The sequence below is a fragment of the Haemaphysalis longicornis genome, unplaced genomic scaffold (genome assembly GCF_048455015.1).
Source record: "Haemaphysalis longicornis isolate Haplotype H1 unplaced genomic scaffold, Haemaphysalis longicornis Haplotype H1 scaffold_8, whole genome shotgun sequence".
Lineage (NCBI taxonomy): Eukaryota > Metazoa > Arthropoda > Arachnida > Ixodida > Ixodidae > Haemaphysalis > Haemaphysalis longicornis.
In genome coordinates this window covers 193399540-193471628 of record NW_027526445.1, presented here as the reverse complement: position 1 = coordinate 193471628, position 72089 = coordinate 193399540, and the positions used below count along the sequence as shown (strand labels likewise).

The following is a 72089-nucleotide window of genomic DNA, read 5'->3' as shown; positions in this document are numbered from 1 at the left end:
ACCTGCGCCTCGACGCGACGCGCATGCGCAGTGAGCGTGTGGACGGCGCCGACGCCGAAGCGCGACATCGTGCGACTAAGAAATGCTCTGCATTTAAAATACCGATTGTGAAGCAAGTGGGTGGTCTGCGTCAAGAGATTCGATAACAATGAAACGAGAGTAGTTGTCTGGCTTGGGGAAGCTCATGCTTGGAAGTGAAGGAAACAAGACTTCGGTGCGGTCCCTTTTCAGGGACCGATCACGTTTAGGAGGGGGGTTTGATTTTTCGATACGGCATAGAAGAAAGCAGGGAGAAGGGGGTACTTTCTCCTTTGACTACCAGGGTCCAGAGTCAAAGAGGTCCCGGATCTCCCAGCCTGGTAGACAGGCAGGGAGCCCATCGGCCGGAGCTTGACCAAGGTTCCGACGGCCACCGTTTACGGCTTCTACCCTTCACCTTTAAACACCTCGCCACGGTTGGACACGGCTTATGTATGGGAGCTCGGGGTCCGCGGTGTCGCTGCTCACCGTCACCATGAATACTCAAGGTGCCCCGTGCGGGGATCTCCTAGTTCCTCAGGTGGCTGGCTGGTTCACTTAAGGCATTTACTTTATTCTCCTCGCGAGCTCTGCCAAACGCCTCGTTGGATTCAGCGATGGCTTTCTGCACGGCAGCATGCTCCATGCGCGCCAGGCTTGGAGTCAGGGTCTTTCCTCTTCGTAGCTTCCCTAGAAATATAGCGTGGGCAGTTCGGGAACTTCGATGGTGCAGCGTCCTGGGGAAGGCGCACATGAGTTAGGGGCACTGTGATGGTGCGGCTAGAGGCTTGATCTGTATGCGTGGCTACACGGATAATATCCTCTTTCGCGAAGTGAAGTTCATATAATTTCCTCCAATAAGCAAACCCATCGGTGCTTGACATACAAAAGTGCGGCTTGTGAGCCACTTACACGTGCACGTGTATCCTCTTGGAATGAAAGAGCAATTCCATACAAAAATGGAAAACAAGAAGCTTACCCTGGAATTCTCGGTGACAGTGAGGTTTTCTCGCGGCCCCGCGTGTATCCATGCATTCTTCCGTCTTTCTTCCTTCGGGAACTTGAACGCGTGTACCTTCGTGTCCCCGGTGTAGTTGCCGAGGCATCGCGGTACCACGGCGGCTGGATGGTGGCGGTACAGCACTTGCACGGCATCTCAGCGTACTTACTTCGACACTGCCGAAACTTGCAGACACGAAAACACTCGCAGGAAAACGCAAAAAACGAGCGACTGGACAGCAAAGCGATTCACGCGGAAAAAGACACGCCGGGGAATGCTCAATATGCGGGGCAGAAGGGGCAAGCCGAACGTGTGATGTGGCGACGTCGGGCAGGGCTCGTCAGCCGTTCTATCCATCCGCCCCATCAGCTGACGTAGCGCGAGTGGGAAGGGAGAAGAACTGAGGCCTTCTCCCTTTCCAGTCGGTGTCTAACAAGTCTGGATACTAGCAATAAAAAGTAAAACCAAAGTCGCCCCACTTTGTGCCGTGTGGAACGGAGGGAACGAGCAGCTTAAACGGATTGCGAAAGCTGCCTGGATGACGACGGGCCGACTTGTAAGTTCTTTTTTCCTCCATGCCTTGCGGCAGAGCCAATTTAATACGCTGCGCTTGCCGTTCAGGCGTCCCGGTGTGTTTGTTTGTTTGTTTGTTTGTTTGTTTGTTTGTTTGCTTGCTTGCTTGCTTGCTTGCTTGCAAAAAGGCGGCAGCTGCCGAAGGAGGCATCGTCCGCCGGGGCAGGAACTTTAGCTTTGCCTGCCGAGTTCGCGAAAGATAACAAGAAAGGCGCCGTTCGTCATTTTCAATTTCCAGCCGCAGTAGTCGACAGTGCAAATTCGGCGAATGACGAGTACCACGCATTCAATTATACTGAAAAATGGCATCTGCGCTGGAATGGTGCGCAGCGCGAAACGCCATTGCCGACCCTGCATTTCTTTGCTATAGCCGGCAGTACAGCAAGCGTTAGCGTGGAAGGTGCTGGCACGTCCTTCTTCCTCAGCGGCAGCAGACGACGCTAATCATCATCATTCATTACTCTCGCCACGAGCACGACCGTCGTGGTCACGAGCCGCCGCATGCTCTCGTGGCTGCGCTGGCTGCGCCGGCTCGCGCCCGCGTTTTCTAGCTGATTCCATCAAACCCTCATCAGTTGAAGACGTGGCGCTCCACTGTCTTAGCATCGCGCCGCAGCTGGAGGACCCAGAGAGGTCCAACAGAAGGCGATGCACTCACTGGCTGAGAGGGGGCTTGCTCCTGTTCTGGAGCCGGACACGTGTGTTCTTTCTGTCGCCGTTTCCGGTGGCCAAATCGTATGGTGTGCCGGAAAACTTTCAACTGATTCTATTTCCCGTGCGGTGTCACGCGATTGGCTGCGCTCGTTAAAACGTCAGAGAAAACTGCGTGCGCAGCCAATAGACCACGTGGGGCATCGGATGAGAAACAGATCCCGCCGGTGGTTTTCGGGCACCCCCTAGGATATTCCCCTGGTCGCTCGATCAGCTTGTTCCGGCTCACCAGCCTACCGATAGGAGCGCCCGTTGGAATGCACGGACAGGGGGCTTGAAACCCTGATGGAGGGGCTTTGTTGGGGTTATCAGGGATGCGGCTGCACTCATTGTTTGGTTTGCACGCCATGTTTTGTTGCTTCATGGCACTGACGGGTATGGCGCGGCGCATGACGGCGACGGCGTGCACTCTTGCACAAGTGGTAGAGTCTGAAAGCGTGGAACTTTCCCAACATCCCGAGACAGTGGGAAGAAAGCTTCGCTGCTTCGTGGGCTTTGATGGCGAAGCCTCGGCAGCTGAAATTTTGACACGCAACGATTAACGGCCAGACATGTGCAGGGTCTTTTAACAGCGGAGCTACTTGACCTCGGGTTCCATCGGTGCCTGGCGTCACTCGAAACTGGACGCAGCAAAGTGGAAAGGAAGGAAATGCGACGCCAAGAAGTGCGAGAGAGATTAGATGAGCAGGCAAGGAACCGAAGAGCCGGTGTGGGGAGTGCGCGTCGCGACGCCGATGCTCGGGTGGGGATGCGCGCGTCGAGGATTGGCTGCGCCTAGTGATGACGTACGCTCTGACGAGCAGGTGTTCTCCCAGTTGAAAGAGACGGCCTGCTCTCGGCAGAATCAGTGTCCGATCCATCGATGATGGTGATGATGATGATGATAATAATAATAATATAATACTTTATTGATGGCATAAGTGCAATACCATCCAAATCCGCAGTGGTCTTGAATGGAAGGCCACGGAGACAACGACAGAACCATCAGTAAACAAGCTTGAAGCAAACAAGCTTGAAAACAAAATTGATATCAAAGTTCGGAAACATTACAGGATTGCGATCACGCATTATCTGTCTAAGAGCCTACGTTGAGCTTTAACTTCTTGTATAGCCAGACCTAAGAAAAGCCGAGTTAAAGCTATAGTGAAGACCACCAGCTCCACCGTTCTCTCAGTCCTCGCACCTCAGTTGCGGAGGTGTCCGAGTTTGTCAAGGCGAAAGAAAGATCCGGCGGTCCTGTGTACGCAGAGAACTCCTATGCCGATGCACCCGATAAGCACTCCCGAACATCCATTTCAAACTGTCCAGCTTAAAGGGACACTGAAGTGATTTGTAAACAATGCGGGATTACGAGCACAAACTGTAGTCCGGAGTCCCTGGGCCCTGTTTCGACCACTCTGTGCGCGTTTATGCGAATTTATTTAGTAGAAAAATCAATTCGAAAATGCTGTCCTCCTCTCTTTACGCTCGCCCATTTTCTGTGGCGTTTTCGTGTGACGTCAGCAGGAAAGGAGCTGACAATTGGCTGCGCTACTGCACGGCTCGCTGACCATCCGCGACCGAGTCAGTCGGCCCACCGTTTAGTCCGCCGGCCGCCAACGGGTCGTCGCAATTCACTCGATCAGTTGAAACTAAGCCACAGCACGTTTGGGAATGGAAGAATGCGCCTTTATTTACTTCGTTAGTTTGTACACTGTATCTAGCTCCAAGTCAAGGTCGCTTCACACAAGCGCTGCACAAGCGCACATGCGACGCTTCGCTGACTGGTACGCCAGTAGGAAAATATGAGGCCTCTTGAAGGCGGGAGAAGAGTGAGCGAAGTCAATATAGGTACTAAGGAAATAAAATCAACTGATATTTTTACCGTACAGCGTAAAACTAGGGTGCGGGAAGCACTTTTTTGCGCTGGGCGAACAAGCAGAGCGGTCAGCAGCACGACTACGCATCTGCGAACGCTTTCCCGTCTACGAAATGCAATTGCTAGACGTGAGCTATTGTGGAAACTCGGGGGACGCTTACTGCACGAGCGCAATACAACAAATAGTCACCTAAGCTGCTTGAAATACTAAAACTAAATAAAAGTGTAAACTGGTTATACATTATATACCTTATCTTTTCCAACGCCGCCAGCGGCTTTCTGTGGCCTTGAAAAAGCCTTCGACAGAGTGTGTCATGAAGTGTTATTCTGTATTATGAAACAAGCAAATGTGGGGGAAGTGCTATACAATGGAGTGCATATGGCTTACCAGGGGTGTACCACGCAGTTAGTTATAAACAAAAAGGTCAGCAAATGCGTACCTGTGTTATCGTCAGTTAGGCAAGGTTGTCCGATGTCGCCACTCCTTTTTAGCATGTTTTTAGAGCCTTTTTGTTTAAAAATAATCCAAAGTAATGAAGTTAGGGGATTTAGTTTGAACTCAAGTGAAGTGCGGTTGTTGACTTATGCGGACGATGTGGCAGTGTTTGTTACAGATAAAGAGAGCGTGCAAAAAGTGACAAAGATTACAAAAGACTTTTGCGCACAAACCTGTAGTGCTGTAAACTGGGAAAAATGTTCGGGTCTGTGGCACGGAGTATGGCCCACCAAAGCAGAGTTTTTTGAAAACATCCAGTGGTTTCAGGTACCGAAAAGATATCTTGGCGCTCCGCTGGAGTGCTACCAAGATAGTAGCAAGCATTGGCAGGAAGAAGCAGTAAGATTGCGTGAAAAAGCAACGAGGTGGGGAGGCCGCAACCTATCGATGTTCGCTCGTGCCACCGTCTGCAACATGTTCTTCCTGGCAAAGCTATGGCATGTGATGCAAGTAATACACTGTTCGCGAGTAAATGTGCAGAAAATGCACCGTATTTTTGCTGTATTCATCTGGGGTTCCCAATGGGAAAGAACCAGCCGTACGAATCTCTTTCGTAAAGTTCGAACGGGAGGGGTGGGCTTATCACACCTGTTTTTGCGACAACTTGTTAGCTGATTTATGTTTCTTCGCGATGCGAGCGATGTCTTTCTGTGCACATTTCTACAAAGTGTCTTGGTGGGTTCCCTTCCGCAGTTTGTTGTTTCCAGTGTTGATGAACGTTACACATTGAAAGGTTACCTGAAGGAAACCGTTGAATCTTTAAGATTCCTCTGTGTAAGGTTTTCCCTCGAATACCTTTCAAGTGTTTCAAGAAAACGTCTGTCAGAGGATCTTAGAGATGTTCTTTTTCCAGTACCGCTGTACAGAACTATGTACCGCATTGGGCCAGGGCAAGATGTACTGTGTCGCGTCAAAAAGATCGCAGTCCCAGCATGTATGAAAACATTCTTTTTTAAGCTTCATTCGGGAACTCTTCTAGTCAAAACATGGATGGCTGAAAAAGGGTTGTTTGTGCCATGAACAACAGTTTGTCTTTTGTGTAAAAAACCCGAAACAATAGACCACGTTTTCCTAGACTGCTGGGATGCCGTCTTTTTTTGGGACGTTCTTCAGCGTACCCTGAAAAAAGACTTGCCTGTGACACCACATGGAATCTGCTTCATCCCCGTAGACAAACATGACAGTGTGCCGTATGACCTGATAATGCTTTTGGGCCTACACGCCATCTGGCTGAGTCGTATGGCGGTGCGCCACTCTGATGCTGACGCGAAGACTGTCAGCAAGTACTTTGCTCAGAATGTCAGTATGCTGAAGGAAGTAATTAATATGCAGTGCCCGGAGCTTACGTGGCTACCCATTTTGGAGGAATTGTCTTCCTTCGATGTTTATAATAGTTTTCGCAAACCGAAGTTCGGTGAGCGGGTTTTAAACCGACACTGATGCGTTTTAGAACAGCATTGTACACATTGTAGGTAGGGACTGTTTGTTCAATGTGCAATAAAGAAAAAAAAAAGCTTTCTGTGGCCTAGTCGTCTAGGGTGCTATAGGTATGTCATCGCAAGTGTTTTGCCAGTCACAAGTTCGAATCGCCGCGGGTACATGCTTTTTTTTTATGAGTTAACTTTTTTGTTTTTCGCCGATGTTTTCTATACTGAGTTCACCTTTTTTTGGGCCGCAACATTCATTGCTCCACGAACTAGTCCAGAGAACTCGCGCAGGCTGGCACTGCCGCGCTAGCGAGTTCTCGTTGGCGTGCTGTTGCCATAAGCACCGACTGCTTGCGGGCAGTGGGCACAGGCCAGAATCAACAGACCCCTGGCCTGGTGCGAACACGTTTTTTACAATACAGGCATGAGCGAGGCAAGCTCCAAATATGGGGGAAAAGCGCATGAATTTGAGCGTCTGCGTCTATAATAAATGCATCTTTCTTTCTTTGTAGTTGTGTGTGTGTGTGTGATCTCTCTTTCGCGAACATTACCGAACCGCGCAAATTCAACTCGTGCATTCGCACTTTCACATTCTTCCCCTCGGGGAAATGCGGAGAATTTTTCAAACTCAGGCGCGTACTCAGTCGACCACGATCTGCAGCTCGACTTGCCTCTTTGCTTGGCACGCTCAGACGCCGCCCTACTTTGCCGCCTGTGGATAGGAGTCGCTTTCCCCAATGCTTACTCCTACACTGTCGGCACGGCTGACAGCGCTGCTTATGACGTGCGTGCCACGGATGAAACACTAAACACCTCTTGTGCCACTGTGCCCGGCATGCAACGCAGAGGCAGCCCCTATAAACCGCACTCCGGAAGCTCGACAACCTGTAGTCATTGGATTTAGAACATTTCGGTGCAGGACGTTTTGGTGCACGGACATACCGGTGTACGGACAATTCGGTGCGTGGACATTTCGGTGGACGGACATTTCGCTGCGCAAACTTTTCGGCGAACGAATTATCGAATGCTTGCTTGTTTGAAACAGCCGCTACATTTTTATTTCGTTAAACGCGTGCCCTCAAATGGCTCGCTGCGAACGCCCCGGGGGGCTCTGACCACAAATTGGAATCCCATTTGCCACATTTATAGCTCCGGGTTCGTTCTCGTCATCGAATAGGTACTTAGGCCTAACACAGCAAGGTGCCTGGAGCATTAAGTGCGTCAGGCGGCGGGCGTTAGCTCGCTCGACTCCTTACAGTAACTAGGAGGTGGCGCTGCGGTCGCCGCAGGGAGCGGACGCACTTCGTATCAGCTCCGACGTTTTCGATTAATTGTGCCGGTCCAATCGATTATATCGACGAGATTCTGTTGTAGGGCAGTGCATGCAGCTTGGCCTGAGGAATCAACCGATACCATTTTCGGCAAGTTGCAGCGATTTCTCGCCGATTTATCGACGAGAAGAGATCGGCCAACGTGGCCGGCTTGCTAAGCCTAACCACGGCTTAGCGCGACTTCGGAGCCGGGCGTGCCGGGGGCGGCCGCCACGGCGAAGACGGCAACTATCCACGAAGAGATGACGACAACCATGGATCTGGTGTAACGTAGTATTTTGGTTACATACTGCCGCTACTGTAGCATGAAGATTGCAGTGAAGAAGTCGAAACGTTGAAGAGAGGTTTAAGGTTAACTTGTTTAATTTACTGATGACATTGGTGACATTTAGCACATACAAACTTGAAAACAATTACACTTATTACATAGATGAGAAAGACAGTCAAAGATTAAGGGTACTTAGCGGGACATAGTTGGCGGGCGAATGGCTCCCGGCGGGAGGGCACGACGACCGGCAGCAAGCGGCTCTCCTGGTGTTGCTCTCCCTCAATCGCCAGAGGGGCCGCGTTATGTTTGCTTTGGGGGGACGCATTGGGGGAAAAAGCGCATCCTAGCGTGTGCGGACTATCGGGAGCAAGTCTTAGGCACACCCGCAGCCAATCAGGAAGACGCTTCTTAGCTCCAATCAGACATGTCCCCGCCAAACTGAAAAGGACCAAAAACACAGACACAAGGTTTCGACTCGAAAACGCGCGCTTGGAGAATTACGGGCGTAGAGCAAGTAGTTAGACAAAACGCACAAAAGTAAACAGGGGAAAAGGGAAGGTCGTCGGAAGAACACAGCGGCCCGCGTAGGCGCGCAACGGGGGTCGGAGACGCCAGTGCGCGCGGTAATACAAGCCGAGGCGAGGGTTCGCTTCCCCCAACAGCCGTCGTCTCCCGGTCGGCCGACGGGCAGACACACGCGCCGGAGCCGTTTCTCAGAAAAAAAGGGCCAGGGCCCAGCCGCGTCCGAAGCGCTTTTACACACAACACTTTGGAGGAAGAGCCCTGGCTGCGGGCACAGAACGCAAAAACCGAACGAACAACATCAAAAGACCTCGGCTTCGCGACACCTCCCCCGACGGAAAAAGAGTGCCCTCACTCTTGCACAAAGTCTAAACCATAAAAACACATTTTCACAAACTGAAGGTGATACTCAAATGACATGGCATCCGAACTCAAGTAGAAGAAACACAGACTCACACACAGGAGTCGACAAACTGTCTCCGCTGAATCAGTCAATGCACACGCGATCACTTAGTGGAGTTCCGCTCTTCACTTCACACGCGCACAGTCTCTTATCCAGTACAGGCGAAAACATTTCATTTGCGTGCAACACTAAGAAAATAACAACACATCCACCGTGAATAACATAATAAATAGCATGCACACTATAAAACTCATACACTAAAAAGATTGAAAAACCAGCTTCGTTAGCCGGTCCGCACACGCAGTTCTGGGGAGCTCGACGCGAAACAAAACGTGTCCTTGGACAACAGGTCGCATAAACATAACGCAAAGTACCCGCTATCCAACTTCAAGTAACCAGCAAATAAAAAATAAAAACAAGCGCATTCTCGGCCATCGTCACTCGAGCAAAGACGGCCCTTGCATATAGATTACCACAAACGGCTTAAACGAAGACTCTAGAGGGCATAAAGACAAATGTATACAACGACGCACTTTACCGAAGTGGGATCTCACGCACAGATGAATATCTACATACATCAGTCATCGTTGGGCACTTAACCCTTCTCTTTCTAAAATAGCCCTATGCCTCCTATATGACAAAATACACACACTATAGATCCACACGTTCGTTCGAACACTCTAAACTAACACAAAAAAACAGCTAAAAAACATGTTACAACTAAACTGCAACCTACGAGGCACAAAAACTTGACGGTCGCGCGTATGAAGTATGATACAAAATAAACATTAGCGCCTGACGAAACCTTTAAGAGCAGTTCAGACGCTTTTCGTCAGTCAATACTCAGAAATAAACAATAAAACCGAACAAATCTCTATACATACTTATCATGAGCGCGAGCGTTAGAAATGATAAAGGTAAGACATGATAAAATAACAACAAAAAGACGTTAAAGCTACATAACAGTTACCGTTCATGCTTACGGAAGAAGAAAAGATTGTCACATCTCAGCAGCGGTGAGAAACTTCCGCCAACCCGACTCATTCGCAGAACTGTACGCCCGCTGGCTCTGCCCGTCCGCGGCATCCCGGGCACCCCTGCTGGTGTCTTTGTTTGTACTTCGAGTAGCGTCGTGCAGCGGAAACATCTCTCAACTCCTCGTTTCCCTCAGACCCCCAACCCCGAAGTGGCTTCCGTATTTGCTTCAAGACATAACCTAACTCCGGTGGAAAGGAGCCGAGGAAACGGATATCAGCAGTCTCTAATATAGCGAGATCTGCGCAAAAATCAGCCTTTGCAAAGGCGCGTGGGGGTCTTCTTCGGGGCTCCTTCGCCGGGAGAGCCGAACGCTTGTGCCGTTAAGATTCTGACTACAAAGCTGTCCAACTCCCGCGCGAAGAGCCCACATACCCCACGAAAAAACGGCTGCACGCTCATAAATTTTTGCCTCAGCATCAACAGCGGCTAGTTACATAAGCAGGCTGGTGCTGGCAAAGGAAATGAACCAAAGACAACCAATCAGTGGGCGCCCCGGACACGCGGTGAAGAAAAGCCTACAGGCCTACAGCAATGCGGTGCGCCGAGAGGCAAAAATCTCTCACCTTACAGCGTACGCGGGAGGCTCGCCGCCGCGATGGAGATGGGCCGTCGCGGGGATGGTCGGTCGGCGTCTGGCCCGGGGGCTCTTCTTCGAAGGAGCGGGTGCCGAGCACGACGGGCCCGGCTTGCCTCGGGCTGGTGGCGCGGTGGCGGCCGTGAAGCGACAAAGTCTTTTACGCTGTCGAACATGTCGCTTGCACTTGCAGGCCACGGTGTCAGGACGAATGACGCGAATTTAGATGATTCTTGCTCGGTAGACTGGATGGAGAGGTTGACGCTGAGCAGCAGGAAGATGAACGAGGAGAAGGGGGAGCCCATGATGGTAGAGGGGGTGTTCGCTACCCCGCACCTATCACCACTTTTGTAACGTAGTCCTTTGGTTACATACTGCCGCTACTGTAGCATGAAGATTGCAGTGAAGAAGTCGAAACGTTGAAGAGAGGTTTAAGGTTAACTTGTTTAATTTACTGATGACATTGGTGACATTTAGCACATACAAACTTGAAAACAATTACACTTATTACATAGATGAGAAAGACAGTCAAAGATTAGGGGTACTTAGCGGGACATAGTTGGCGGGCGAATGGCTCCCGGCGGGAGGGCACGACGACCGGCAGCAAGCGGCTCTCCTGGTGTTGCTCTCCCTCAATCGCCAGAGGGGCCGCGTTATATTTGCTTTGGGGGGACGCATTGGGGGAAAAAGCGCATCCTAGCGTGTGCGGACTATCGGGAGCAAGTCTTAGGCACACCCGCAGCCAATCAGGAAGACGCTTCTTAGCTCCAATCAGACATGTCCCCGCCAAACTGAAAAGGACCAAAAACACAGACACAAGGTTTCGACTCGAAAACGCGCGCTTGGAGAATTACGGGCGTAGAGCAAGTAGTTAGACAAAACGCACAAGAGTAAACAGGGGAAAAGGGAAGGTCGTCGGAAGAACACAGCGGCCCGCGTAGGCGCGCAACGGGGGTCGGAGACGCCAGTGCGCGCGGTAATACAAGCCGAGGCGAGGGTTCGCTTCCCCCAACAGCCGTCGTCTCCCGGTCGGCCGACGGGCAGACACACGCGCCGGAGCCGTTTCTCAGAAAAAAGGGCCAGGGCCCAGCCGCGTCCGAAGCGCTTTTACACACAACACTTTGGAGGAAGAGCCCTGGCTGCGGGCACAGAACGCAAAAACCGAACGAACAACATCAAGAGACCTCGGCTTCGCGACACTGAGTACCAATTTTCTTCCCGAGGAAGACGACGGAGCATCGGCGATGCAAGTCAGCTACATTCACGGGCGGATGTCGGTGGCGGTCGCCGGCAACGCGGAATCAACACCAGCGAGAGGAGCGCAAGAAGGCAGGTGGCAGATGGCGAGGCGGAAGATGCGGCGGCAGGAGATCGGCGCGGCTGGCGGTGAGTCGGTCCCCGTTGTTTCTGCTCCCCCTGCCCCCCCTGCCCCCCCCCCCCCGCAGCCCCTAGAGACCCAGCAAAATTTGCGAGGCAGGTCGCAGCTAAGCTAAGTAAAGCAGCGCGCATGCCACGCGCGCTGCCGCGTGAGGACATTAAGGTTATTCTCAGGCCACGTGGCGGGTTGGACGTAGCCCGCACCGCGGCACCCACGCTAATGGAGGCCATTTTCGCAGTGGCAGGAACTACCATGCAGGAATCCAGAGAGGATACAATATGCACTAACAACGCGCAGAACATTATCGTGGTCAGCACGCCACACGAGCACAGGGCTCGCATGTACTCGGAGATCCGCTCGCTAAAGATCGCGGGTAGGGAACACGGGGTGTACGCGTACGTGCCGGTGCCCGAGGGCACGGTCAAGGGTGTTATCAGAGATATCCCGCTCACGTACTCCGAGCAGGAACTGCAGGATAATATAGTTAACGAAACGAATCCGCTCGCGCTAGAGGCGCATAGGATAGGCAAGACAACTACAGTCATCGTAGCCTTCCAGGGCTCTAAGGTACCCAACACGGTCAGGTTCCGAGCCTTGGTTACCAAGTGCAGCCTGTACAAACAGCATTATGAAGTTTGCCGATGCTGCGGCAGATTAGGACACAGGGCAGACATGTGCCCCCACCCGGACGCGCAAGTATGCATTGCGTGCGGAGCGTCCAACCCGGGACCCACGCACGACCAGGTCTGTAAACCCCGATGCAAGCTTTGCGGAGGGGCTCGTCCAACCGGGGCGGCGGGCTGCAAGAACCGCTACAAGACCCCGCACGTGGTCAAACAAAGAAGATGGGAGCGCAAGCAGGCGGAGGAGGAGCAGAAGAGCGCGCCGAAGCTAGGCTTAGTCGACTTCCCGCAGCTGCACGCGCCCGAAAAAGGCGCGAAACAGCCAATGTCACCGAAGAGCGTCAGAAGAGCGGCAGCTGGAACAATAACAACGCCGGCAGCTGGCGGAATGCGAGCGGCGAACGCAGCTGGCGAGGCTGGCGGGAAGGGCGGAGTAAACAAAGCCCCCCACCACCGCTCCGGCTGTGCGCCGCGCGCCGAGCCTAGCTCGAAGACAGGAATCACGTGGGCCGCAGCGGTAACGGGCCCGAGGCGGGAAATTCAACCGCAGGCATCCAGAGAGAACGATGGGGATCTGCGACAGCAGCAGCAAGGGCGAACATCGATGCAACCCGCACCGGAGACGATCTTGCTCCAAAACGAGGTTGCGCGGCTCCGAGCGCAACTCGCGCAGAGGGACAGACAAATACAAGAGCTCAGCAGTAAGCTGGACCAGATTCTAAGCAACCAAATGTAGCTGCAAAAGACCCCGTGCGAGCCAAGGAGGGCAGCGCGCAGGCGGATGCGGCAACACAGACAAGCCAGCGAGCAAGAATTATCAACACAAGAACAGGCGATGGACCCACAAGACGAAGAGATAGTCGAAGAAGAGGAGAGCACCGTAACGGTGGACAGTGACGATTACACTGCGGAAGAAGAAGTAGGAGAAGAGGAGGCGGAGGCCGAAGTAGAGACTGAACACACGTACGCCAGCCCCAAAGCAAAGAGGCGAGCTACAACTACGAGCGTCATGGAGCGCAGGCAGCAACAACTAGAAGACAGTCACCAGCAGCTCGAGAGAGAGCAGGAGTCAATCAGCAAGAGGCAAGCGACGCTAGAAGCGACACTGGCCGATGGCAACGTCCGGGTTACCAACATGGAGCGCATGCTACAGCAACTCCTCACGCAAATGAACGAAATGAAAGAAATCATCCACCAACAGCAACAGCAGCAGGCGCAGATGCTGTCAACGCAGCAGCAACAGCAGCAGGCGCCACCTCAATCACAACAGCAACAACCAACGACCAAGACTCGCCCAGTATGGCCGGAGCAATGTTAGGTCGAGAGTTGGTCATATGGCAATGGAATGCGAACGGCCTACGCACAAAGAGGGCATCGTTACAACAGTACATACGACACGCCGGCCGAAGACCGGACGTTATTCTAATACAAGAGACACACCGAAGACACTCTGAAACTGCCGGGGTACCGCTCCTACGCCAGCCCGCCCATCGCGAAAATCGCAGGGAAAGGAGCCGGGCAGGGGGTGTGTACCCTGGTGAGGAAAGGAATCACCTACGTAGAGCACGGCCTACTCCGGAATACCGCCATCGAGCACCTCGCCATCGAGGTGGTAACGGGCCGTAAGAAGAAGAAAAGCACCTACATCGTAATATCTACAGCAATCCAAAGCAAGTTCAACAAAATTTCAGAACCCTCATACACAAGACCATGCAGCTGGCGGGTAACAACACCGCGCTGGTGTGTGGCGACTTCAACGCGCCGTACACGGCGTGGGGCTACCCGAGGACAACGACCAAGGGCCAGAGCCTCCACGAAGAGACCCTGGAGGCAGAATATCACCTACTCAACGACCCGGCAGTCCATACGATACACGACACGTCAACGCAGAGGGATACCAATCCCGACCTGGCCTTCTGCAACGCTACCACCGGAGTCAGCTGGCGGAACACGGGCGAAACTCTGGGCAGCAATCACTGCATCCTCGAGATCGTGGTGCCGCTGCGCGGACGGATCCCGTCTCCCCGCAAGCACGCGACAACGGATTGGAACAAGTACAGGCAGGAGCTGGGTGCCCTGACAGGGCAAATCGAGGACATCGGCGAGTGGTCGCGCAGCGTCAACGCGGCGACCAAGGCAGCCACGACCGAAGTCGAAACGGACGAAGGGACGCAGCAAGTAGACAGCCGCCTAGCGCACTTGCTGGAGGCGAGAAACTCGCTGAGAGCCCGGTGGAAGCGACAAAGACATAACCGAAGGCTCCGCAAGCGCATCGCCTTACTCAACATCGAAATCGCAAAGCACAGCGAGGTGCTCTGCCGACAGCAGTGGCAGGCGGTCTGTCAAGAAGCGGACGGCCAAATCCACAAGAGTAGAACCTGGAACTTGCTCCGTCACCTGCTCGACGAAGGCAAGACAAAGGGAACGCAACATCACATCCTGGCGCGAACGTTACACAGGGCCAAGCAGGAACTCGGGGAAGACGAGGTCCGCCGGTGCATAAACGACAAATATCTGCCGGCCACGCCGCAGACCCCCCTCCCGAGCTACACCGGCGCAGCCAACGCCGAGCTCGATGCGGACATCATGGAGTGGGAGGTCAGTGCGGTGATCCAAACCATCAATTGCAAGTCGGCTCCGGGGCCCGACGGAGTGTCAAACAAGGCGCTGCGCAACCTGAGTGACGCGGCCATAACCGCGCTCACCGGTCATTTCAACAGATGCTGGCGGGAGGGCAAGCTCCCCGCCGGCTGGAAGGAGGCCAGAACGGTCCTAATTCCAAAGCCGGGCAAAGCACCGGGCATAGAGAACCTGCCCCCGATCTCCCTGACGTCCTGCGTGGGGAAGGTGCTGGAGCACGTCCTCCTGAATCGGTGGCAAGCTTACCTAGAAGAGGGGGGACTCTAACCCGACACCATGCTGGGGTTCCGAACCAAACTCAGCACCCAGGATGCAATGTTGCTGATCAAGCACGAAGTCCTCGACAGGCCGACCAAGTCCCTGGACAACCGAGCGATACTCGGACTCGACCTGAAGGGGGCGTTCGACAACGTTCGTCACTCAGCCATCCTCCGGCAAGTATCGCGCCTGAACATGGGTGAGCGCACGTTCGCCTACGTGCGAGACTTCTTGTCGGACCGTACCGCTACGATCGTGGCCGGTGACCTAGAACTCCCCAAGAAGAAGCTGGGGAGCACGGGTACGCCGCAGGGCGCTGTGATCTCGCCGACGCTGTTTAACATCGTCATGATCGGGGTTGCCGAGCGCTTGCAGAGCATCCCGAGAGTCGGACACACCATATATGCAGACGACATCACGCTCTGGGTGTCCGGCGGCAGTGACGGCGAGATCGAGGCGTCCCTGCAGGAAGCCATCGATGCGGTCGAAGAGCACATGCTGGACACGGGGCTCACGTGCTCCCCGAGCAAGTCCGAGCTGCTGGTGATACCACCCAAGAAGAAGAGGAAGACGACGGATAACGGGCCCAACATTAATCTACACACCAAGGACGGAACGATCATCCCGCGGGGCCCGCCTATGCCTATGCCCGCACGGGCCGGTGGTGCCATCTCTCGGGGGCGCCGACGAACCAGCGGAGCGCCGGACCAGTTTCAGCGCACAAGCCTCTCTCCCGAAGCGCACGCCGGCTCGGGATCGCGGGCCGTGGTTCTCCGCGATTCCCACACTCCTCCCCCCTAAAGACTGGACGTCCCTTGAGATCAAGTGACGCCACATTGCACAACACTCGTCACAACGCCCTAAGTTAGCAAAACTGCCACCGAACGCGACACCTACGGCAGTCCACACCAAAGTTCGCCACGCGATGCCGCCGTCGCCACGCTCGCCTCACAAATCCGCAAACACATTGCACAGGTTCCGAGTCCCTCGCGGCTGGGCAGCACAGCAGGTTCGCAGGCCCGGGGGTAGCCCGCAGCCGCAGCCGACGAACGCCGGGGGTTGCGCCATGATGCGACCCCCCACTCCCAGCTCGAGGCGGCAACAGGAACGGCCGCGCCGCTCGCGTAGGCGCAAGATCCCGCCGCCTCCTGGGTTCCGTGGCCACTTCGGCCGCAGGTCCTCCCGAACGGTTGGCTGCCACCCGCAGGCCGGAGCAGCAACTGGCGGTAGCTCCGCGGGCCGCACTCGGCCCCGCCGGTGGTTCAGCAGGCCATCCTCGCTGTCCGTGGCCGTGGTGACTGGCGTGGCTCCCGGTGGTATCCGTATGCTGCAGGTCTCGCTCTCACCGACTGGTGCAGGCGATTCCCATACTTGAAGGCGGGAGCAGCGGGACTCCGCAATCTCCTGTGGCTAGCCGTAAAGCTGCATGCCCGAGGATACTCCCCTAGCACGTTCGCTTGCTCGCAGAATTACGAGTCCGGCAACTGTGCTCCACCAGCCGCCCCCGCCTCGAGGCAGCTCGCCTGACTATTACGGGTTGTCGGCATCGAAACACCCGTCCGAGCTATTTCGGCCTGGTGCGTTGGTCGGCTAAGCAGCGTGAGCATCAAGCAGGCGGGGCTCCTGCAACTCACTCGCAGCAATACAAGCTGCCGTAGAGCCAGCGCCAACCGCAATACCAGCGGCTTACGGGCGTACATCACCGGTATAGGTCGCCTGAGAGTCCGTCTCTTCCTGAGACTGGCGATCTCTCGCGACCAGCGAGCCCGCTGCCGAGCCGCGCGAAGCTCTTACTGCCTAAGCGCAATCTCGAGCGGAGACTTCTCGGGATCGAGATGCACGCACTCCGGAAGCGCGGAGACAACGGTCCCATTGCTCCCGCTTCCCCCCGCAGCAAGAGGAGACTGATCCTTCAGCGATCCCCCTCGCTCTTCGTCAGGCGTCAAATCGGCTAACACTCCGCCTCGGATTCGAAACGCAGTAGCGGCGGGCTCATCGTGCGGCTTGCGAACTCCCAAACACCGCACTCTCGCTCGGTAGTGTCCCCCGCGCCTGCGGGAAAGTTCAACCGGCGCCGCCGGCACGACTGCGCGGGGACGGCGCTACGAGGAAGGCGACCCGCCTCCATGTTGGAACAAGGCCTACGCATCTCCCATCTCGCAAGCGGGGCGCGACTGCGGTGCTCGGAGGTATCCTTCTGACGCACCGCCTGATTCGTGTAGGAAGGTTTACACATTTGCCTTCACGGCTGTATTGGGCATCATAACCGTCTGCCTGCAACCGACTGGCGCGAGGCGTTTCGTCCGAAGTCTTCCGGACCAAGGGTAGCGGGCTACGACTGCAGCAACGCATTTCTCGGGGAGCTAGAAACCTCGAATTCGTCTGAAGGCGAGACCCCACGTTGGGCGCCATGTGGGATATATGAGGGGTTCCTCGGGGGCCTTGGCAGCACTCTGGGGTAGGCCCTCACGCTAGCTCCCGGCGTTTCAACAACGCGGGCTCCCATGCCTACGGCAGCCCAGCGAGGTTCGCCGATATGAGAACACAGTAGACAGTAGTGCCGAAGCACAGCCGTTTATTTGGGGAATCCCAAAGCATGCGAGCACAAGGCTCGACGGCATTCACGAATCACGCCGTCCGGGTCGTGACGGCGAACGGGGCAGGCACTCACGGCGCGCGACAAACAACAGTTCCCACCTGACAGACATGGTATCCGCAATCGCCGCGATGTTCCGCCGAACCAGCCCCGCCCGGGCCTCCACCGAGACACTCTCGTCTTCTGCGCGCACACATTCGCGCCGCCCGCGCCCGCCCGCCTATGCTTATGCCGCACGGACCGGTGGAGCCATCTCTCGGGGGTGCCGACGAACCAGCGGAGCACCGGACCGGTTACAGGTAACCCAGCCCACAAGCCTCTCCCCCGAAGCGCACGCCGGCTCGGGATCGCGGGCCGTGGTTCTCCGCGATTCCCACAAGCCATAGGAAAACATTGGTAGCCTGGCGACTCAAATGGCATTCCGAGGGCTTGGCGGCAGCTCGCTCCGGGCCCACCACGTTTTCGTTTAGCAGGTTGTAAAACCATTCACTCCGCTGCGCCTCCGGAGACGGGGAGGCTTGGAGCTGTCAACTGGAGTGGGACGGCGGTCGATTCAGGGGAAAGTGCCCTCTTTGTTGGCCCGTGCGCGCGCGAAGTGAAGGCTAGCGAGGGTGTGCGCGTAGCGGACCGGGATGGGCGCGGCAGAGGCGACGCTAAGGTCCCTGAGACGACGCCTGAGCCGGCCGCCGTGTCCTGTTGTCCCTACGCGCTCTTTCTGGCCCACGGCCCAATTAACGGGGCATCGCCTGTCAACGGCGGAGAATCTTGGGGACGCGCAGGGCGTTAAGACGGATGTTTATGGGTTTCAGCTGGCTTGAGTGGCTGTCCAGTATCGGACGAGAAGCGTGGGAACGGGCGGCGCAGGCCGCGTTCGTAGAAGCTTGTTCCCGGCCGCTTGCACGAGTCTCCGCAGGTTTTTGAGTGTTTGTTGTGTTTGTTTGGTTTGGTTTTGATATTTTTTTCTTTTTTCTGTTGTGAGAGAGGGTGACCTATGTCTCTGGGTGACGAGGGGCGTTGCCCACCGCGGTTTAAACCCGGATGTGATAACCCGCCAAATCAGATGGCCAGGGGATGCTGATTGGCCTGTGTATCGGGGGTGGAGACTAGGTGACCCATTAAAACCACGAGGCACGAGGTCTCGGGGTGAAATCCTCAGGGTATTAATGTGCTATGCACGGCCGTCGTATTGCCGGGCTATAGCCAGGTTAGGCTAGGGAGGATCTCACCGCTTGGGTAGTCTTAGATGAGGGTACGTCGCTGACGGGGGTGCCGCGGGCACAAAGTCTTTGCTTTCCTAGAAACCCACTTTATTTATACTCTGTCTACTTCATTTTGTAAATATCCTGTATACGTTTATCGCTTAAATATAGTTTTCAAAACCTTCAACAACTCTCATCGCCGTGTCATCAGTGCCGCAACCATCAGGCACTAACGCAGACCATCGGAAGACTTCTACACGCCATAACATCGGCGCATCGAAGCAAGAAACAACGAACCAAACCTTTACTGTTTCTTGCAACGTAGACGCCATAATCAAGTAAGTGCAGCGTCTAGCCGTTAACGCTCGTCTTCGCGTTGTGTGGTTCCCTGATCCACTTCACGTGTGACGCCGGCGTGCGGATCCCTCGCCGGCGAAGCGGCGACAGCAGAACGACACCAATCGATCCCCTGAAGAATCCAGTACGGAACTTGCCACCACTAGTTCTGCGCTCCCTATCATGCAAGCCATGTTGCCAATCAGCAATAGCATGCATCAAGGCACCGGAGTTCACCATATGCACGAAGAAATGCCGTGCTGCGAGGTAGCGAATTCAGCGATGTGGAAATGATTACGTGCATCGGGGCGTCAAGCCGGACGTACCACATTCGGCTGGTGATTTCACTGTTAATTTCACTGTCTTTTGGCATTATCTACTGATCCCGTGGTGATATCGCACTTCAGGTCAGCATGCTCGGCGGCTGGGGGTAATGCTTGCACGGGCAGGGATTGTTGCAGGCCGCCATAGCAGGTGCCAATCAGTTACGATAGCTTTGGCGTCTAGTGCTAACCATAAGGGTCAAGCGCGAGACACGTGCGCGACGAGAGCACGCGATTGGCATCCCGACCGATGACGCTGGAGCCACGAAGACACAGGTTCGTGGTGCACCTAGGATGACGGTGCCGATGCGAAGTCGGCCCGCTCCCGCCCAGGCTCGGTTGGCGTGGTCAATGGCCTGGCCGCGTCCCCCTGGCTCATTCTTTGAAGCTCACGTGCTCCTGCCGCCTCCTGGTTTCTTGCCTCCCGGTTTCTGGCCTCTCCGTTCTCCTTGTGCGCCCGGCTTTTATTCCCTCTGGGCTCTGCCGTGGCGCACTCTCCTAGGCTCTTTGCCTCGTATATTTCCTTATATGGTCGCCACGCCACTGGTATCCTGCGCGGCGTTCTCTAATTGGCCGACCAGTGCGCTGCCACCTTTGCCCATGATTCCTCGGGTTTTAGGCGCTGGCGTTCTCTGGTTGGTGCGCTCCTCGCGCGCACTTCAAATGGCCATTCCTTTGTTCTTTTCTTTTCTTTTTTCGGGGGTTTTGATGCGTCCCCCTCTCAGGGGGTGCCCTGACACATGACAGTGAGCCAGACACATGACAGTGAGCCAGATGCAATCGGGCGATCGTTACGACCGTCGTGCGGTCGCAGCTAATGAGAGCCCAAAAGTGTCGTCATCGTGACGTCACTGTAAATGCTTCTTTCAAATTTGCCTAGAAGAGGCGCTAGTGGCAGTTCCGAGTATTTTGAGGGGAGCAGCTCTCCGCCGCCGCCACCGACCCGCGCGCTCTCCGCCGACAATAGACACCTGGTAGACACATGTTTCCAGCTGTACCAACAGCATGGGCGAGCGGAATTATCGGTGCTAAACGTCCCCACACCACTTTACTGAACATATAAAATGTAACGTCTAACGTAATAGCACCATTCAGTTTTCCTTCAAGCTTATAAATGCTTTCTTTTGCGACTCGGATTTCTCTTGCACATATCTAAATCGGCCGGAATGCGACTAAACAGGGAGGCAAGCATGGAGCAAAAACAGTAGGCGGAGCAATGCCGACGGCGCATCGCACGCACGCATCGGACCATGTGTCTAAGATTCACGCGTACGACTAGTGGCGGCCATACTTCCGGCAGTCGTGCATCGAATCCGAAGGGCTCAGTCGTGCATGTGTATTGCGCTTCAGGTGCGCCTGACCACACCGTCATCGTTCCATGCTCGGGCAGGCAACGGGGCCCCGGCCTTCTTCCCTCTCCGTGTGTCACGCGTTTCTGCACCTTAGGCAAGTCGGAAGCAATCGCGGGAAGGGCGCAGCGCGCCCTTTCGCCACGTGCGTGGGGGCGCTGGTGGAACCCGCATGGCCTCCTCCGCGGAACAAGCCTATGAGGAGAGAGAGGACAGAGGCGGGTGAGCAAGAAATTGAAGAGGTGCGAGGTTTCTTCAGCTGGAAGTGTGGGAGGTTGGAGCAGTCCAGGTTGGGTCGTGAGGTGCCGCGGGCACAGGGTGACCAACGTGCTCACAGTATCTTCCTTGTAAATACATGTTAATACTGTAAATACAAAAGTTTCTTCCATCTCAACCGGTCGTCGTCGTCGTCAGCGCTGCACCAAAACGCAGCGCAGGACAAGCTAGAACAACTCCAAGCGCCCAATAATTCGCCTTGAAGGGAGGTGAAGGGAGACAACGCACAATTACTCACATGGAGCGATTTTGCAAGTGAAACGGAGAGCAATGCGATGAGCGACGGGCTACTTTTCGCAGCGAAGGAAATCGCTCACCGCTTCGCTCGTTTCTGGGCCATCAGAAAACGGGCGCTGCTATTGGCACGTCCCGTGCGAAGAATTTTTGTTATTATCAAAATAAGGAACAGATTCCTTGGAGGGTGAGCCACATCGACTCGGACTACGACGGAACTGCTACGTAACTTGGGTCATATGTTGTGTGGTTATGCTACGCAAGCCTCCTATCTGGAGGATAAGGTCAAGTGGGACAGTGCTCTCAGGAGCAGTGAACTTAACGATCAACTCTGGGCTGTCCAGAAGGCCCGCGTAGCGGCGGAGAGTCTCGGGCTCCCCGTCCCGACATGGGAGATGCCCTCTACACCTTGGCACCGGTGAAGTGTCCTTCAGGACCCTTTTTGGAAATAGCGTTTCACCACCACCACCACCACCCATGCAAAATAACCAACAAAGGACACGTCAACCCTATCGTCTGTTGCAATCGTGGTAGTGGTGGTGGTGGTGGTGGTAACACGCATTTATTTTATGTACAAGGGAATCGGGATACAAATCGTAACCAATGCTGAAAAAATTCATGTATCTCAGTAATGCTGCCTTGCGGCCAAGCTTTTCTACGCGGACGTGCGCACAATTCTACGCGGGCGTAAAAATATTGTCGCGAGTACATGACAATAAATCGTTCAAAATCCTCCCCAGAAGGGGACACAGAAGGCGACAGAACACAGCTACCCAAAATCAGGACCGAACGGTAATCTCACTCCACGAGCTGCTCTTCTTCTTCCGCTCCGGTCGTGTACGCATTGTGGCGCATACGCAAATGGCGAGAAGGCAAGATGATGACCATGCACCAGTAGGTTCTAACGATAGATTCGCTGTGCTAATATGCAGAGAAAGGAAATCACAGCGGCCAATTTTCAGCAGAAACTGGTCAGCTCTGTCGTAAAGTGTTTTAAAGTCTTCATTGTACATACCTAATTCGTACGAAATGTGTAAAACTCAGCATGATTCTGCAGAAGTACGTATCGAAGAGTTGCAGCTGTTTTCTCATACCAATGCTTTCCTCCATGTAAAATATGTAGCCAGATAAACGAAACTTCTACTGGAGCTCCCAGCAGCTTTGTGCAGAAAAAAAGCAGCATTGATGTGGCAGTTCTAAATTTATTCAATAGTCCTAATGCTATAGCGCCGTGTTGCAAAAACTTTATTAGTCACAATAATGCACTGCTTACTTTCACAATGTGGCAGTGCTTTTTCCACCAGTGCCACCGACTGAGCCCATAACTCCAGCACATTAGCTATATTTCTGAGCAAAGTTACTCTCGTATATCAACATGTAGGCGTCGCACATGAGCCTGCGCGTCATGTTGGGCAACAAAGGACGACTGACCCTGCCGAGAAGTGGAAGCGTCCTGCAGGCTTCTTCCCCCAACCAAACTGAGGCCCCGGGGTACCGCCGCACACAGGGGACATTCTTTTCTTCTCCTGCGCGGTATGATTAACAGAAGAGTTAGTGACAGGCCCTGCAGGCATCGAGAAGGGACATGAAAGCACGGAACCAACAAAAATAAGCCTAAAACGCTAGTTGGCACGATGCATGCCTCCACGAAACCTTCAGCCTTTGCCTAAACCACAGTTTGGCAGCAAGCATAGCTTTGGCAAAACAATAAAACTGGGTCTAGGCGCTTATAACTGAGCACAGTTGAATGCTGACATTAAACAAATTAGAAATTTGGGAAACTTGCAAGGATTGCGGCAGACATGCAGATCTGTGGAGGCAAAAAGCGATAACGCCCGTGTGCCGAGATTTCGGTGCACGTTAAAGAGCCCCAGGTGGTCAGAATCAGACCGGAGCCCTCCACTACGAAGCTACGGCGTGTTAAACACCACAGTCAACAATCAAACATGCGCCTGCAGCTATAACTAAGTTTAGGTCCCCTGGATTTTTTTCGCGGGTGCCAAAACCATACATACGGGCATTTTCGCATTTTGTCGCTGTTGGGAAAACCGCCCCGACGGCAGGGGCTGATGTGCGGGTGTGCAACGGGGGCGGAGCAGTTAAAGGTTCTTTTGAGTGGCAATTACTAGTGCCGACGAGTCACGTTACTGCTGCTACTACTACGAACAATTTATTTGATTGTGGGGCTTTACGCGCCGATGCTCCACAGGCGATGAGGTGCGCCGTAGTGGAGAGCTCCGGAATAATTTTGACGACCTGGGGATCTTTAACGTGCGCCGAAATATCGAACACGCGGGCATTTTTGCTTTTCGCCTGCATCAGAAAAGCGGCCGCCGCGGCCGGGAATCGAACCCGCGACCTCGTGCTCAGCAACAGAACGCCTTAGCCACTGAGCCACCGCGGCGCGTTAGAACTAACAATGATGATAACACTAAATATTCCTTTTTATGCGCCCAGGAAAAGCCGACAGGCCTTTGGGTGCACGAAAAATAGCAGTAACGGTAATACAGCATTACCAATGTTGTTATTACTGTCAGTGCATTTTTGTTAGTAATGCTGTCATAATAGGCAAAAGTGCGGAGAAGGCCCCATTCAGGGGTGTGTGTCTCCGACAAATAAGTCGGGACGCATGGCCCCTGCATCTGTCACTCAAAAAGGGAGGAGCAGGGGCGAACACTCAGACGCATACAAGCAAGTCCGGCACAAAGAAAATTCAGCGGCTCACATCCGAAACCCCGAGCCAATGATATGGCATCTTATATTGATAAAGAAAATCGCGATTTGGCCTTTACAGCCCCCCCCCCCCTTAAACTTTTTAGGGTGCAGTTGAAGCAATTCATTTCCTTAAACTTGGTGGTTTATTTTCTACAGGGCTGTATGCTACTAAGCATCTGAGCTAGTGTATCAAACACCTGCAGCTGCTAAAGGAGCCATGAAGACAAAATACAAGTTGGCTTTACTAGAAAGACTCCTTAGTCCCGATAACAATGATATCAATATCATCGCAGTCTTCGAACAAATAACGGAGATATTAAAGAAAACATGTGAAGCAGTGGCGACCCCCTAGCCAATTTCCGGCAACTTTTCTATGACGTCACGGAACCTTGCTTGTGCGATTGGCCGCCGCCTAACTGACCTATCGCGACGACACATGACTGGACGTCTGTAATGGGGCCTCTAGTTCCATTTGACCGCACCGCTTGAATGCTAACATGCAGTTATCGCACTGAAAATTGTGGAATTTTTTACCGATTCCAGGAATCGACAACCGCACCTGTAGATCAGGTACAACCCATAGAGGCACTTTTGATATTTTGGCAACTGCAAATCTGAAGGGTATCAAATGTTGCTGCGCCGAAATACTTCGTGAGTAGTTTGAATTCGGCCGGTCCCTGAAAACACTCGACAGTGGATGGTACTCATGTCTTGTCACATGTCGGAGGTGCACACGAAAAGGTTCTTGCGCGAGGTAGACTTGAATTGGGCAGACTCGCGCTTCTGCGATCGTTCCACGTGTTGATGTGCATCGAGGCAACCCCAAACAGATTCGTAGGGCTTTTGCTTGTGCACTCTGAAGCACGCGTAATGACGATCGCCGAAGGTAACACAGTATAGGGGCACTCTATTGTAAATAGCCAATAAAGAGTGCCTGGTAAAGGCGCAACAGCGATGAAACCGATGGGCCCCATGATTTACCTGCCATATGTTGGAGGATTTGTGTGAAACTTTGTAATTTCCTTCTTAGTTCGGAGACATGTTTTGACCATGATAGATCTCTATCAATTGTCACGCCGAGAAATTTATGATGCGTGACACATGGAATAACAGCTCCTTCGATCTTTACCAGGTAGCATATCATGGGTTTTCGGGTAAATGCTAATGTTGCACTTTCTGACGTTGAAATTTCAAGTCCTTGGCGGCGTAGGTACGTCAAAGTGGCAGATACTGCTTTCTGAAGCCGCGCTTGCACGTGAAGTCGCGTTACACCTGATATCCAAATGCACATATTTTCCGCATAGGCAGATACTGACACTGTTTAAGGGGCACTTTAGTGATTCCTATGAGAGCCAGGGTAAATAGCGTAGGGCTGAGGACTCCTCCTTGTGGCACGCCGCGCGTGACGGGGTGATCGGATGTCACTCCATCAAGTGTGGATATGAAAACCATCCATCAAGTGTGGATATGAAAACCATCCTTCCGCGGAGATACCTCGCTATACACTGATGCAACCGTCCTCCAATACCAATGGACTTAAGGGCATCCAGAATGGCTTCATGGGAGACATTATCAAATGCTCCCTTAATGTCCAGGAACACGGCAGCTGTAAGAAACCTCACAACACTTAGCACCTCAACGAGGCAGTACCCTAAGAGGTACACGTGAACATATTTTCCGGATCTCTTAACTTCACATTAATGCATACGCCAATTCGTTTTTCCCCGAACAATAAAGGAATGGAACGCACTACCAACAACCGTTATCCAGAGTGACTCTGCAGTGCAGTTTGAGGTCAAACTGAAGCGGGTGATGTCCTAAGGAAAATGTGCATTGTGAAAAAAATCTACCAAACTGGTTGACTTTCGTTTGCCTATAGATATTACTGTTAAGTGTGTTCTGTTATAGATCTGCGGTGTTAAATCCGCAAATTTGTTCAATGTGACAATAGGCAGTTTTAGCATATCGTTAGGGTGTTTGCGTTACCGTTTACCGTGTTACCGGAAGCCGCTGGCGACGGTGAAGCGTGTGCCGGTAAGTTACCGTTCGCGGTAACTCTAGCGCTGTGCACTCGCACGGTAAACGGTAACGCAAACACGGTACCGATATGCTAAAACTGCCTAATACTGGTGTATAGTTTGCGTACATTCTGTATAATGTACATTTTGTTGTTCTTCTATTTTTGATGTAACCCCACCGTTGTAATTGCCTCCGGGCCAAGTGTATTACTAAATAAAAATAATGAAGTTACTTCTCTCTCTCTTTCTCTCTGTTTCTCACATGCTATCTCACCCTTCAACAATGTGATTTTTTACTGTTTTATACTTCAAATTTGCACTTAATTTGTTCACGCGCAGGTTGTCCGGGTGAAAAATGTTATCAATTCGCTAAATTTAGCTTCGCAGACTTCCCAGGGTATCATTGCAGCTGACGTCCGCAAATTGATAGAGAGGATGGTGCGACGAAAACGGCGCTTTCGGATGCGCTTCCGTCGTTACAATGTGTTGAATCTGCCGCACAAACTATGAATATAGATTGCGCAGTGTTTTAATCTGCCAAATAATTTAGACAATGTTTCCAACTCACTTCTGTGTACTTCTATAAGCCCCCAGAGAACACCAAGGATGCAGGATCTTGTGCACCTCCTTTGGCGCAAGAAATACACTTGCAAAGACGCTTTCTCATAGTGACATTTCTGAATTTATTTTTACGGTGCGTACAAGTACACGCATGGCATACACACAAAAAAACGCTGAATCACCTGCAGCTGCCTTGGTCTCTCAAAGCAAAACCCCCGTCTATGTCACATTAGGCAATGGCCTGCAAGCGGCAGATTACTAAATCTTTCAAAGAGAAAGCTTGTCTTTCTAGGCAGAAAAATTACAATATTTTACACCAGAGTAAATGGCCGTTCGTCCAAACAAAAGGAAGCACACACTGGTGCATCCGAGAGTAAAACAGTACGGCAAAAAATATTCGTGGAGAGTGTCTGAGAGGCAAATCGTGCGACACGTCGTGCTGACAAGCGAGGCATGTCAACGATAAAGCAGGGGAAATGGCATCGACAACCAGTGGCCATGGCTTCTTTTTTCATGGTACCCTCTTGAATGAGCTGGCACAGTTGCTCGACTGCAGTTTCGTGTGGGCGGCTGCTGGCCTTGATCTTCGTTACCTGCAAAGGTACACAGGCACACCCTGGAGAGAGAAATGGGGCACCAAAATGAAAAATCTTTACTAGTGTGTGCGAGAGTTTTTCGTATGTGCCGGACATGCGTCGCCATACTGCACCACCACCATCACCCCCACCACCACCATCATCATCATCATCATCATCCTATTCAGGTCAAATGCAGGACGAAGACCTCTCCCATTGACTTCCAACCGCTCCTGTCCTGCGCTGCTCTGGTCCACAGTTTACACTCGAAGTTCTGTATTTCATACCTCAATCGTGTTACTGGCCTTCCCCTTCTTCTATGCCCGTCTCTTGGTATTCAATCTGTTACCATAATTTTCCACCGGTTGCCGATTCGTCTCACTACATGGCCAGCCCAAGTCCATTTCTTTTTCTTTATTTGAACCATGCTATATTCTACTCTAGTTTGTTCTCTGATCCATGTTTCTCGTTTCCTGTCCCTGAGCGTTACTCCTATCACTATTCGCTCCATGGTCCGTTGAGTATCAGTTTGCTTTTTTGTTTAGTAAGGCGCCAAGTTTCAGCTCCGCATGTCATTACCGGCAGTATGCACTGGTTGTAGATTTTTCTTTTGAGTGACAGAGGTAGCTTTCTTTTCCTTATTTGGGAGTGCTGGACGAGTGCTTCCCAACCCACACCTATTCTGCGCCGGACTTCTCTCTCGGGATTGGGGTCAGCTAGCACTAACCATCTGCCCGAGGAATTATATTCTTTTACTTCTTCTAGCGTTTTGTTTCCTAAGCTGAGGGGGTTGTTTTTGGCATGCTTATGTCTGATGATTTTAGGTTCATTCATATTTATTTTAGCTCCAAGGCCGTGATTATTGATTGCAGTTTCTCAAGCATTGTTTGCAAGTGTTCTGCAGTCCCACTCAGCAAGGCTATGTCGTCCGCAAACCTCACATAACTTACGTTTTCCCCGTTTATCATTTATCCCATTGATAGGCCGGACAAGGAGGCTTGATAAACGGCGCTTATTCGGTGAGCGACGGCCACGACAGAACGAACCGAGCACACTCTGATGATGATCGTCCGCGCCAACGGAACGAAGATGAAGGTGAGCAGTTGTGGCAATGCCGTGATGATTAGCGTGCAGAGAAAACAGGTAAAGTTCAGGCAGATGCTCACAATATCCCCCTGCGGCTGAAGTGGCGGCCGCGCCGCAATTTAGGGGATGAAGAACGTTGAACGAATGGCTTGAGTCACGAAACGTGGACGATTTCGACGCCGCGGCAGCGGCGGTCGCGTAAACCAGAAAGAGGAGCGACACAGTAATTCAATTGTTATGTTTTCTCAAGAACGGTGCATGGGCCTATGAAACGAGGTAGGAACTGCTCACATAAGTTTAGAAGAAACCAGCTGAACATAAAAAAAACACAGGACTAAGTGTTTACAAAGAAGTGTCCCCTGTGACTTCTTTGTTCACATTAAGTCCTTTGTTTTTAATGTTCAGCTGGTTTCTTCTAAAATTAATATGCACCAACAAGCCCATCAATAAACTCTCGTGCTCACATAATTCTGGTACGTGTAAAGGGATAGAGTGGAGAACTTTATCTCCTGGTTGGAAGGAAACAGGCGGATCAGTCTGGCCATGGCGTGACTTGCGCTCTGCTTGGCAAGCTTCTATTTTCATTCGGGCCAAGAGGCGATAGTGTGCAAGGCGAGTCAGAAACTGGCCGTGAAGTGTTGCGCAAGGAGATACGGGTGCAGAAAAGAATGATGAATGAAGCAGCGAGGGAGGAGGCCGGCCGTACACAATGAAGAATGGAAAGAATCCAGTGGTGCTTTGAAGTGCCTTATTGCGAGCAAAGGTGACGAGCGGCATACTTCTGTCCCAGTTCGTAATGTCGGGGTGAATGTAGAAGAACATCATGTCGGGCAGTGTGTGGTGGAAGCGCTCAGTTACCGTTAGTCTGAGGATGATAACTCGATGTCGTCTGGTGAACGGTTTCCGTAGCACGGACCACTTATATGCAAGATCAGCTGATATGGAACGTTCCGGCCCCGGTCACTGAGAAGCACCCGAGGCTACTCATAGCGCAAGAATATGGCTGTCAATGAAAAAATTGGCTGCGCATCTGCTCTTTTCGTTGCAAATGTCGACGCAAGACGACAGACTATACTGACGCCCCTGGCAAGTGAACGCCTCCCTCCTCTTTCCCGCTCGCCTCTCATGCTGTTGCTCTCCCGTCTCGTTCCTTCCAAGATATTACGCTAGAGGTTTGCTCAAGTCAATTTAAATTTACAGCGTTCCACTGCTCCAAGTCGGGTGCCTCGATGCCACCGCTGCCGTACAGTGGAGACACGCGTGAATCGAGGCGCCCTACTACAATGTTTATAGAACCACGTTGCCCTACTCCACGAGCGTTCCAAGGGGAACGCGAAACCTATCTATTGTAACCTTTCGTTGCTGTTACCGTTTAATTTTTTAGAATTCCGCCAGGTAGCGTGGGCAACAGCAGATGACGGTTTTCTGTAGTTGATACAGTATATTATTTGCTATCGCAAAAAGCAAACATCCGTAAATTTTGAATACAGGAACACGGCAAATATCACTCATTTATTGATTTTCTGCCTCATATTTGCGTAATGTCTTGTTCTTGTTCAACAATGTTGACAAGTACGAACATTAGCGGACTTCGACGTTTAGGTTTGGCTGTGAGTATCGCAGCATCTGTTCACTTCGGCCGGCTGGCTGAATGGAGGGACAGGCAGACAGACCAAAATTTTCCCGTTCAAGTAGCCCAAGAAAGACTGTCGTCTTTAAAAGTCAGCAAGCTCAGAAGCGCGGGCGGTACCAAGAGAGGCAGCTTCCGCATAGCGTGTTAGGTGGTCTGCAGCCGTGACGATATATCGATGTCCCGCAGCAGGCATTGGTAGGGGCTTGTAGATATCAATGCCGACGACATCGAATGGCGTTAAAGGACACGGGAGAGGCTGTAGTGGCCCCGGAGAGGGATCCGTTGGGCGTTTACGATGTTCACAGGGAGCACACGAGACCACGTATTTAACGGCGATGTTGGCAAGGCCCGGCCAAAAGAAACGGCTCTTTACTCCGTCGTAAGTCTAATAAAATGCAAGATGACCTGCGGTGTGATGATCGTGCAGTGCTGTCAAAATGCTGTACGGTGACAACGCGGTACAACAGGAACCCATATGTCTACGATGGAATGATAGTCGTAGCGGCATAGGACGCCTTCCAAAAGTCGAAACTTGGTGAGCTGGCGCCGCATGCGGCTGTTGCGTGGGAGGGCAGAACCATTGAGAAGGTCGATTAAGCTGCGACAGTAGCCATCCGATATTTGAAGGGAGGCTAGTTGAGAGGCTGCTGGGACGCTGACTGGATCAACAGGTGCGACCGATAAAGAAACATTTAGAACATGCGGTAGCACATTGTCCTCTGACGGCAACACAGGGCGACGGGAAAGGGCGCCAGCATCCTAATTCCCGGATTTGTTAATAACGGCATAATCAAACTCTTGCAGGCAGAGGACCCAGCGCCCAAGGCGTTTTGATAGGTTTTTGAGGGACGACAACCAACAAAGAGCGTGGTGGTCTGTTACCACAGTGAAATGGCGCCCATACAGATATGGCCGAAACTTCTGTACAGTCCAGACAATGGCCAGGCATTCCTGTCCTGTGATGGCATAATTCTTTTCGACAAGTGTTAAAGCGCAGCTGGCGTAGGTGACAACTCGCTCTGATGAATTTTCGTGGAGCTGCAAAACAATGGCCAATGCCATGACCGCTCGCATCGGCGTGAAGAATTATTGGGGTTGTCGCATCAAAATGGCAGAGAACGGATCCAGAAGTTAGGGCTTCCTTCAACTTCTCGAACAAGGTTTCGCAATCCGGTGACCACGAAAACGGAGCGCTGTGGCCAACAGTCTGTGAAGTGGTAAAGCAATAGTTGCAAAAGTCCGAATAAAGGGACGGAAGTACTACGCTAAGCCGAGAAGCCTCCGTAGTTCTTTTTGACGTTTTGTCCTGGGAAAGCTGAGCACAGAGTTAATTCTGCCTGGATCGGGGCGAATTCCATCTTAGCTGACTATGTGACCAAGAACTTTTATTGATTTGCCTTCGAACTTGCATTTTTTCGTGTTAAACTGGAGGTAGGCGTTCGAAATGCTCGCGAGGACTTCGTCCAGCCGCAGTAGGTGCTCAGCAAATGTAATTAAAAAATGACAATATCGTCCAAATAACACAGGGAAGTTGCCCACTTTAGGCCTCGGAAAACATTATCATACGCTCAAAGGTTGCTGGACCGTGAATTCAAAGGGCGTGAATTCATAGAGGCCGTCAGGGGTAGCGAAAGCTGATTTTTCTTTGTCTGCCTCGTGCATGGGAATCTGCGCATACCCTGAACGCAAATCTATACTGGAAAAATATTCTGCGCACTGTAGTGTGTCCAAAGCATCATCGATACGGGGCATCGGGTACACATCTTTGCGTTTTATTTTGTTCAGCGCCCAATAGTCCAGGCAGAACCGCACAGACCCATCTTGCTTCCGAACTAACACGACGGGCGACGACCAGGAGCTTGCTGATGGGCGAACAATGTCGCGCCTAAGCATGTCATCCAGGTCTTCTTGAATTATCCTGCGTTCTGATGGGGAAACGCAATACGGGCGAGCCATCCAATGTGCGAGCCATCCGGCTGAAGCTTTGCCCAGTGATGAGGATGTAACGTCGAACAGTGACAGCAACGCATCCTTCTGCTCCAGCGTAAGGTCTCTGCTAATTGTAGGAGAAAAATCCGTTGCCAAGCTTGCCGAATCACGGGGAGGAGAGTCAGTTGAGACTTGACAAACCTGGAGGGTAGCTACGGCCTCGCCATAAGAAATAGATCCAACAGTGCTGCCACGTGGAAATAAAATAGGCTCTTAAGTAGTGTTCGTGGCCGCGAGAAGTGCTGAGCCTCTTGAAAAATGGACGAGGCATGTCGGCAGTAAAACGCCTTTACGCGCGAACTGTCCACTTTACGCGCGATCACCACATCAACGTCAATTACTTTTTCTGAGGTGACAGAAATTATGGTCTCGTCTCGAGGAGGCAAAAGAAAATCTGCGGCTGCTGCCAACTGTAATCTGGTGTGTCCGAGCCAAAGTCTGTTTCAGTGATGTGGATTGCGGGTTGACGACATGTAACCACCGACGCTGACGACAAAAAATCCCAGCCTAAGATAAGTTGATGAGCACACGGAGAAATTATAACAAACTGGATGTGATGACGATTGCTGTCAATGAAGACGCGTGCGGTGCAGTACCCAGAGGGCTTAATGGCGGCTTCATTGGCGCCACGTAAATCAGGACCAACATAAGGTGTCTTAACCTTCCGTAACCGCGAACACAAATCTTCATACATGATGGAAATGCTGGCGCCAGTATCTACAGGTGCTTCAACCCAAATCCCTTCAATTAAAACAGTAAGCATATTACACGGCCGTTGCGGAGGACTTTCAGTGTTTCCGTGCAACGCAGTTCTGCCTCCAAAAACTGCGGCGTCTAATTTCCCGCGTGGTGGTCAGAGGTTTAAAAGGATGGGCGAAGCGGAGACGAAGAGTGACGAAAAGGCGAAGGGGAACGTCGTCCTGAGGACCATGAGCTGTGGTTAGGTTCAACGCTGTCAGGAGGAGAGAGGGACCGCCATGGAGGGGTAGTCACTTGTGGTCAGTAGGATCGTTGCAGAGTAGGCTTGCCTAACATTCTGCAGTCACCTCCAGCAGAAGCGAGATATTTGGCCTTTGGTACCGCAGTAGTAGCAAGTGGTACGGGATGCGCGCCAAGCGTTCGGTGGCCGATATGATGATTCACTGGAGCCAGACACGTGTGGTGACGCTCGGGAGGCAAGACCGCATCGTGGCATGTTGCACCGGGGGAGCGTCAGTACGCACTGGTATCGCGGTAACTTGGGCATCCACAGGACCACCACCGAGTTCGTTTTTATGCGGCACGTGCCAGCTTCTCCATAATTATCTCTGAGGCCAGGAATGACTGCATGCCACTGAGTAACTGGGCGATGTTTGACCGTGTAGTTTTTCCCGTATCAGCGCTCTTATCGTCTCCCGCAGGTCACTATCGACAACCGCACGCGTGTCGTACGTGGACGGCTGGAGGCGCTGAGATTGAGTTGTTGAAGCTGCTTACAAATCGTTATGACATCGTGGATGGTGGACGGACTCTGCATTGCAAGAGCATTAAATGCGACCTGAGAAATACCTTTCAAACAGCCGACAGACAGCCAAAACATCTTCTATGTAAGATGTGTACGATTCCCCTGGAAGTTGCACTCGTTGGTCTAGTTTTCTTTTGGCCTCTGCAAATCGTGAGGCAGGAGTGCCAAATTTTTTTCGCAGTTCTGTGGTGAATATGGACCAGGTGGTAAGGTCAACCTGATGGTACCACGTTTTAGCCACTTGGGTGAGGGAAAATACCACGTTTGCGCAGCCTCCGCGCATCATCCCACCTGTTTAAAAAGTCGACGCGATTGTAACTGTCGAGCCAGTCCTCCACGTTATCACCTCGAAGACCAGCAAAGAACGGCGGATCCCGCTGGCGCCTGATGATGGTTCACGTGGGAACAGGGGTGGCTGGAGCGCAGACCGGAGGATCCGTGGGGTCACTGGGCATGGTTAAAGCAGAGCGCAGCATGCGCTGACCTGACCGGAGCTCTACGGAGACGTCACTGCGAGAGGTACGGTGGACGAAGCTCGGCCTCCACCACTTGATAGGCCGGACAAGGACGCTTGATAGATGGCGTTTATTCGTTGAGCGAAGGCCAGGCCAAAACGAACCGACCACACTCTGATGATGATCCCCCGCGCCAACGGAACGAAGATGAAGGAGACCAGCTATGGCAGTGCAGTGACGATGACTAGCGTGCAGAGCAAACAGGTAAAGTTCTGGCAGATGCTCACATTATGTTTTCCCAGTCAAGCTTTCTAAATATCCCCTCCAGACATGCTGTGAATAGTTTTGGAGAGATGGTATTGCCCTTTCTTACTTTCTTTCGGATCTGGAATATATCGCATTGCTTAAGGAGGGTTATCCAGCCCGTGCATTCCTTATATATGCCTTCTAGAAGTCTTATGTAGGTCTCCTCCATTCCCTGGTCTTTTAGTGCTTCTAGCACGACTGCAGTGAGTACGGAATCAAACGCTTTCTCATAGTCTATAAATGTCATGTAAACGGTTTAGTGTACGATGCGAATTTTTCTGCGAACATTGATGTCATCTATGGTTGAGAACCCTTTCATAAACCTTCGCCTCCTGTATTTTACAATGCCAAACGCATCGCGCGGTTCCATATTGGAGGGCGTGGCACGCCTGCAGTGCCAACATGTCGTAAGGTGGGGCCCTGAGCTGAACCAGGATCACCCAACCGTAACTGAATTTGAGAGTGGCTTCTGTCTGGTTTCCAAGGCAACCGATTTTTGATATTGCCAAAGTAGTGGCGCTCGCGCCAACGTTAGAAAACTGAGAGCCACCGCGGAGCACGTTTTGCCAACGTTGACACTTCCCACCACGCGTCGCCCCAAGATGAACCCGTCACGTGACTAAAGCGCTGGGAAGGCCTATTGGGAGAGGCCTCTCCCCCAATAGGCCTCTGTGCCTATTGGGGGAGAGAGGACGGAGTAGAAGGAGAAGGCTTGGTTGGCCGGTCCAGGCTGATGCGTTTGGCATTTTAAAATACAGGAAGCGACGCCTAAACTCAGCGTACTCTCTGTGTTGTTTGAAGTCCCGGATGCCACCTATGCGGTTAACTATAACTTTGGTAAAAAGCTTGTAAGAGCAGGCTGATAGGTCTGTAATTCTTAAGGATCTCGGGATTCGCTCCTTATCGATGAGAATAATTTTGGCGTTTTTGCAGGCTATGGCCACTTTTTGAGTCTTCAAGCATTCCGAAACTAGTACAGCAAGCTCTTCCAGTACAATATTTCTTCCCTGCTTCAAAAGATCCACGTCTACGCCGTCGTCCCCTGCAGCTTTTCTTATTTTCATGCCTTTCAGAGCCTTTCCGACTTCCTCTTTAGTTACTAGTGGGACACCGCAATTTGAGCTTGTACTCTCAGTAGCTTTCCTTGGTCTAAGGTCGCTGGCATGCAGTGTGGTGTAGAATCGTTCTGCTACCGTTATCCCGTCCAAGTTGTGCGTTATGTTACCCTGCTCGTATCGGAGTGCGTACATCCTGTCATTGCCGATGGCTAGCTTTCTCTTAGTTGCTTTCAAGCTTCCCCCTATTTGCAGGTTTCCCTCGATGACTGCCATGTTATATACACGAATGTCGTTCGTTTTACTTCTGCTAATCAGTTTCGACAGCTCGGCTAATCCAATCTGACCTGCCGTACTTGACGCTTTTATGTTTTTACGTTTGGCAATTAGTTGCTCCGTTTCCTTAGTTAGTTTTCCAGTTTGTTCCCTACATGTTGCCTCTCCCACAGCTGCTGCTGATTCACTGAGTGCCGATGTTAAGCTGTCAATTATCCTGTCTACACTGACCTCGTTCTGCTCTTTCCGAAGCGAATTTATTTTGAAGAGTTATATTTTAAACTCCTGTGATATGGCGCTGACTCCGGGGTTTCTTAGGTTTCACGAGTTTCGTTCTCTCTATTTTGAGATTCAGCCTTAGCTTGCATCTAACCATCCTATTGGTCGCTGCTCCGAATCTTACTTACTACCTCTATGTCTTGCACGACACCCGGGCTGTTTAAAATGGAGCAAATTTCGTTTTTGATCGTACCATCGTGACTTTTCCATGTTCATTTCTTGTTCTTTTGTTTGTTGAAGAATGTGTTCATCGACCTCAGGTTATTTCTCTCTGTATGTCCTACCAGTGTATCTCCTCGACTTTTGCTACTGTCTGTTCGGTAATTTTTCACTGATGTTTCTCCCATTTGCTTCTTACCGACCTTTACGTTAAAGTTTCCCATCGCAATCGTGAACTGTGATGTTGCCTTTTTCACGGCTGATTCGACATCCTCGTAGAAGCTGTCTACGGCTTCATCACCATAGCTGGTTATTGGCGCATAGGCGTGTACAATCTTTAACCTGCATCGCTTGATTAGCTTGATAATAACAGCCACGGCTCTCTCACTAATGCTAAAAAACTCCTCCACATGTTTACTGCTATTTCTCTATGAATTGAAAATCCCACTCCGTGTTCTTTCTTCTCTTGGGGTCCCCTTGACACTTGATAGAATATGCCCGCTAGTGAGCTCCATAAAGCCTTCTTCTGCCCTTCTAACTTCGCTTAACCCTATCATGTCCCGCTTAATGTCTGAGAGCTCCTCTAATAGTACAGCTAAGCTCCCTCACTAGACAGGGTGCGTGCGTTGAACGTTTCCAGGGTCAAGTTCACGTTTTCGTCTGGCTCTTTGCTGTACCCATGCAGGTATGCAGTGCTGCCTGCTCCGTAAGTTTGATTGATTGATTGATTGATTGTCGGGTTTAACGCGCCGACGCAACGCAGGCGATGAGGCGCGCCGTAGTGGAGGGCTCCGGATTAATTTGGACCACCTGGGGATCTTTAACGTGCGCCGAAATCTCGTACACACGGGCGTTTTTGCTTTTCGCCTCCATCAGAAAAGCGGCCACCGCGGCCGGGAATCGAACCCGCGACCTCGTGCTCAGCAGCGCAACGCCTTAGCCACTGAGCCACCGCGGCGGGTCCTGCTCCGGAAGTAACCATCATCCCAGATACATAAGGGGCTTCACTAGAAAGGTTCAACCATGCTAGGAAGGCTCTTGGGGACATAGACGGCACTTCCTCAACAGCGAAGGATATGGCCACCCTGGTGCAGTAGTTGGCCGCCCCCTCCCATGGCTAACCGACTCAACTCTCGGCCCTCAGTCCCCAGCAGCTGTAGAGCACCTATCCACGGCGGCGTTCAGAACAGCGATACAACATAGGGTGCTAAGAATATCTGGGTCCGGACAGGCCGCCATTGGAACTTGAGCCATAGTCCGTTTACCTGGAACTAGCTTGGTTTCGGCAATGGCCATTGAGCTAACCCTGGGTCTCCTAACTGGCACCTCCACGCAATGCCTCCTCCAACTAGGGGCTCACAATACCTGTAATGAATTCGATGAGGCCCTTCAAGCAAAGCATTCAGAACGTCTAAAACTATCCAACACCGGCCGGCACTACACCACACGTACCTACCTTCTGCCCCACAGCTGCAGCCACATTGTGTCACCTAACATGGGAATGCAGAAACACCCCACTCATCCCCCCTACCCGTCCCCACCATTGAGCGCGCACTTATGAATTCCCGGCTGGAAGACCAGGAGACTCTGGTCTCTCGTGGCCGGAAGGCGGTCAGGTCCCGGGGGTAGCGGGACGGAAACACTTCCCCCTCCATTTTTTTCCTGGAAAAACGGCTCCAAGCTCCATACCGTTTGCCCAGTAAAGTTTGTTGCTCCTTGGGGAGGTATATGTGTGTGCAGCAATGGTTGATTGCCAACAGTTGGTAAAAAATAGTTACTCCTAATATCAGCCCCCCTCCCACTATCGTACGAGCCTGTGAAATATCATTATTAAAGTAAACTCGAAGTATCAGTGAACAGACAGGGAGTTATTTTGCGTGTTAGAGCAGCTTCAAATCGTTACCGGAAACGCAAATCGAAATTAAGATAACGCAGAGCCACATGCACAATCAGAAGACCGCGGAGTTTTCATCTCTGTTTCATAAACGACGTCGCATCGCTCCGCGAACACTTTTCAAGCGAGCGGGGTGGTTGACTGGTTGATACAAAAGCCCGACGCCTCCATGCTACTCGTGCCTAGAGACGTCTTGTGCCCGCTAGCGTCGTGGCAGCCTTTTTCCATCCACGTTGGCATAAATGGCGAGGTGAATTGAAATCTGTTGCGGCCTCTTGCTCGCCGCAGCCATCTTGGCGTACCTGCAGTCCGTGCGTCGACGCCGCCTTAGCCGTATGGGCCATCTGGGCCGCGTGGGCCATCAGGGCCACGGGGGCCGTCTGCGCCACCTGGTCCACCTTTGCCACCCAAGCCTCCTGCACCACCTGGGCCACCTCGACCACCTGGGCTGCCCTTGCCGCCTGGGCCTCCTGGACCGCCCGAGCCGCCTCTGCCGCCTGGGCCACCCCTGCCGCCTGGGCCGATTCCCGGGCCGCCTGTGCCACCCGTACCGCCTGCACCACCTGGGCCTCCCGGTTCGCCTGGGCCGCCTGGACCACCTGCGGTACCTGGGCTGCCCGAGCCCCCCGGGCCGCCTGGCCCACCGGGGCTGCCTGGGCTGCCGGGAATGCCTGGGCTGCCTGGGCCACCTGGACCACATGAGCAGCGACAAAGCACGATTGGCCTCCTTCTCTAGAGTCTACCGATAAATCTCATTTCATTCATTTACGCTCAACGCCATTCAGGCGCTTTATTTTATTACATTTCCTTGCACTCAACGCCAACGGTTCAGGCTTTACAAAGGCGGATGGGGTAATCAAGAAAAAAACAGCAACAACATGCAGAGCGGGACAAAAGAAATGACAATGAATGAACTTAATCATGCACTGCCCCCTTGAGGGTAGCAGGCTCAAGTGATGCAGACTATGGAAGCGGGAAGGCTGCTCCCGTGCACGCTGGTTTTTCTAACGAAAGAGTAGTGATACTGTTTATATCTGCAGGGGGATGCACCAACCTTGAAATTGTGGTAAACTGGAGAAAACACTTAAATGGGGTCAGTAAAAAGTGGTTTAAGAATTTCGTTTGTTTACTATATTTTGTACGCACACAAGCCTGAAACAAGATTTAAATGTTTTTTTTATTTCTGTCACATCGGACAGATACGCACAGTTCGATAGTGTAAATCTAGCAGCCCGGTTTTGTAGTTATTGCAGTGTTGGAGTAAGCGAGTGAATACCGGGGTCCCAGACGGATCAGGCATATTCGATTTTCAGTTGCATGAGTGTCTATATTTAAACAGAGATATATGTTGGCACCGTTGTTAGCTATATGTTAGCGCCGGTGCAACAAGTAGCGACAAAAAAATCCAAGGGTAAGATTGACACTGTTATATATGCATGACTTTCCCAAGAGAAATTATTGGTAATATGAACTCTAAGACATTTATACGTAGTCAGTTCAGTTAAAGGTGAGCCACTGAGATAATAAGTGAACGGTTTGGTGGGGCGAATCTCTCCTGAAGCTACATTTGATAACATTTATTTTAGGCACAATGTTTCCCGCCATTTCGAAATGTTGATAAGGTCAGTTTGAAGACTCACCGTATTATATTAGTTAGAAATTTCTTGATAAATAACGGCGCAATCATGAGCGAACGATCATATCAGTATCAGGATTAAGGATAAAAGAGGGCCTAACACTGACCCTTGCGGAACACCGGATGTCACCGCGAAACAACTGCACCACTGACACTTAATTAGATCACAAAACCAGAGGGAGGGCTGAGGTGTGCTGGTGAATTCTCTTGCTCAAAAGCGCCCGTAGCAGCAGGATCAAGTTGGATGGTGTTCAGGGAACACCTGCGTGTGTGCGTGCGTAAGTGCCTGTGTGCGCTCGTGTGAGTACATTTCCTAGCCCGTTTCTGGGAAAATCCCGGGCCATCTCCACTAATGTGAAATCGGGGCGGGGCGAAGCATGCAGTGTATAAGTGCATTCTTGGCGCCTTGGCGTTTTTGCCAACGGAGATGAAACCGTTGGGGGGTAGACGTATACAGCTTTGCTGTAAAAGTCTACTGTCTTTTAAGGACGAAGCTCTTCAGCGCGTGGCGTAAACGAATGTCTCGGTGTTTTTCTAGTACTCGTTAGTTCTAGCGCGAGGCGCAAACGAGTTTCCCGGTGTTTAAGTACCACGACTGTATGAAACGACGATTACGACGACAACGATGACAGTAGACGCCAACAGCCCCAGCCCCCAAAGGGCTTCGCCCCTAAAAAAAGGCTCTAGTAGGCTTTCAATGCTTTGCGCGTTTAGGTTGATACTAACAAAAATTGATACCGGGCAAAAAAACAACCTGTTTCCGATCTTTTATGTGAGTTCTTAAAGGCATCTTTTTTTGGCTTCGACATGATAAAAAAAAGTTACGATTTCGCTAGATCATATCTGTTTACAGTGTGTTTGCGAGTGCGTGTACACAGCGTGTGAGAGTATATGCCGGAAAGCTAGAGAAAACACCCTTCTCTCTTGATGTCATCAAATAATTTTGTTACATTTAAAGCTTATAGCTAATTCTTTGGATTCTTTGCAGTTCAGAAGGCTTAGGCTTGGCATAGAAAATTTTGACAAAGGATGTACATTCTCATATATCAGATGGAGGTCCCAGAAAATCACTATATTTTTTGTAGACGGGGTAGCGCAGTTATTACCAACGTTTGCCACTGACACATGCACTACTCCCTGCCCTCCACATCAACTGGGCAAGCAGCATCGTTTAAAAAGGGGTCATCATATCAGCACATTGTTTCTTGAGCCTCTGTTTCCATACTGGTCAGTTTTGCGATTGCAGATGGGCAGAAACAACATGCATGCAGGCATCGAGTTATAGTGACTTTCAGGGGAGGCAGCTGTGGGAAGCCATCACAGCGCTTCTAAAGGCCGAATGGTATTCTCGGTTCGAACGTGGCGACATAAAACTTGGATACCGACCATAGCCTAAACGCCCTTTAAACAAGCAGATAATGAAGTCGGTACAAAATTTGTCACGCAATCAATTAAATTTAATTGCTCTTTGCCGATTATTTCGTTGGAAGCATTTACCGGAGTTTTTGAGAGTCGCTGTCAACGCGCCCTCACAAAGGAACTTCACGTTAAAGAGTGAGGGCTAGTTTCCTCCCCCGTTTTCTCTCTGAGGATCAGCCAGCCGCCCAATGGGATGTGAACCGTACTAGAAATGAATCGAGATATTTTGTCGACATTCGCCGGAGGACAAGAATTTTGGGGCTGCGGGTGCGACCATTGGAAACCACGTAGCAACCATTTTTTGGTGCTACGTGGAACTTGGGGTGGTGCCGAAAAGAGTAATTTTGAAATAGTTACGACATGATGCCGGCTATGAGACACATTAAATTCGTCTGTGTAAACGCTCCGACATATCTGAGAGCACCCGAACTCGGAAGCGAATAAAGGAAATGCTATATGCCAACATTATGGCTTAGGGAAAGCTGAAACTGTGCATTTTATGGATAGCCTTGGCGGAGAAAATAGCGTACATAATATGAAGGGATATTTTGAACTCCGCGTTTCTGTCTCATATAAAGTTGATTTGAAGTGAAAAGTTTGCTATTTGCATATCCAATGAGAGGGCAAATTTCCCCAGCAGTGCTCGTCCAGCTAGTTACTTAGCTAAAAATAAAAAGAGCGCAATGGGCGAGCGCAAAGAAACACAGCAGAGTGTCCACACTCTACTGTGTTTCTCTGTCCTTGTCCATTGCGCTCTTTTTAATTCTGTGAAGCCATGAACCAACTCACCCAACAAAGCATTCCACTAGTCACTTACTCAGAACTAAATCTTCTTCCGGAGCAGCTGGTGATTCCGTCGGCTCGGAGCACGGCCCCGGGTGGCTGACTTCCACGGAGTGGCTAAGATGGCTGTGGCCTTCGCAGCGGGCCCGTTCGAAGTCGCAGCGCGTCATGTAAGTGCGGCCGTCCGAGCCACAGAAGGGCTCTTCCGCCTCGCACGGCTCTGTCGGCGGCGGGCATTCTTCCTTCTGCGTGGAGGAGAACATTGTAATCAGGGTGTCGAACCGGAACTGAACCTGAATTTTCACCCGGAACCGGAACAGAAGCGAACCCGTTTTTTTTTTCCCCATTTTGGAACTGAACCCAACCGGAACGAATCGAAGGAACCGTTCCGAACCGGTTTCGCGGCTTCAAAGCTAATTTCTAGTTTTCGACTATGGTGCCCCACCTTGCCCCTGAAGATATTTTTACCGCTCGCCCGACAGCACAAGCGAACTTTATGCATAGTCTGTAGCTCCACAACCCATCAGCTTCGTCTTCTTATAATTACCCTCAAGTTAATGTAAGGATGTCCTTACATACTATCAGTTTGGGTTAGATACTCCCCACCTCCCCCAATTATCTTTTGCGTTTAGAATAAGTTATGAGACCGTATATTCCGAGCGACATATCATCGCTTATTCTTCATGGTTTCTATATATATATATATATATATATATATATATATATATATATATATATATATATATATATATATATATATATATATATATATATATATATATATTTATATATATATATATATATATATATGGTGTCTAATATCATGTAAAGTTTTCAATGTGTTGTTGATTAGGATGCAACCTCGCCGTTTTGTGAATGCCTTCCGGGACATCATCAACAATAAATCCATATCTCTCACTTGTTCTGGTTTGAAAGGGCAGGTATATAGAAACAGCAGTGAGACACAAACACTCGCAGTCCTCCACACCACCGGAACTTCTCGTGTGTGACATTTTGTCCCTTGTTTGCTGCTTCTAAGAGAGCATGCGAGAAAAAAAACTTTGGGGCCTTCTCAACTCAAACTTTCAAAGCAGAAGGGACAGCATTTGCAGATCATTTTGAACCAGCTCAAACTTAAAATTAAGTCGGGGCGCATGGAGTAATGTCGATTGGCGCGCATTAACGGGTAGACTGGGGTGGATTAGTGAAAAGACTGGGGGAGCTATGGGAATGTGCTGATTCATTTGGATTAGAGGAATTAGAGGGCCGGTTAAAGTCGATTAGGGGCTCAGACCACCCTCGACATTTTTGCGGTCCTTGGCATTTGGGCACTCTCTGTGTTGGGGCCCTGAGTGAGTTGGGGCACTCTCCCCTGGACCAATCAGGAAGTTTAGTTGCGCACAACATAGTCGGAAACTTGTTAAATTACGACAACGCGAATGCTCTAAAATGTATTTTTTATGCACGTATTGTGCTGTTATGTTGTTTCTAGCGTAAGATTGACATCTCGCACTGAAGTTAAAAATAATTGCCTAATGCATATTTTATATTATTTCCACGAGTTTTCGAAACAAGTATGTATATATGAGGTAAGAGTCTAGGAAGCAACTCAACTGAAATAAACAAATGAGGAGCGATCAACTGGTTTGCTGCGAAGGACATCATCGTTCTTGAATACCTTCACCTCCTTTGTGCTACCATTCTGTAGCCTTGGACAACCAGCGGCCGTTAGTGCTTCTTGTGATTTTATTATGCTACTATCTTTACTAGAACTCAATCGTTGTCATCTGTCGCTGACATTTCACTAGCTAGTTGCTATCGCCGGTGTTTCCCTATATTCAGAGAGTCAATATAGCCGTTCCTTCAACTAGCCGGTTTGTTAGCACATAAAAGGTGGACAGAATGAAATCCCTCTAAGCGCCACCTGCCACGCTTGACAAGTGGAGGCTACGCCGGCGCCGGACAGTTTTCGACTTCGAGCACTGGTAATGCTCCCGCGTTAACGCTGAAACGTCGTTAAAACTAGAAGCATGAAAAGCGCAGCAGAGTAACCAACTTATTTAAGCGAGAAACGTTTTGCCTAACTGGGAATGAGGTGGTGGTGGTGGTTCCAGTGAAATGGCGCGTACCCAATCAGGGGGATTGGCCAGGAAATGGGCGCCTTACCCAAAGAAATTAGGTAATTTTCGAAGGGAAAGAAAAATATTTAATTATTAGGATGGATTAGCAGTAGATGAGTAGAGAAATAAAAGTAAGGAGATGAGAGAAAGAAAGAAAAAAATGTAAAAACGAACACCATTTGGAAGTAAGAAATTGGAAGTAAGAAACACGACGAAAGTGGTACAGACGAAGCAGTGAGCTTGGCGCGCATATTCTTGACAAGAAAATCCAGTTAAGCTAAATGCTTGTTTAGCACGGCAGACGGCCTGATTCCAGGATGAATGAGTGCAACGCACTGCAAAGATCCCCGTGGCAGAATCCGAGTTCCTTCGCCCCGAATGACAAAATAACTGTAGCAGACAGCGGGAGGTTTAGCCGGCTGCATGTACTTTCTAAGTATCTTCGTCTTATCGAGGAGAACCGTCTGCAGGAGAAGAAGAAATGGTCGATTGTTTCTGGTTCTTTGCAAAAGGCGCAGGCGCCGCATGCCACTGCCCGCGACCTCACTCATTCGCCTTCTTCCACGAGGGGAAGAAGACGAACCGTTCAGCGGCCCTTCGGTCCTGCACCCTCTCTCGCAAAACTACTCCGACATCCATCATCACTACCGAGATTCCTGCAGGGCCCTACCGTCCCCACATCTATCCCTAGAGTTCCCGACGCACACAATGGGCGACGACTTCGGACCGAAACGCAACTTCCCCCATTGGATTTCCCCTTCCGCATCCCCTACTGCCCAAGCTGCCCGGCACCCCAAATTGAACAAATCGTTCGGTTTAGATGTGCCCTGCTAACTCACCACCCCCCCAACCACACACCCTTGAGCTGGGGGAAGGTCTTGCTGCGCAGTGACCAGCTCGCGCATCAGGAATTTCTTGTGACGCGCGCACGGGCCGCCGTAGCACAGCGCGGCTTACCGGACTGGGATGTCCACCCACCGCTTAGAGTCGGACGCAAATCACTAATAAGAAACGTTTTCCAATCCAATCATTGTGCGAAAATACGTGTGCATGCGCGCATAGATTGGATGGTACCAAAAAAGGTGGCTGGCGAGCAGGCTCTCAGAAAATTAGATTGATTGATTGATTGTGGGGGTTTAACGCGCCGACGCAACGCAGGCGATGAGGCGCGCCGTAGTGGAGGGCTCCGGATTAATTTTGACCACCTGGGGATCTTTAACGTGCGCCGAAATCTCGTACACACGGGCGTTTTTGCTTTTCGCCTCCATCAGAAAAGCGGCCACCGCGGCCGGGAATCGAACCCGCGACCTCGTGCTCAGCAGCGCAACGCCTTAGCCACTGAGCCACCGCGGCGGGTCTCTCAGAAAATTTTCCTGACAGCTAGGCTTCCCGCTTGCCACTAAACTACCTGTCTGCCTGATAGCCAGAATATTCTGGCGAGGATGCGTGATTAGGGTACAAGAGGCGGCCCGTCACGCGCCGGCCATTGGGTGAATGGGGGTGCTAAGCCGCACCACTGCGGAACTCGAGGGTACCAAAAAATGATGGCGGACGTACGGGTCTGCTTGTGGACGGGCAGTCCGCAGGAAGGTTGCCGATTGCCAGAACACTCAGGTGAGGGTGTCACAAGGGGGCAATGCAGGGGGGGCGTGTACGGCATCGGGGCGCTCCCCACAGGCCAGGAGGCTGCCTGCCTACCAGAAGACTGCGGCGAGGATGCACAATTTGGAGACGAGGTGCGGCCCGTCACTGGTCGGCGAAGGGACTGGATCCCAAGACGGCACCGCGGCGGCTACGTAGAGCCATTGTTTTAGAGCGCAGCTCTTAAGCGATCGCGCCTGTAGCTTCGCATCGTCCCTCGGCGTCGGCCTTGTTCTTACCGAGAGAAGAAGCAGGAAAGCGGAGTGTGACAGTATGGAGAACGTGTGAGGGGAGGGCGGTATCCCAAGGTTGCGCGAAACATGCTCGTCAGGGGCGACGCGTTGCGCGATAAAGCCAGAGTATAGCGCGCGCCGTCGTGGGTTCGCTAATGACGCAATCACGTCCAGAGACGCAGCAGCTGTGCGCCGTCGCCGACAAGACAGCAAAAATCCCCATTACTAAGTGTAGTAATCATCAGTCTTTTTTTTTCGTTTTCTGAAGAAAACAACTGCAGCATTTGTGCCCCAAGAATACAATACAATGAGAATATATGTCATCATCCTCATCATCCTCATCATCATCACCACCACCAGCCTACCTACGCCCACTGCTGGGCAAGGGCCTCTCCCATTATTTCTCCAATTACCCCGGTCCTGTGCTAACTGCGACCAATTTATCTCCGCAGACTTCTTGATCTCATCTGCCCATCTAAGTTTCTGCCGCCCCCTGCAACGCTTGCCTTCTCTAGGGATCCTCTCTGTTACCCTTAATGACCAGCGGTTATCTTGCCTTCGCATTACATGCTCCCCCCCCCCCCCCTCCAGATCTATTTCTTCTTCTTAATTTCTACTAATATGTCCTGAACACGCGTTTGTTCCCTGACCCACTCCGCTCTCTCTTGTCCCTTAATATTACACCTATCATCTTCCGCTCCATTGCCCGCTGAGTCGTTCTCAATTTAAGTTGAACCCTCTTGGTGAGCCTATAAGTAAACTAAATTAATATATAATATAATATAAATATAATATAATATATATAAATATAATTTATATATAATATATTATAAATCAATATACAAGTAAAATAAATTAAATTAATAAAAATAAACTTCCGGCCCTAAAAAGTAACGCTTTCCCATTTCAAGACATCAGCAGCCTTAAGTGTCCCTGCGAAGCTCTTATTTCACATCAGTTAGCGTTGTAATCGTTTACCTCCCATGGAAAACATTTTGCAGTGGATTTTACAGTTAAGTCAGCCAAGCCAAAACATTTGCACAAAGAAACCTACATTATGAAGTAGCTTTTATACCGATGTAAAACGGAAACTAAAACGCAGCCCTAAATGAGTAAAACACAAAAACACTCCTGCTTTTTCTTCCTCCGAACCCGGCCGAACCCGTTTGAACCGGTTTGTTTGTTTGTTTGAACCGGGCTGTTTATTGATTACTCTAAGACTTTCGATCACATAAATCACCAAATTCTAATTGAAACGCTTGACCGTTATGGTTTTCGAGGGAATGCCGCGCACCTAATGACGTCTTATCTGGAGCACCGCAAACAAATAGTTCATATCGACGACTGTTTTTCCGAACTACTGCCTTTATCTTCTGGTGTACCACACGGGAGCATCTTGGGACCATTTCTTTTTAATATCTATATTAATGACGTGGTCAGCATTAGCCCTAGCGCTGAATTTATTATTTATGCTGATGACACCAGCATATTTTTACTAGGAAATTCGGCGGACGAATTAGTTGGCGAAGCAAATTTTGTATTAGAAAATCTAAATAGCTGGACTGAGGAAAACCATCTTAAAATAAACACGGGCAAAACCAAATCAGTAATATTCAAAAGTAAAAATAAGAAGGGAACATTAATGCAACAAATACTGCTGAATTTGACCCCGGTTGATATTGTACCCAACATTAAAACACTAGGAGTGGTCTTCCCGGAAAACGTATCTTGGAACGAGCACATCGACACGATATCAAGTAAGTTATCTCAAATAGTGGGGCTAGTTTACCGGAATCACCTGATCCTTCCGCGGCATATAATGATATTAATTTACAACTCTTTGTTTTCCTCAAGAATAAACTACTGCCATCTAGTTTGGGAATCCACTAGTCAAGAAAACATACAAAAAATGTATTCTCTACAATAAAGGTTTCTACGTTTTGTGGAGAACGTGCCTTCACATTATCACACCTACCCGTTGTTTGAAAAGTACAATGTAATGCATTTTGAGAAGATGTGCAACTTTAGATTAACGAAAGCCTATAAACAAGAAATAAAGAGGAAACATGTATTATTTACTGGACTTGTCAACCTTAAAAGAAATTCTCAGCCTTACAAAACGCGAAACTGCGAAATTTGGAACGTTAAAACTTGTAGAACAACATATGGGCGACATATGCTAGGAAACAAGCTTCCGAGGCTACTAAATGTTTTACATCAACTTAACTTTCAGCTGGAAAGCAACACTTTCAATTCAATACGTACCTTTCTTGCAAATAATTACATAGACACAATATAATAGATCGCGCATGCCTGTGTGTGCCAGCTATATTGAATATGTCGGTGTACGTTATAACCAGCTCATATTTCCTTTCGGTCATGTATTGAATGATTTGTGTAATTCTATATGTATAGTGTACTCTATATGTATTATAGAGTAATGTAAATCTGTATGCATGTATTATGACGGCAATCTATACGTACTGAGTGATTTAGTACACCCGTCGGTGTACATTTTTTTTTGTATGTGGTTTGTACGCAAAGCATGAATATTCATATTGGGCTCACATTTTCCTTCGGGTCCTGCACTGATTGATTTATCTGTTCAGTACACATTTTTTTCTTTCTTTTTTCTTTTCCTTCTCTTGTCGCTATTGTTGTTATTGTTGTCTGTTTTTTTTTACATTCTTTCAATGGCGCAAGGGATGCCATATTTCTACAAGACTTATTATTTTTTTTTGTACTGTAGAACACTATTGTACGCTGGTGCCAAAACGGGGGCCCGTAGCTCCGTCAAGCTGTCCTTGAGATGGCTTTTTCTGCCGGCCTCTGGCGTTGTGTCCTATGTACATGATGTCAATAAAGTTTATTGAACCGGTTAGTACCGGAACGGAGTGGTGCTCCGGAACCAAACCCGGAACCGCATCCGAATGGCTTGAACCCGAACCACATCCGAAAAAATTCCGGTTCGACACCCTGATTGTCATGCGCAACTCCGTGCCCGGTAACTTTCTCAAACAGAACAGGTCGTTCTTTAAAATTCACACAATGCGACCAACGTAGCAATTAGCGCGGACACTCGCTGATGCTGGAGACAGATACCACTGCCACCGACTGTCCGGATGCCGGTGGTTACAGTAAACACCACTGACGGAAGGCAAGTCATCACTGCTGGGTTCAAAGGGCACCCAGCCGCGCAATGGCTTCCCATTGTCACCCCGCCCACGCGCACGGCGAACCCCGCTCCACCCACTGCGCACAAGAGACAGAAGCCGGAGAGGCCACGATACGACCGTGCCAGGTGGAACTTGACTCTTCGGCCGGCGGCGCTGAGAGCCATTTACGCCGGTACGGTGGGTAGCCGCCGATGTACTAAGCTCCCGTGGCAAATTCGGCACGTCCGTTTGAAGAAAACGTGCCTCCCAACGCTACGGACAAAGACAAAGCAGGAGCTTAGGCGCTGAGTCACTGTGGCATGCGCTCAAGAGACACCGCCTTCGGACTATCAAGACCAGCGGCAGCAGCGGCGCTGATTGACGGGCCGTTGTTGTTCATGGCTTGTCTGCTCGGCGCTGTAACCACGTGCCCGGAGCTGCATTCTCACGAATCGTCGGCGCTCGACCCCGAGAACCGGGGCGCTTGTACGAGAAAGGGCATGGAGGGGAGGCGACGAATGATCGACGTGGGAGAGGCGCTTTTACGCCGAGCGATTTTCTAAAACGAACCCGGGCCGGAAATTTCGACTGCAGCTAATGGGACGCTCAACGGAAGGAAATTTCTCCTTTCCTATTGGGCGGCAAACGGTGTCTTTCTGTTGGGGAGATCGGTAAAAGCTCGTGTAAGTAGGTTGTAAATAGGAGCGGAGGGGACGCATTAGACGTACTCTAATCACATGATGTCGGAACTATTGCTTCTCCAGGGTGCCAGAAGGTGAAAGAGATGGTCTTCGGCCACCATGGTGGCAGCAGTCAAGTGCTGCTCTACCAGCGAGGCCAACGTAACAGGCAACGAGGACGCATTAGACGTACTCTAATCACATGATGTCGGAACTATTGCTTCTCCAGGGTGCCAGAAGGTGAAAGAGTTGGTCTTCGGCCACCATGTTGGCAGCAGTCAAGTGCTGCTCTACCAGCGAGGCCAACGTAACAGGCAACGAGGACGCATTAGACGTACTCTAATCACATGATGTCGGAACTATTGCTTCTCCAGGGTGCCAGAAGGTGAAAGAGTTGGTCTTCGGCCACCATGTTGGCAGCAGTCAAGTGCTGCTCTACCAGCGAGGCCAACGTAACAGGCAACGAGAACGTGTACTACGAGTCTACATCCTCCCTGGAAAACTGACATCGACACTTTCATGCGTACTGTTGAAATACTGTTGTTGCTACTTAGGGCGGACCACCGAACATTCAATTTTCACAGTCACATACACTAAACAGGCCTGGACCATTACGACGTCAATGGGAACAGCCCACTTGCGAAGAATATACAACCCACCGACTCCCCACGTGCATACCCTGACTTCCTGCCCGAGCGAATATCTCTACCAGCATTGGCTACTCTACAATAAGTGAACCAACTTCCAGAACTGTCTGGTCACCTAAATGCGGATCTCTCAAAGAACACGAGTCGGCACACGACCCTGCCCGCGCCCGAAAACACACCAGGTTGTTACGCAAGAGGGAGCCGACTTGCAGGCTCGATCAAGTCACATACGAAGCTTTTATAAAGATGTGGTTCAGTAAAGCTTGACGCCGGGCTAGTTGGTGAACACAGAGACGGACATGGGAAAAAAACGTAAACTTTCACGCGAAGACGGCAGTCTTCTCGTGAAAGACTACGTTTTTCTTTCCCTGTCCGCCTCTGTGTTCACAACAAGCGCAACTTACGTTCAAAAGTTTAAGATGCGAGCGGTTGAAAACAAAAAAAAGCATGAGAAAAAAACAGGTTTGCTTCGTTTTTCTTTTTTTTTTCATCCATAGTAACGTCGAAGAAAAGAGAGCGGAAATCCGTTGCGATGCAACCAATCTGCAGTGAGGGAAATGTTTCTGAAATCAATGCTTTGACGGGAAATCGCGCGCAGATTTTGAGAGCGGAAGCTCTGCAGGAACTTCTGTGGTGCAGCATGAAACAATTATATTCTTTTCAGTGCAAACAAAAAAATTCACCGGGCACTTAGCTCTTTTAGGTGATTTGAATGCGAAAGCCAGCGATCACCGGAGGCCTCTTCACTGCTGCAACGTGTTTGCGGGGCCGTCACGTTCCCCTGTCACGCGGCACGAGTCCCGATGATTCTTCTCCAATCACGGCACGGCACAGGGTTAGTACTGTAGTTGCCACACTTGACTGCGGCTTCGGCGTCCCGGGTTCAAGTCCCATTCGAAGTCAAATATGTTTTTATGGATATTTCATTTTGTTATTTTCTTTTTACAGCGGCCGTAACTTGGTTTCATTCGCGTAGTCGCCAGCAGCTACGGTCACTTTTCGCGTTTGATGACGCAGCTAAGGCTTCCGCCTTGAGAGGTATGCCGAATTTTTATAGATTTGCGCGGAATGGCCTTTTCTCAATTTTTCATATGTTTCTGAGAAAAACACAAAAAACCTCTTTTTTTTCACGCCTTTCGAAATTTCGCGAAAACTTGCATCTCTAATCAAGCCCACGCCTCTCCAAAAATACGCCGACGTACACGCCCTCTAGCGGCACGGGTGCCAGCGATGTCCATCACCCCACCCGCTCTATCCAGTGGAGTCGAAGCTGCCACCTTCCGAAGGCTGCAAGCGAACTCTTACCCCAACTATATATACACTTCCTCTGGCGAATACTGCCCCCACTGTCCCCTAACCAACGAACTTAACTTCCAATTCCCAACCCACTTACACGAACAGTGGGTGGGTGGGTAACCTGGTGGACAGGGCCCGGGTGGCCAGCGTAGGCCAGGGCATTCCAGAATGGGGGAAACCTCCCACCTGGCGGGTGCCCAGACATGAGCACACCAGGTCGCCTGAACCAACTTTGCTTCTCCATCTCACGAAGCAGTTTGAGCAACGCCTGAACACAGCGAACTTCATAGTAGCACAGAAAACTTCCGTCAGGTAACGTTCAGCCACGAGGAAATTTCAGCCAGGCTATTTCAGAAATGTTTGCTCAACTGAAATGTTTCTCTTGCGCTAGAGGTCCTGATCAAAATAGCGTGCGTCTATCGCGTCACGTCGACCAAGAATCCAGAGCCAGTGTAAACTTCTGCGTAACTCTCAGCTCATTGAAAAGAAACCACACTGAGATTGGCCGCTTTCATTCTGCAGCTTCACTGGTCTGCATTTACGCAGTATAGTGGAAGGGCTCCACATTTTTCTTGAATATCGCGATACCGAAAGTTGCGCCGGAACACTGCGCCCACGCTGTGCCAGGAAGCTCCAGTGTGCGTCGGTTGGGGGAAACGGGAATTGGCCCCAAAAGAGGTGCCGACAGAGTTCAGATCCAAGAAGCCCCGAGCCAAGCAGTAAATTCTGGTCCGTGAGAGAAATACTTGCGCAGCATGATTGCCACAGCAGCTTTTTAAACTTTTTTCCTTGCACGTCACTGGCGCATATGCATCGAGCACTGCCCGTTTCGAAAGCATGCAGCCGCAGGAGTCTTCGGCCCGCTCCCCACTCAGTGATGTTCCAAAGTGGCGAGAAAAATTCTCATACCAGGGTTCAGAAATTCTCTATTTCCAGCATTTCACCCCCCCCCCCCCCCCCAGACTTTTTAAGAATTCCTTTCCAAATTCCCTGCTTTCACATTCTGGAGCATTCTGGAGCTGATAGGTCTTTCCGTGGATTGCTCTTTGGTTTGGGCGTTAGCCAGCGCCACCTATGTCGACTTTACATTGCCTTCCGGACGCAGACACCGCTCAGAGAATGTTTCAGGGTGGACTAAACCCCCCTACATCTGCCGCTCAGCAGCATTTGAAGTTAAAAGCAGCCCCTATGAAAACAAAAAAACCAAGGCATTGTTGGGTAATTGAGGTAATTTTAGCTCAGCGCGGGAATTGCTAGAGCCATCGCTTGTTGACAGCACGCGGACTAAGGCTCACCCGAAATACACCTTTGCACATTGTGCACGAATACACGCGAACAGGGTCCAGCCCTCTAGCCGTTCTGACGGAGTATTCTTTGCTCTATGCTCCCTCCTGCCTCATGAGCTGGCTTCGATGCTTGTGGCTTGTGGGAACACGACCGCTGTGATTTGAACATAAATCCGAGGAAGTGTGCGGGGAACTTTGTAAAAGAAAACTGGGTAATAAATGAGGCGAGCTCCAGTTTACTGACATCGTTTACCGTTCTATTCCACGAGCCCTGAAATTATCTGCATCTATCAGGGATTTCCTTTTTTCCCTTTTGGCCAAAGTTTCAGCCGAAAATTCCCCGCACGGAACATCCCTGTCCCCACTGTCGCCGCTGCTTTTGGGGCACGTTCAATACTGAGATTTAGCGTGTGCATGCGTTTGAAATGCACACTAATGGGGAGCAGTAACTCTGTTAGTAAATGTGGTCCATTTACAAGAGTTTAAACATTTCTCACGTGGTGTTAGTGTGGTACGTTAGGCCTGTTTGAGCGTCAGGTGTGTGTCACAGACCAGCGCCGCGAAACCGGCGTATGCATGGAGCAGATTTTAATTCCACTGCCCTGAAATTTGCCAGTGTCTCCGTAAGCAGAGTTTCCTCAGGTGGTCATAATACGGCGGTACACTATAGATTTAAAACGGCCTTGTACGCTCGCCTACATAATTAACGAAGCACTCATACCTGACAGGACAGCACGCCAGTTTTGCTTGCCAATACCGTGCCTCCGATATTGATCGCTACCCTGGTCAAGCAATGTGGCATAAATTTCACCCACATTCTGCGAAATAAGTGTGGTGGATAACAGAAAATTATGCAGTACAGCCCACTTATAGAGAACCCAGTTTTAACGAAACAGTGGCTATAACGAACAAATCTTCGTTATCCGTTACCATTCATATGCACAGATTTTGTGTCCAGATGTAGCGAAAAGCGGGTATAACGAACTGATCTCAGTTTCCCGATGTGTTCGTTACACGCGGGCTCGTTTGTACCTGGGGATTAGCACCCGACAAATAATTTAATGCTGGGCCTTCTTGTCCTGAGGTGCGTGCTTGCAAACATTCATGCGCTACGTGTATCCTGCGCTAGCAGGCGCCGACGGACTTATAAGAGTAAGCCGCGTCTGCGACTAAACGATTCTTCGAAACATCACCCAATGACACAGGCGCAGCCTGCACAAACTAGCATAAACTAAAATCAGGAGGTGTCACCGGTTACCACGCTCTTCCAACGACATCTTCTATCGCTTGTGAACTGCCTACCCTGTATACACTTCAAAAAATGTGTCCCCCGAGTGATCAGCTGTTCGTTGAAGTGTAAAAAAAAAAAAACAGTGACGCGCGGCTTGTGTGTCTGAGTACTAAAACGTTCATTCCTTGATTTCGTTCCGCATTCGGACACAATTATAGTTAAGCGTCCCCGTTTACGACGCTTCTCGAGGCGTGCGGCTCGTTCGTCCTCTGTCTCGAGCTCCGCTGGCTTCCTCCTCTTGGTTTCGTTCCGGCGGCGAAACCTGGCTTCTTTCAGTTTCTCCGACTCACTTTCCATATCTGAGGACGAATCCCACGGAGTGGTGCGGCTACCGGCAACAGCGAAACGGCGAAAATACGGCCATTGTAGTTCTCCCTACAAAAGCAGCGAAAGGGAACCAAAGCATTGCATGAGCCCCTGTCAGCCACCCAGCGCCCATCCCGTAGACGCCGCGGAAAAGCGGCGGCAGGCGGCGCAGCTATTACGAAGCTCGAGGCGTATACTGCAAAGCCTCAGAAAGACGTGCATGTGAGCGCAGAGAGAGAAGAAACGCGCAATCGAGCACCACTAGCTATACAGCGGCTCTGAAGTATATATTAATGAGCACATGCGCACGGGGTGATGAGGGGCAGTAAGAGCACTTTTGTCAGGAGGGGAGGTTGAACGAGTAACTGATTCGAAGTTGCCTCAGTTGCAGCACGCCCGCGGCTTGTGCAATCGTCAAATTATGTCATAGACTGCGAGCTAAGCTACAGCGGCGCTTGCAACTCCGCCCTGGTTAATTGCCATCGAACACTGAAACAGGTCATCCCCCCTTTTCAAAAATGCTTTTTTACATGTGCACGGCACCGCATACCTGTTGAATTTGCATATACGTATTCCCACCGCATGTTAAGGGTGCCGCGGAAAAAAATGCAACTTTTCAGTACGTCACTCCGCGCCATTACAGCCACAAAAGGCGCTTTTTAAACGAATAAACGCAAGAAGTACTGAAGACATTCAAACTGCGCGCTACAGTGACGTGTTATGGACAGGACTGACCTCATATGGGCCAGCATTTAAAACAATCTAAGGTACACGTTATCATCCCAGTGATGCAATCAAACAGAGCTGGAGTTCCCACTCCAATCGCCCAGTCGTGTGTTTTTGCGGTGTTTCGACGATTCAGTGGTGGCCGGCGAGGCCACTGTGGTCTGGCGGGAAGTGAATGGGCTGACGCGGAGGCGAAAAGGGCTTCGGCAGGCGCAGTAGTCGTGCGCCTTCCACTCGCACGGCCCGATACGACAGCCCTCCCCACCGCTGTTCTCCGCGAAGCCGCGACAAATCACTGTGCCCACCCTTACCGGCGCCACAGAAGGCTCCAGCGTCTGGACCCTGATTGCAGGTCCCAGATGCCCCGAGGGACTCGTCGCTGGGGGCATCCGGAACCTGAAATCAGCGTCCAACTCGTCGCTGCCCCATCGACTGCGGCTGGGCATGGCTTTCACTCATCGCTACCAACACGTCGCCGCTGGTTCGAGTGACCCCGACTGTGAATCCTGCCACATACCAGAGACTGTTGAACATGTACAGTGCAACTGTCCCTGCTACGTGCATCACCCTGGAAAGTTGGCCACGTCGTTGGCCCGGTTACACAATCGGGCATTGTCTGACGACATTCTGCTGGGACCCTTGCCACACCCGCCGGGTTAAAACAAGGCCTGCCAGGCAGTGCCGGAATTCCCGAAAAGCAGCGGTTTTGCAGCTAGCTAGGTTGTAGCGCAGTACTGTTGTGGTGAACTATGTCAATAATCATACCTGTCACCCTCTCTACCCGTGTTCTTTTCGCCCTTCTCCCACCTTCCCACAGAGTAGCAAGTCAGAGACGATCACGCCGGCCTCTCTATGTTTACCTTCCATTAATTAAATTGCTCTCTCTCTCTCAGCGGTGCTTCAGTTCGGCCGCGGCCACCAATCGCACAAAGGAGATTCTGTGGCGTCATAAAAAAGTTGCCAGAAAGTGGCCAGGGAGTCACCACTGCTTTTCATGCTCTTTTTAAATATTACCGCTATTCTTTTTAGGTTGCGATAACATTGGCACCACTGTTATCGGGACAAAGCAGTCTCTCTAATGGACCGAACTCGTTTTTCGCTGAGGGGAAAGGGATCGGGAAATTGAGCAGCTTTGCATTGCTTGCCACTGAGCGCTCACGCGCCTCGTGAATAGAACGCACCGACGGCGCCCCATTACTTTCCGCCTGTTCGACAAGTCCGAAACCTGCACAGGCAGCTCCGTGGCCCGGCCGCACGGCATTCCTAGATTTGTGCGCGCCGTTTTGCTGAGCGCGTGCACGCACTTTTGGTGGCGTGCACCAATAGGTCAGCTGTCGTCTCACCTGGGGAGCCGGCGTCGGGTTTGCAGCCGTTGTAGCGAGGGTGATCACGACGGCAAACGCGGCGAGCAGGTCCATGCCTCTACGGGCAGGTATACCACACGGGCGAATCTGGCGCCAGCGTCAACGCGACTCGCTCGAGGCCGTCTCGCTGAGGAGAGGAGGGTCCCGCAACAAGTCTGAATGCTAATAATGACAAGTAAAAACAAAGTCGCCCCACTTTTTGCCGTGTGGAACGGAGGGAAGGAGCAGCGTAAACTGATTGCGAGGGCTGCCTGGGTAATGTCGGGCCGTCTCCTAAATTCTTTTTTTCCTCCATGCCTTACGGCAAAGGCAATTTAATGCGCGGCGCTTGCCGGTGCTTGCTTGCTTGCTTGCTTATGGCGGCGGCTGCCGAAGGGGGCGTCGTCCGCCGGGGCAGACACTTAATCTCTCTAGGCCGAGCCTTGAGAAAGTAAACCAAAAAGACGCCGTTCATAATTTTCGATTTCCAGAATGACCATTCTCAGTGGCCGAGAGTGCAAATTCGCCGAATGACGATGAGCCGCGTGTTCAATTTGACTGAAAAATGGCATCTGCGCTGGGGCAGTGCGAAACGCGAAACGCCATCCCCGACCCTGAATTTATTTGCTACAGCCGGCGACAGAGCGAGCGTTCGCGTGGAAGGCGATGCTGGAGGCACTTAATGGGGGCCAATTGCTCCTCCTCCGGATCTGGACACGTGTGTTTCCGGTGGCCGAATCGTATGGTGTGTCGGAAAACTTTCAACCGAGTGTATTTTCTGTGCGGTGTCGCGTCATTGGCTGCGCTCGTTAAAGCGTCAGGGAGAACTGCGCCCGCAGCCGATCAACCGCGTGAGGCATCGTATGAGAGACCGATCCCGCCGGTGGTTTTCCGGCACCCCGTAGGATATGACCCCTGGTTGGTCGATCAGCTTGTTCCGGCTCACGAGCTCGCCGCTGTACGAGTTCCCGTCGGAACGCACGGACACGGGGGTTGAAACGCCGATGGAGGGGCTTTGTTGAGGTTATCAGGGATGCGGCTGCACTCATTGTTTGGTCTGAACGCCATGTTTGTTGCTTCATGGCACTGACGGGTATGGCGCGGCGTATGACGGCGACGGCGTGCACTCTTGCACAAGTGGTAGAGTCTGAAAGCGTGGAACTTTCCCAACATCCCGAGACAGTGGGAAGAAAGCTGCGCTGCTTCGTGGGCTTTGACGGCGAAGCCTCGGCAGCTGAAGTTATGACACGCAAATATTAACGGCCAGACATGCGCAGGGTCTTCTAACAGCGGAGCTACTTAACCTCGGGTTCCATCGGTGCCTGGCGTCACTCAAAACTGGACGCAGCAAAGTGGAAAGGAGGGAAATGCGAGGCCAAGAAGTGCGAGAGAGATTAGATGAGCAGGCAAGGAACCGAAGAGCCGGTGTGGGGAGTGCGCGTCGCGACGCCGATGCTCGGGTGGGGATGCGCGCGTCGAGGATTGGCTGCGCCTAGTGATGACGTACGCTCTGACGAGCAGGTGTTCTCCCAGTTGAAAGAGACGGCCTGCTCTCGGCAGAATTAGTTTCAAATCCATGGATAATAATAATAATAATAATAATAATAATAATAATAATAATAATAATAATAATAAGAAGAAGAAGAAGAAGAAGAAGAAGAAGAAGAAGAAGAAGAAGAAGAAGAAGAAGAAGTAGAAGAAGAGGAATGATAATCAATCAATAAATCAATCATGTTTATTTACGTGCCCAGGAACAGCCAGAGGCCTGAGTGCTGGCGCACGGATAGTTACATGAAAACAAAATACAAGAAACATATAGCAAGAAACAAACAAGCGACAGGACACACACAAATTGTAGTGAAAATGACAGAAATAAAGCACAGGCGGAGCCTGGTTACAGGTAAAAAATAAAAAAAGAAGATGCCTATGTTGCTCTAGCTGCCTGTCGTAAAGGCCACACGACAGGCAGAGCAACAAAGTTTGACAGTAATACAACAAAAACAACGGCAAGAGTGTAGAGACAAATGATAAGACGAACAAATGACAGTAAACAGTTTCAAAAATAGGCAACTGTCAGTTAGATAGACACAACCGCAGAGAAACCAAATTCCAGAAAAAAAAAAAGAACGACAGACATATCATAGATGTTTAATATACTTTATTCAACAGCGCTGTACGGTAAATTGTAAAGGATTTCTGAAAGATGTCAAGACGTTCAAAGAAGCGGTTGTAACACTTCTGTATTCTGCGCCCAGGAGAATGATTGGAGTTGCGCGCAGCGGTCAAGAACGGGCGATGCGACCTGGTGGGCCTTTGTGGAACACTAAACTCTAAACAGTTAAGCAGGTCTGCGCAAGAAAGGTCACCATGAACAATTTTGTGAAGAAATATAAGGTCTGCACGCATACGTCTGCAGTTCAAGGAAGGGATGGAAGGGACTATGGGTAAGTCAGAATCAGGATGAAAACTGTGATTGTGACGACGGTGCTTAAATATGGATAAAAACTTCTTCTGCACACGTTCTATTAATTCACTACTAGATTTGGAGATGCCGTTCCAGGCAACAGAAGCATATTCTAACTGTGGTATACATATAGCATTGTATAGCATTAGAAATGGATCTGGAGAAGAAAATTGCTTTGTAATCCGACACATATTTCCAAGAATTCGGAGCGCTCGCTGGGTGATGAGCCTAATATGAGGAGAAAAAGAGAGGGTACTGTCGAAAAGCACCCCTTAGAGCCACTAAGTAAGCTACTAGTGGCTCTAGCACCCCTAGGTCCCTAATCTCCTCAACCCTTTGCAGATGAGCTCCCTCAATACTGTAGGAAAACAGCAGACGGTGGGTTTTCCGGCTGCAGGTGAGAACGTTTTTTTTTTTAGCGGGGTTTAAAATTAGGCAGTTTTTCCTGCACCAGACCGATAATTCCGACACATCCCTCTGCAAGGCACAGCAGTCCTGAACACCGCTAATGTGCCTAAATAGTTTGACATCATCAGCATAGAGACGAAAAGAAGAGTTTGTTAACACTGTTGACACATCATTGATCAAGATAGAAAACAATAATGGACCCAGCACGGAACCCTGAGGTACACCACTTGTTGCAGGGTAAACACTAGACTTTTTGTAGTTAACATCTACATAAAAGGACCGGTCAATGAGATAGTTGGACAACAAGGCAACAAGGCTTGCGTCTACACCGGACTTAGCAAGCTTGTTAATTAATAACTGATGGTTCACCACATCAAACGCCTTACTGAGGTCAAAATACATAACGTCCAACTGGCCGTTTTCACAAACTGCAGCCGAAGCCTGTGTCATAAAGCTTGCAAGATTTGTGACCGTCGATCAACCCGAGAAAAAGCCGTGCTGATTTGGTATCACAACGTTCTTGACGCAGGCAGCAAGAACTTTGTGCAGAGCTGACTCAAAGAGTTTTGAGGCGACACAAAGGAGTGAGATCGGGCGATAGTTAGAAACGGCTGACTTATCACCATAGTAATAATAATAATAATAATAATAATAATAATAATAATAATAATAATAATAATAATAATAATAATACTTTATTGATGGCATGAGTTCAATACAATCCAAAGCCGCAGTAGGCTTGAATGGCAGTGCCTGGCAGACAGCGACCGAGCCGTCAGTAGGAAGTAATTAGCTTGAAAACAAAATTGAAATAAAAGTTCAGAAACATTACAGGATTCCAAATCACGCATTAATCAGTCTAAAAGCCTTTCTGGTACTACGTTGCGCTTTAACCTCTTGTACGTCCAGACCTAAGAAAAGCCGAGTTAAAGCTATAGTGAAGACCACCAGCTCCACCGTTCTCTCAGTCCTCGCACCTCAGTTGTGGAGGTGGCCGAGTTTGTCAAGGCGAAAGAAAAATCCGGCGGTCCTGTGTACGCAGAGAACTCCTATGCCGATGCACCCGGTAAGCACTCCCGAACATACATTTCAAACTGTCCAGCTTAACGACATCAACCGCATCTGAATTTACACTTATTCGCAAGGCTCTTCTGTACATCAAGAATCACCGAAAAAATGGACTGTCCTCTGCGACTCGATAGGCCAGCTATTTAGTGCCTGCAGTGTGCTCTTCACCGCGGCCCACCCGATGACCTTGTGGCTGAGGTGCGTCAGGATTATGACATCCTATAGTCAGGCATGGGCATAATATTATTAAGTGCGAATGCACTTCTTAAGCGAGCCTGAAGCGTCCGCCGCCGTCAGCATAGCAACAGCTGCGGGTGCGCGCGCTCCTCGTCTTCCTTGGCAACGGGGGGAGATGGGCGCGCGCTGCCTGGCCGCTGACATGGCACATACCCACGTGGGGGATTGGCCAGGAATCTCCTCGTCTTCCTTGGCAACGGGGGGAGATGGGCGCGCGCTGCCTGGCCGCTTACATGGCACATACCCACGTGGGGGATTGGCCAGGAATCTCCTCGTCTTACTTGGCAACGGGGGGAGATGGGCGCGCGCTGCCTGGCTGCTGACATGGCACATACCCACGTGGGGGATTGGCCAGGAATCGGGCGTGAGAAGGGCTAATGCACCCGCTTAAAGGAGTACTGACACGAAATTTCAAAGCTGCCATCCGCTCTAGCAATCAAGTACAACGACAACACAAATAGGTGTCTGTGAATAAATGCATCTTTCTTTCTTTGTAGTTGTGTGTGTGTGTGTGATCTCTCTTTCGCGAACATTACCGAACCGCGCAAATTCAACTCGTGCATTCGCACTTTCACATTCTTCCCCTCGGGGAAATGCGGGGAATTTTTTTTTTCAATGGCTCCCAAGCCACTGCGACATTTCGGGGAATGAACGTGCGGATGACGCCGGTCATTTTGCCCATGGAAGTGCCCAATTGGCCTGAATCCCGTTATCTCGCCCCGATGCTGCAAGGTTACTGCGCTCCATCGTCCGCAGAGTTATAAACGCTTCCTCTTTGGAATACGCCGAACTTTTTTCAAACTCTTGCGCGTACTCGCTCGACCGCGATCTGCAGCTCGACTTACCTAGTCGCATGTCAAGCTCCGACGCCGCCCTACTTTGCCGCCTGCGGGAGTCGCTTACCCCAATGCTTACTCCTACACTATCGGCACGGCTGACAGCGCTGCTTATGACGTGCGTGCCACGGGTGAAACACTAAACACCTCTTGTGCCACTGTGCCCGGCATGCAACGCAGAGGCAGCCCCTATAAACCGCACTCCGGAAGCTCGACAACCTGCAGCCATTGGGTCTAGAACATTTCGGTGCAGGACGTTTCGGTGCACGGACATACCGGTGTACGGACAATTCGGTGCGTGGACATTTCGGTGCGCGGACATTTCGCTGCGCAAACTTCTTGGCGAACGAACTATGGAATTCTTGCTTGTTTGAAACAGCCGCTACATTTTTATATCGTTAAATGCTGGCTCGCTACGAACGCCCCGGAGGACTCGGACCACAAATTGGGATCCCGTTCTTTAACTGCGCCATTACTGTCCGTTTCATGCTGAAACGCGGTAGTCTGTAGCATTTATGTATGCGGGGCCATGCCGTTACGCGTGTTTTCCTGGTGCACTACGGGTAACAAAATGCTGACTTGTTTCGAGCATCGCATCATCCCCGAAGGTCATGCTGGCTCTTACAACTGCCCAATGCTCCGTTTTCTGGCGAACCAAGGAGCTTTCCTGATATAATTTCTATTTCCTGCGTCACTAACGAAAAATGCAAAATTTCTGTGCGCCCTATACATTCCAGAACCACCCGTGCTGTTTTATCGTCCAGCTTTAAAACCAGCAGTGTGTACTCGGCTGAACAATGGCAACGCACGCGTCCGCTAAAAGGTATGTCCTTTCAGCTTCTCTCCACGCTCCGCCAACGACTCTTCCCAACACCTGTCAAGCCACCCCATCACCCGGATTACCAAGGGGCCCAAAACCCGGACCTCGACGCACCTTTTACCAGCACGGAACTCCTTCAAGCCCTCGCTAAACTCACCCGCAATACCGCACCCGGACATGACCAAGTCACCTACAAACTTCTACGAAATCTCGACGACGAACATCTCGAGGCCCTCCTCAAATACTACAATGACCATTGGAGCCGCGGCACGTTACCACCACAATGGCGCCATACAGATATCAGCCTTCTCCCAAAACCCAACAAGCCTATCAACTTAGACAATCTTCGGCCCATCGCCCTGACATCATGTATTGGCAAGCTACTGGAATGCCTGGTCACCCATCGGCTCACAGCCCACCTCGAAAGCACTTCCCAGCTCCCCCACACAATGTTCGGGTTCCGGGCCAACCTCTCCGCCCAGGACATACACCTCCAAATTAAAGAAGTCATCGACAAACTGAGCAAGACCCACCCAAGCTCCATTCTACCACTAGACATAAAGGGGGCCTTTGATAATGTAACTCACTCAGCGATTCTAACTCAGCTCCAACACACCGGATGCGGCGCCGCAACATACAACTATGCCCGAGCGTTCCTTTCGAACCGCACTGCTACTCTGAGCATCGGCCCACACAAGAGTGACTGCTTTCACACGTCAGCGCTGGGCACACCACAAGGCTCTGTCATATCGCCTCTACTCTTTAATATTGCCCTGGCAGGTCTCCCACCAGTGCTATCCTCCATACCAGATGTTTCTCATGCATTTTATGCAGATGACATTACTCTCTGGATTCGCAAAGGCTCTCCTGGCTACCAGCAAGACCGGCTGCAAGAGGACACAGACACTATCACGCACTACTTACGGAACTGTGGGCTCTGCTGCTCACCCAGAAAAACCGCTCTTCTAATACTACGTGACAGAACTGGCGGGCGCCGCACACAGGCCACTCCCGACCCGGCGGTTACCATCGACGCCCAGCCCATACCAACGGTCAGAACTCTACGCATCCTCGGCGTACAATACCATCACACTGGCTCGGGGGCAGCCTTTCTCCCCAAAATCCGCACAACAGTATCCCAACTGACTCACCTTATCCAACGAGTATGCTCCCGTCGACACGGACTCCGAGAGGCAGACACCTGCCGGATCGTGCAATCCATGATCACGAGCCGCATTGTCTATGGCGCCCCATACCTCGCTCTAAAATCCCAAGAGATCGCCAAACTCAGCACACTAGTACGAAGGTCGTATAAGGCAGCCCTTGGGCTTCCCAACTTCACTTCAACGGAACGCCTCCTTCGGCTGGGCATCTATAATACCGTTCCAGAGCTTATTGAAGCACACCTTACAAGTCAACGCCAGCGGCTACAAGCTACCTCCAGTGGCCGCCACCTCCTAACCCTCCTCGGCTACCCCTCAAACCCCACACCCGAAACCTTCTGCACCCTCCCTCCCCCCCACAACCCGCGCTGCCATCCAAGTGCTCCCAATACCAAAGCACATGCACCCCATCTACAACACGGGGCGCCGCTCACAGCGCACACGACTACTACTTAAACGTTATAGCACAGACCCCACCGCCTACTACACAGACGCCGCCCCATACAGCACACACCCTGCACACGCCATCGCAATCATACACTCAACAGGCAACACCACCACTACAGCCACCATACGCACCACATCTATTGACACTGCAGAGGAGGCGGCCATTGCACTCACCATTGCACACACGCCTGCTACGCACATCACCATCCTGACTGATTCCCAATCCGCCTTCCGTCGCTACGCTATGGGTCGCATCAGCAACCTCTCCCTTTCCATCCTCACCCAACGACCCACACTACCGGACATCCGTCTCGTATGGATCCCAGGGCATTCGTCTCTTCCCGGGAATGAGGTACCTCACGCCACTGTCCGCGCCTTAACCTAGCGGGCATTGCCGGAGGAAATGAACCACCCACCACCCCCAGACCCTCCTACCCTCCAGCCTTTACCCCCCACCTACGCCGATATACTTTCCCACTACCGTCAGTCCCGCCGCTACTACCCACCACCTCAACCCTCCCTTCCCACCGCGGACGCTCGGATCTGGCGGCGCCTACAGACCAACACTTTCTATAACCACCAACATCTACACCACATATCTCCAACCACCTACTCCCTAAACTGCACACACTGCAACTCCCCATTGACAACACTCCACTTGGTGTGGCAGTGCCCTACTATCCCTTCACCCCCCACCCACCCAACCTACGAGCAGTGGGAGTGCGTGCTGCGCAGCGGCCAGCTCAAGGACCAGGCTGCACTGGTCGAACGGGCTAGGTCAGCGGCCGTGGCACGTGGCCTACCGGACTAGGGTGGCCGCCCTTGCCCGTCTTCTTTTAACACCCTTTTTACCTTCACCCAATTTAAAGAAATAAATGTTTACTCTCTCTCTCTTTTAGTCATGTTTGAAACCAAAATGGTAGGACCTCCCGACAACATTCCATGAGCAGCAAGATTTTTTCAACTTGCACAGAACATGCCTAACCGCAAGAGTATTATGATCAGGCACCACCGTTCCTGCGTTAAATTTTTTTCTGATAAATTTAGAGTTCGATATAGCGTTGAATGGTGAACTTTGCAGTGACTTGCTCTACCTTATCCAGGAATGGTACCTACACCTAAAGAGGATGGCCGCCCCAGACATTGTTACTGGATAGTGCACGCATTCAGGAAGACTATAGGACATTTATGCACTAAGCAGCGAAAACTTGACCGAGAATAATGCAACTATTTCAGGACACAAAGGGGGAGCTTATTAAGCCGGTTTCAGACTGTTGCCGCTGCTGGCGTAATAACTTCGAAGAACGACGTCATTTCACCTCTCAGCTAACCGAACTGCGTGACACTCCGTTTTTTCTTTACGTCCATAGATCACTATATAGCTTTTGCGTCGGTAGTATGAACATAGCCTTACATTGGCCACTCTACATTTGGGCAGTACCGAAATGTCAACCAGATTTACGATGTTACAAAGCATTGCCTCCTCATGTCCACCCGGCATCCTGATAGAAGCTACGAGATGGACTGCCTTAGAGGCTCAAAATAGAAAGAAGCACAAATTTCAATTGGCATGGCTTGACAAATACCGATGGCTGAATTATTCCGCTCTGCGTGAGGGCTAATCCTGCCATGTTCATCTAATTCTCGCTGTTCTTGTGCGTGATGTCTGTGTGTTCAGGGTTGGTGTTCGCTTAAAATATTGCTAGTGATGTAACCGCTTTTTTGCAAGCGTAATTCAGAGCCTGTTGTTTTTTAACACGAAAGTCTTTTATGCCAGGGTCCACCAAGATCTCACGACGTCATATCCGTCACGGAAATGACATCGCCAGAAAATGCGGCTGCGCCGGGATTCGAGCCGGTACTCCGTCACCGCAACGGGAGGTGCCAGGCGCTTTACCGACTCAGCTACGAGCTGAAGGATCGACAACTGTATGAACGCGCCATATATTTTTCCTGTAACCTCTCCTATTTTGATGGTGCTGCAGACTAAGAGAGGCGAAGCGAAGTAGTGCATCACGATGCAAATGAGCGGCGACATTTGGCGCCAGCTGAGCTCGCCGCAACACAACGATCTGCCGTATACACTCCACGGAGCAGGGACGCAGTGGTCGCAGATTTGCGAAAGCGATGCGCTAGCAGGTTGTCGCTCGCCAAGCACACCGACAAGAGAGCCCCGCAAATCATGCTCTTTCGCTGCACCGGACCGTGAGTTCACCAAACGATTCGCTGGCAACCCATTCGGTTTCGTTCGCATGGTTTGCGAGCTCCTGTGGTATAATTCGGGTTTACGCAACTAGTGCTCCGGCGTGTGCAATCCAGTGTCTAATGTTGATGAGTGTGACAGTGCCCTATCGACGAAATATAAATAGCGATGTGCGAGTTCATATCGATGCAGAATAAACATTCAACTGATTCTGTGAAGGCACATCTTACTGTCGTGTTTTACCGATTGTTATGAAAGAGGGCTAAACCACATTTTTTAAGATAAGACTTGCACGTCTACACATAACGTAGGTGCATAGATTCGATGTAGACAGCACAGAATGGGCTCCATTCGCCCTAAACTGGAAACTTCTATACGGGGGTAGAATGCTTATGTGCAAAATTCTTTTTTGCATTTTCATCATCATCATTTATTACACCCTGAAGGGCCCCCTTGCGCGGTATTACATAAGGGGGGAGCAAGTAGAGAAATTCCACAGCAGGTGATGGTCGATGGTCCAGGCGTAGAAGTGAGACAGATTCATAAAGAAATGGCATCAACGCAGCAAATATATATACATATGTACCTAAAGGAACTGTAACAATAAAAATAAGGAGCGAGACCCCTTTCAAAATATATAATATGAGCAATTGATTGGCCACATGACAAGAGCAACTACATAAGAATTTAATTTTTACGGCCTACGTCACTTTATTGCGGATGTCACACTCATCATACTGCACAAATCGAAATAAAGCAAGCAATCACATGGAATCATGACCATTTAATGCAATTATTTGATTGTGGGGTTTAACGCGCCGTCGCTTCACAGATTTAATGCAATGCCTGCACTAGGTTCCCGCGCGTGCAGTATACGTCCTGTATCACGGCGCAGACTTGCACCACGTGGTCTGCAGATTTTTTTTCCAATTTTACAACTTTACGTTGCGCTGAATACCATCATGATCAACGCCAAAATTATAAGAGAGAACTTAAACGGGCCATATGGAGACAAAATTCAACCTTTTTCAGTTTGAAGCAACTAGACTTTGGTAACTCACTCTGAGTCACACCATTCCATTCCAGTCACGGAAGACGTTTTTCAACCGAAGCAATGCAAACAGATATAAGCAATTTTCCCATTTCGCGCTGCAGTGACGTAATAGTATGGCAGGAGTGATGTAAGGAGTGATGTAGTTAGGCCAGCACTGAAACGTAGTTTGTCAACTGCCAACTTCGCGATTATTCCTTTGAAGTTTGCGATAAAATGTGTATCATTGTTATCGGGACAACTGCAGTCTTTTTAATGAACGAAGAATATATTTTGCCTTCATACCCTTTAAGGGCGCTGAAAACTACCGCGCTTTTTTTTCTTTCGAGAAAGGGGGAGGGGGGGGGGGGCTTGTTTGACAACAACCTTAGCCCCCTACCCCCTCAGAAAAAAAATCCTGGCCACGCGCCTGAGTCAGACGTGAAGGAGGTTGAATGGTCAATTGTGCCCTCAGTGCCTTGCGCCTAGTCAAAGGTGCCTCGAGCTGGCCGTGACTACACACGCGGACGAGGAAGTGCCGCCGCACCGCTGCCACTGCCGTCCGTCATCGGGTGCGAGGCTGGGCAGACTCGCATCGGACGCGCCACCGATGCGGGCCGCATCACCGGGGGCCGTCCAAAGCAGCCAAGGGAGGCCAAATGGGACGCGACCCCCCCTCCCCTGGTCGAAGCTCGCATGGACGAGCCATGCCCGACATCCTAGGGGGCGTCTGACCGTCCCGCCATCCCAAGTACGTCTAGCCCTTGTCTTGACCGGCATGGGTCAGCTACACTGGCACGGTCTCCCATGTATGTTCGTGCAGGGGCAACGGCGAGCAGATCCGGCCGGACAGCTCCCCATGCACTGCAGTGGTTGTCAGATTAACTGCAGCCGGTCTTTGTGCAGGAGAAAGCAGCTGAGAGCTTTGGCTGGAAGGCGATCTTGCCTGTGTGCACGGGGGCCTTGTGCCTGGTTCTTGAGGCTTGTGTGCATTCCAAACGTCCCTCACGCCCTAGCGGCGCCTTCCCCGGGGAAGAGGGGGTGATAGGGCGGACCGGCTGCTTCGCCCGGACTGGAGCGACAGCCCCGACAGGGATCGTTGGTCGGCTAGGGCAAGAAAGGAGATGGACATCAGGTTAAAGGAGTACTGACACGAAATTTTCATGTTACGTTTTTTTCCCTGCTATGCGTGCCTACCAGCCCACTAATCATAGAATGACATATTAGACGGTCGAGCGCAGCGTAAACATTCATTTACGGCGTCGTTTATTCGTGCCAGTTTCGGTTTCGACAAAAAAACGCCGAGCGGCCGCCATGACAGCATGTATCACATGGCGTCACCATTCTTGCCGTATCGCTGCCTCTCTGGAAGCGCGCGCGAGCGAGCGCACGCGCGCGCCCAGACCGGCCGAGGTCTTCGCCGTCCCCACAGGCCCGGGCAGCATGACGTCAGTCCCAAAACCATGACGTGTACACACGCCCGAGCAGCGCGCGCCAACCACAGCCAGCGCGTCGGCTTCGTCACGGTAGCCCCGACGTCGGCAGTTTGGGGCACGTAGCAGATGATGTCACGTCGGCCCGCTCTGGGCTTTCTCGTGCGGGCGAAGATTAAAATGGATTTTAAATATGTTTCACCGAACGGTTACTGTTGAAACTTGCTGGGAGATATCTCCTGATAAAAAGGAAGCGTGTTACATAGTTATCTCAGCTTTGAAATTTCGTGTCAGTACTCCTTTAAGTCGCAGAAATGCATCGGGTAGGAGCAGTGGGAGAGGTCATGGGCTCTTCTGGGAGACAGTTGCTGTCGGCACTGGGTCCCTGCAAACTTCCCGACGTGCTCGGGGGGAGGGTGCTGGTGGAGCCATTGCTTCGGCCTCGATCACTCTCAAAGGAGAAGCCTTGCTCCTCTTTTTGTCTAATGACTGCAAGTTGCCTTCTGTAACTCCCAGTCCTAAGCGCAGTCCTTTCCTCCGACAAACTGCGACCTGGACATGCTGGACATGCTAGTTACTGGACAGGCTGGACAGGCTGGACATGCTAGTTACTGGTGAGACCTCACCAACAAGCCAGCAATGACGCTTGATTTCTCCCTCGTGCCATTATATTTACAGGAAACCTATTTTAGATTATAAATTTTGCTCTCGTAGTGTTGCAAGTCTTGCGAAAGAGCAAGCATTCATTGCTCTACTATTTGTAAATTTCAAATATTTGAAACAGAGCTGCAAAGCGAATATCAAAAACTATACGCAAAGTATTCTAAGTTGCGAATGTTCACACACCTTCAAATATACTGCCTGGTCACTTCAGTATAAGTGTATAATAAGTTTATACAAATAATTTCATGAATGAGTTAAAAATGCCATAAGGTGTTCATTATGCAAGTTTGACGCATTTATTTGAAATCATTGATAAGCATTGGTGCAGTTGATTGGATAGTTAACCTCTCTGTCTTCCCTGTACTATCTCCTTCCTTCCTTTGCAGGGTGGGCATTCATAGGGGCACGTGTTAGGTAATATTTTGTGTTGTGTTGGAGTATGTGTGGGTTTGTAGGAATCTGTACAACGGCTTTGGACTTAAGAGGTCGGTGAGGGAATCTGGCGGGTCTTTTCTGCTTTTCACGAATCCGTGGCTAGTAAATTTGAGGGCAGCAGTGCGTGCCGCCTCATTCCCTTGTAGTTTAATAAGGCGTGATGTCCAGATGAGGTAGATGATCGCTAGCTTTTGTATGCGTCGTAGTGTATTAGAGGTGTGATGCATCCTTCTTGATAGAGGCGACATGGTTACTGGGAAGCATGGTGGAATCTGTCACGGCTATGCTTGCATCTGTTTTTCGCAAAGTTGTGGAAGTGGTAGTGGTGAGTGTGGCAGACATCAATGGTTTCTTATGACTCAATAATGGCAGACGTCCCAGGGTTTTGTGCTTGAATATGCATCAAAACAGTGAACTGAATGAAGGTGGCTACGCAGGCTTGCTGGGACTTCATCGTGGAAATTTCGGTCAAATGTCAAGCATGACTCAAGGAAAGGATAGAGACAGGAAAGAGCTTCATCAACGAAGCTTCATTTCCCTCTGAGAGTGATTACAAAGTAAACAAAACCCTCATGTGACAGTGCTTTAACACCACATGTAAAAAGCAATTACAGCTGCTGCACACTTCACACTAATCATTCAGTAATCTACAGTGCATCTGTCTCCCATCTTTATCACATAGGCCTCAAAGATTTCTGGTTCCTGTTTTGTGCCCTACAACTTCAGCACTCTCGTCATATCAAATTCTGGCATGCAGCCACCTGGCGTGCATTGAGTCTTGGAGTGGAGCGCCAAATCGGTTTCTGTTCCAGTTGTGAGCAATGCGGCATGCTCCCACCACCGCCTGTTAGGGCAGTGCCTTTTCTGCCCTATGTACCATCAAGATAGATTGAAATACGAACAACAAAGCACGCGACTTTCAGTGCATGTTGTGCATCATGGTGACGGGCTGTGTAGCCACAGTAGGAACAAGTTACAAGAATTAGTGTCCAACGTTTCTATGTGTTGAAGAACCGAGGCAACGACCGCGGGACGTGAGCGAATCTTTAATGGCGGATGGATCATTACAATGACGGTGATAGTAGGAGGCAGCTGCCAATCTACCTCTTCTTCCTCTACTATTTTTAACATCCTCCCGGCCGCGGAATAAATGTAGGAAGAAGTTTGACATAACGCCTGAAGTTCACTTGTCAGCAGTCATCCATTGCTTCTGCCTTTGGAATAGACAACAGCAAAGCCTTTTAGTCCAAGTTCATGTGAGTGGTCCATTGTGAATCCCCGATCGATGTCATGCCCGTATTAGCCGCATCAGAGTATTCTATACTTATGCTTCCAACGATGCTTGGAGCGTCTGTGGAACCAGCGCATTGATGAATCCGACCAGAATAGGTTGCTCGTCTGGACCGTCTTCCGTCCTGGATAACGACATTGTAGTGTCCGTCCAAACTTCGTGTGACATGAGCGTGGGGTTGCCTGTCGTGTCTTAAAAGAATTCAGGTGTAGGCTGGGTATTTTGATGTGCTTACCGATTTTTCTATGTAAGGCTTGTCCTTTCTTTCTTGACTTTCGGATCAATCGGCAGGTTATCATGCATTTCGGTGGATCTTCATTTAGGACACGCGTACATGCTTGTCGTAGGTCCTTCCGGCTTCGCTGTTTTCGCCGTCTTCGTTTTGGGGTCGGGGCTATCAAATCCTCAACTTTGGCCTCGGCAAAGAGAATCAATTCTGTACTAGTGCTACTGCGATGTCGACATAAATTTGAACGCTTGGTGGATGAGTCTGGGGCTGCGTGGATGTGTCGGCTCATAATAGGGGGTTTGCGGTCAACGCTTTCTGCTTGCAGGTCTTCATGAGGTTGTCCGTTGCGCATTGTGCTTCTTTTCGCCTCATGAAGACTACACGAAGCGGAAGCCTTTTCTGGTGCACCCACTACGTTGTCGTTGCTCCGGTGACAAATTGGAAAAAGTTCGTTTTCAGGACTGAAATTGTCTGAACCAGAATCAAAAGCAGATGTCTCGTCAGGTGATGCCTTAATTCCTTGTTTGAATGAAGCACTCCGTTGCGTTACTGGTGTCCCCTGATGAGCTTCTTGGAAGGTTGTCAACAAATCAATCTTCCTGTTGAGAGAGTCAGTGCTCTGTACTGCCGAGTCATAGTTGTTGGAGATACAATCCTGTGTTTTCAGTGATATTGTTGCATTGTTATTGTTGAAATGGTTTTCCAACTCGGGAAACAATCTGTTCATTCTAAATTTGGTTAACAGGAAGTAATCTTCGAATTCTAATGCGATTTCATATTCCTCTGTTAAATGATCCAAATCAACAAATTCTTCAATACTGCTGTCAAACTTCTTTAGAATATCATGTGTTTCGAGTAGGCGTT

At 50.6% G+C, this 72089-nt stretch overlaps 1 protein-coding gene across 1 annotated transcript; it reads right to left on the bottom strand.

Moving 5' to 3' along the window:
* Positions 1-27180: 27180 nt before the first annotated feature.
* Positions 27181-56714, bottom strand: LOC144149899 (uncharacterized). The gene is made up of 4 exons (XM_077681625.1): positions 56499-56714; positions 41809-42019; positions 38239-38625; positions 27181-27318 (listed from the first exon to the last, which is right to left on the bottom strand). Exons 1-3 carry the CDS (start codon positions 56571-56573, stop codon positions 38264-38266), a joined length of 648 nt encoding a protein of 215 aa, XP_077537751.1. The 5' UTR covers positions 56574-56714; the 3' UTR covers positions 27181-27318; positions 38239-38263.
* Between the last annotated feature and the right edge of the window lie 15375 nt (positions 56715-72089).

Coding starts and splice junctions, on each gene's coding strand:
- LOC144149899 (XM_077681625.1), bottom strand. CDS start 56,573: ATGGACCTGCTCGCCGCGTTTGCCGTCGTGATCACCCTCGCTACAACG. Junction 42,020..56,498: donor ACCCGACGCCGGCTCCCCAG/GTGAGACGACAG, acceptor TCCTCCACGCAG/AAGGAAGAATGCCCGCCGCC. Junction 38,626..41,808: donor GGAAGAAGATTTAGTTCTGA/GTAAGTGACTAG, acceptor CATGTGGTCCAG/GTGGCCCAGGCAGCCCAGGC.